General features: G+C 40.1%; 1 protein-coding gene and 1 non-coding gene across 3 annotated transcripts; both read right to left on the bottom strand.

Moving 5' to 3' along the window:
• Positions 1–1,873: 1,873 nt before the first annotated feature.
• Positions 1,874–19,140, bottom strand: SPARCL1 (SPARC like 1). 2 transcript variants are annotated; one of them, XM_014787922.2, is made up of 10 exons: positions 19,084–19,140; positions 15,733–15,909; positions 14,353–15,345; positions 12,985–13,057; positions 11,961–12,079; positions 11,373–11,493; positions 9,712–9,848; positions 7,693–7,841; positions 6,916–7,064; positions 1,874–1,902 (listed from the first exon to the last, which is right to left on the bottom strand). In XM_014787922.2, exons 1-10 carry the CDS (start codon positions 19,126–19,128, stop codon positions 1,874–1,876), a joined length of 1,992 nt encoding a protein of 663 aa, XP_014643408.2. In that variant the 5' UTR covers positions 19,129–19,140. The 2 variants fall into 2 exon arrangements, with proteins under 2 accessions (XP_014643408.2, XP_087290856.1); XM_087434730.1 differs by having other exon boundaries at positions 14,386–15,345; positions 15,727–15,909; positions 19,084–19,131.
• Positions 19,141–69,787: 50,647 nt separating this feature from the next.
• On the bottom strand, positions 69,788–69,967 carry LOC147916499 (small nucleolar RNA SNORA73 family). The gene has a single exon (XR_015553077.1). It is a non-coding gene; the product is annotated as a small nucleolar RNA SNORA73 family (small nucleolar RNA).
• Between the last annotated feature and the right edge of the window lie 2,122 nt (positions 69,968–72,089).

Genomic DNA, 72,089 nt, shown 5'->3' on the forward strand with positions numbered 1-72,089 from the left:
AAAAAAAAAGGAGGAGGATTGGCAATAGATGTTAGCTCAGGGCCAGTCTTCCTCAGCAAAAAGAGGAGGATTAGCATGGATGTTAGCTCAGGGCTGATCTTCCTCACAAAATAAATAAATAAATAAAAAATAAAATGTTCTCTTATTAAATAATATTTTTACCTCAAAATGAATATCGTTTTCAAACAAAATATTTTAAAATAAACATTCAGGTAATATCCTTAGCATTAAAATCATTTTTCACTGTTTCAAAACATTTAAAATATTTAAAACACTTAAAATGGTAATTTAGGTCCAATTAATGCCTCCAAATATAATTTCACTGTTCTCAACAAATTTACAATTAGAAACTCAGTTTCTAATTCGTTAAGACCTCTCATGACATTTCTTTGCAGCTACACACAAAAACATTTTGAATTTTGGAATAATTTCTAATATTATTTTCCTAGTTGGAAAAAATTATAAATAATACTTAGATTTTGATTAATCAAGTTGAACTTAATTATTTAGACATGACATGGTGTGATGTGGTCTAGTTAAGAACAAGTGACTCATTGAGCTAAGAAAAATGATAATAAACACAATTTTGAAGTTAATCAGAGAAGATTATTCTGATAAAAAATACACTCTTCCAAAAGTTTTTCAAATAAAATTCCTAGGGGCACATTCCCTCAGTGACTGCCACAGATAAGGCTCTTAACAACAACGAAGTTTTGATTATTTGAAAAAATAATCGAAAATTGCTTTGATTTCCATTTCAGATGGGAAAATATGTAAAAAACCGTTTTATTTTCTTTCAAATATTTTAAGGAGAATAAAGCATGTGACAGATTCTTTTATTTTCTTGCTTCAGACCTTGGAAAACTCTGTTATGGTGTCTTTTATATTTTTGCAACCTAGCTTTTACTGTATTGTTACCAAAGAAGAACTCAAAGGAAAATACAAATTTTCTCTTATGACACATTTTCTTGCTACCAATTTACAGTAGTAATATTATCTCTGACTCCACTGGACATCATGACATTTTCTGTGTCATTATTACATTACCTTTATTTTTGAGGACATAAAATGTACAGAAATTTTGCGGGGCCTCCCTCTACCGTGACTCACATGCTCAGCTGCACAAGAGCTAGAATTAGTTGTATCTAGCAGTGTGTAATCATCCATATTTTTAGCTGAACTTGGTAAAGAGCACTTGAATTCAAATTTTTTTTCTGCTTAAACTTACATTATGACAAAGGACATTCATGAGCAACTACCATTTAACAACTGAATGTTTGTTTCCCGTAGGAAATGTCTCCCCCAACCACACTCACACTTTTTTTGTTAAGTAGTACGGTCTAGGAAGCACAATTATAATTTGATATGAAGTGTGAGCCTTGAGTTAGTCTTTCACATACAATTGTTTAAATAAATGACTAGAAATAAACTTGAATGACCATTTGGATTTTTATGGATTTTTATTAGGATATTAAGATATTGAAAATAATACACATTAATAACAAAAGAGCATTATTTCATTTTCTTGAAGTGCACATGATATTACGGACAAAATGAATGTATTATTTTTTCAAGTTTCATAATTAGTAAGTATCTCATAAATGGATGCTGAGAGTGTTGAGTCAAACTCCTGTTCACAAACAGTGTACAGTATTTTGCATACCCGACTTTACTTAATTTTAAAGTTTTATTTCCAAAGTTAATGTTAAATATCCGGTGCATATACTGTTATCAAGCAATTACTCTCATTGTCTTCTCAGACATGCAAACATTTTGCTAAATATAAATCTACAAGTATCAAGGTTGCATATATTTCAGAAGTGGTCAGAGCAGAGGAGGATGCTGGAAAGTTTGAGTTCTTTCAAATCTTATTTCAAAACAGGAGATTTTCATCTATATCTTCTGTAAAAAACAAAAACAACACAAAATGCACTTTTAGAAAGTAGCCAGATTAGCAATATAAACAAAAAATGTTAGAGCAGGGGGTTTGGGGAAGCCATCTAATACGACAGTTCTCAACCCTGCTAGGGCATCAACATCACTCGAGAAGTTTTTGAGAATATGTGTTTCAGGCCTGACTCCTGGCCTCCTGAATCAGAATCCCAGGGGTGGGTCAATGGCCTGTATACTTTTAGAAAGCTCTGCAGGTAGTTCTGATGTACGGTTGAGAACCACTGATAAAGGAGGTTGAAGGGAGGCTCAGCCAAGAAGTGCCCAGTATACTAACCTATAAGGGTTGCTAAAATATAATAGACATAAATAGAAGTACTGTGCCAGTTAAGTCAAGTTTCCAATCAAGTAATTCTCAAGAACTTGTTGCCACATCTGTGGAAGAAGACAGCATCCTCCGGAGGACATGAGACCACGCCTTACCAGCACGGCCCACCCTCACTCAATTAACTGTTGAAGAAATATTTCAAGCAGACTAATTAGAAGCATACTAAACTACTACCCTGTCTCAGACAGGAGGTAATTTTCCTGCCCAATATAAATCTTCATCTGGTCCCAAGAGTGGGACAGATTATGGACTTCGATATATTTCTTTTGAGCACTGGCTTCTTTTGAAAAAGTGGGATAACAGTCTCATTACTTATAAACTTACTTATATTTGCGCTCATACTTTTTGTTTTCTTTCTGTTGTTTGAATGAGAGATGTGCCTCCTATTGACTTTAAGCCTAATAATCCTCTACCTGTGCCCAGGATCTCTTCTGATCTTCTTGAGATTCTCCCCTTATTTCCGTCTTTTTTTTTGCCTTACATCCTCAACTTTTCCTTTTTTCTGGGCCTATCCCATTAGTGTTTAAATATGCTGCATATCCAGCCTCCAGAACAGTGCCTGGCACGATGTGGACCATCAGTAAACATTTGTTGAGTGAATAAATGAATGAGTGAATGAGTGAGTGCTTAAGCCTCTTTTATTCCCCGAAATGTTTTTCTCTACTCTATAGCTCTCTCTAGCTCTTTCCTGCCGTCAAACACTCACTCTTTACCCCTTCTCATCTCCTATTCTTTCTCAACCGATAGAATCTAGCTTCCACCACTACCATTCCACCAAGCTCTTACCAAGGCCACCCAGGATATCCTTATTTCTACATCCAGCCAGTATTCTTACTTGACATCTCAGCAGCATTTGGCACTGTGATATTTTCCTCCTCTTTGAAACACCTCCTTAGACATGGCACTATCCATTTTTCTTTCTTCCTTTCAGGAGACTTTTTATTCTCCTTAGTGAACTCCTTCATCCTCCTCTATCCATTGTCTAGATGTTGTTGTTCCTTGGTGTTTAACCCTAGACCCTTTTTCGTGTAACTCAACACATTTTCCTTGGGGAATTAATTCCCTTCCCTGGTGTCAACTACTTTCTGTATGCTCATAATCTCCAAACGGGTATTTCAATTCCCAAACTCTGTCTTGAAAAGCAGACCCATATCTCTATCAACTGTACATTATCTTCCAAGTACTTCACAATTCAACCTGTCCAAAATGGAACCTATCATTTCCCCCAAATCTGCTTCTGTTTTCGTGTTTTCTATCTTAGTGGAAGGTATCTCTGTTTACCCTGCCTGGCCCGAGCCAGGAACCTAGGCATTGTACTCCCCTTTCTCTCAGTTTCTTAACTGTCTGCTCCCTGCCTCCATATATTCCTGTCAAACATCGTCTTATTATTTCTGCATGCTACACATCTTGAATATGTTTATATTCTTGGGTTGATCTTGAATACATTTATATTTTTTAATATCTTTAATATCTTGAATATGTTTGTTTTTCTTTTTCCCCAATGTAACTGCCCTAGTTCAAGTTCTCATCAACTGTTGCCTGAATTTACCACAACATCCTCTCAACCATCTCTGGCTTCTCCACAGTGTAACCAAAAGAATCTTTCTTAAATACAAATCCAGTGAAATCTCTCCCTTGTTTAAAAACTTTGGTGATCCTCCAGTACTGTTAGGATAATGTCTTTAACTGGCTAGTAGGACCTGCATGATCTGACTTGTTTACCCTATTAGCCTCACTTGGAAGGTTTTTCTAAAGATCGACGTGGATATATGTCAATATAGGGTACCACTAAATAAATAAGATTCTTCCATTTCGTAATAGAACCCCCATTTTACACATAAGGAAAATGAGACTTGCTGAGAATAAGTGGCACGCCCTAATTCACATAGCTAATTAATGACAGAGGTGGCATATTCAAGCACATCTACTTCAGACCAAAGGCAATTAAAATTCAGGACAACACTGGCTAAAATTGATCTTGTCGTTCTATGGATTTCTCAGCCCTGAGGGAAGGAAAGATATGATTACAGAGATACATATTTTTTTGCTTTCCATAGCTGCGTCCCAAAGTAGTACCTTGTTTACTTGTTCTGACTGAATATTTAATATCTGCTTTATTGGCTTACTATGTATAATTCTTTCCTGTCTTCAAAATAATGTAATCATTGCCAAACCACAGGGAACAAACAAGATCATTAGGAGCTTTCCGAGTCAATGAGCTTGAAGCCCTTCCTGCTCTTCCCAGACAACTGCCCAGCCCAGAGCCTGAGTGAACCTACATGCTGAAGAGCTTCCAGAAGTTTCAAAAGGAGCACTGAAGCACAACTGGTTTCCTTAAATAAACGGCCTCTGTTTGAATTTACCTTTTGATCACTCCTTTAAAATCATGTGCCGCATAAAAGGGCATACATAAATATGTCCTGTCCCAGCTAAGTTTTTCCCGTCTTGATAGTGGTGGTATGGAGGGGGCAGGGCAGCTGTACTTGGTTACATTTGTCTTTTTTTTTTTTAATAATTTTATTTATTTATATTTTTTCCCCCAAAGCCCCAGTAGATAGTTGTATGTCATAGCTGCGCATCCTTCTAGTTGCTGTATGTGGGACACGGCCTCAGCATGGCCAGAGAAGTGGTGCGTCGCTGGGCACCCGGGATCCGAACCCGGGCCGCCAGCAGTGGAGCACGTGCACTTAACCACTAAACCACGGGGCCAGCCCTACATTTGTCTTTTTAACACGGGAATTGGAAGAGACAGTTTTAGCCATTGTGTAAGTATTGTGTTTATAGAACAGATGTCAGAAAGGAAACTGGCATTATTTATATGAGTCTGAGTCTTAATAGCTTGTTGATTTCCTATTAATGCTAACAAGGTGTAAATAGTATGTGGTTGCCAATCTCCAAGATGGCCCTAGGATCCCCACCTCCTGTAGTCTCCCACATTGTAGCAGGGGTGGTCTGAATGACCAACAGAATATAGCAGAAGCAATGGTGTGTCACTTCTGAGATTAGGTTATAAAAGACATTGCAGCTTCAGTCTTGGATTTTCTATTTCTTTTTTATTTTCTTTGCTGAGGAAGATTCGCCCTGAGCTAACATCTGTTGCCAGTCTTCCTCTTTTTTTGCTTAAGAAAGATTAGCCCTGAGCTAACATATGTGCCAGTCTTCCTCTATTTTTTACGTGGGTCACTGCCACAGCATGGCTGATGAGTAGTGTAGGTCCATGCCTGGGATCTGAATCCACGAACACAGAGCACCAAAGCAGAGCACCAAACTTGACCACTATGCCACGGAGCTGGCCCTGGATTTTCTATTTCTCTCTCTGATCACTCTGGAGGAAACGAGATGCCATGTGATAAACAGGCCTATGGAGAGGACCACATGGTGAGGAACTGAAGCCTCCTGACAATAGCCATGTGAGTGAGCTTGGAGCAGATGCTAAGCCAGAACCATCCAGGTAAGCTACTCCCAGATTCCTGACCCTTGGGAACTGTGAGAGAGATTTTAGGCTTCTAAGCTTTAGGGTAATTTGCTATGCAGTAATAGACAATTAATACACAGAACTAGATGCTTACCAAAATATACATTCTTTGCTCCTTACAGTTGAGCTTATTTCACAGAATAATATTGTAGAGAGAAAGGACTAACATTTTCTGCTTACCTATTTATCAATAAATAACTAAATCCTCATATTCTCAGTTCTTTCTAATTTCAAGGCATTATACACTTGCGTGAGGAATATTTTTAAAGTGAAGGTCACATAAGTTACCTGTTTTGGGGAAATTCTGACCTTTAATGAACTTTTCCCTACCACATGGCTGCATATTCATCCCACATGTATGTTGTGAACATACGTATAAAACCTCTGCTTCAGAGAGTTCATGTTCACCGTTGATTTACATTCTGCAAGTAGTTTTGATTGCTCATTTTTTGAACATTTTTCAAATCTTGATTATGAAAACATGCTTGCCCATAAAAATCAACTCTAACTTAGGAAAAGAAAAGGAAGCAAATTAAGACATATTCTAGTAAAACAAATGTCTAAATTTAAATTCCTCCACTTTAGGAGTAAAGAAAGAACCCTCTGATCTTTTTTTTTTTTTTTGTCACTGAAAATGCAGTAATGGGTGACTTTTGGATTAAAGGAATAATAGCTGGACACAGCTTGTGATGTAAGGCTCAATCTTTTGTGTCTTGGTGATGAATTCTAAGATTCTTCTGACATCTCCCATTGGTTGAATCAGGCTTGCTCTTCACATATGATTTTTAAAAGTTTGGCCCAATACAGAGGTTAAGGAAGGACATAAAATCCTTCCTTCCTTAGAAGGGTAGCTTTCTGAGATTTGGTGCAACTCTCTGGATTCACATACTTTTCCTAGGCTTAGCCAACTGCGAAGGCCTCAGTGCAGTTAAGTCTTGCTAAGACCCTTGCTACCCTTTGAAAACACAGTATCGTAAAGGAAGTGAGAAATAACCCTGCAATGACAGCACGGGCATGGAGGGAGTCCTACCTGGGACACTGCCACCTTACTGTCTCTAGGTTTCAATCTGAACACACAGCGGGACTACTCTATGAGGGCTGAGGGCTTAGGGCTTATCTGGACAAGAGGACACCTCTCTCCCTGGGATGATGATAAGTTTACCTTCTTTAATTCCGAAGCAGTGGCCCCACTCCTTCAGGGTGATGTGCTTATCCTTGTTGGGGTCACACTCAGCAAAGAAGCGAGTTATGCAGTGTTCCATGGGCACCAGAGATGCTCGCAAAGGAGCAAGCTCGGAATGTGTCAAGACTCTGCAATGAAATAAATGGCAGCCTATTAACTGAGTAGCTCGTGTATGAAAGTTAACTCTTGGGATCACCAAGGACATTTTTCTTCCATGAGGTTGTGGAATATGCCGAATAAATAGTACATTCATGAAAAGCTCCAAATGACATAAACTATTTATGGGTGAAATAGACAGTTTTTGAAATGTCAGTTCACAAGGTTTCCTTCTTCACTGGGAACTGTCTTCCTTCCACCCTAAATTTATAGGAGTGCAACCCAGCAATCACGTTTGTACAACCTGGCTCTTACCCACTGGCTATACCTGATTGTTCCAGGTACGTAGATGTAGGCACTTGACCCAAGTTGGGCCAATCAGATTATCTTCGGAATTTAGGATAAGAATGAGAAAGAGTTGAAGGAGTCTCTGTGGGAGGCTGGACCCTAACATGTAAACTTGGGAGCTGTGGTGTGGCCATATTCTGTGATTTTCAAAGCAGTTTTGTGTTTAGACACCTAACGACATTTGTTTGGCATTTCAGTGTTCTAAGATGGAACTGGGAAATTTCCTAACTCTGTTTAGAATTCTTTTGGTATAAATAACTAGACATTCTATCAGGGAGATGACATAGTAATGGAGAAGTAAAGAGACTTTACCTGTCCATAGGATGTTGGTCAAGTTCATGAAACTGCCAGTGCACAGGATACACATACATGTGGTAGTTTTTCTTAAAGTCCCTTAAGAGAAGGTCGATGGAATGGTCCCCAGCCAAGAGTCTCTTTTCATCCAGGTAAATTTTCTTGACCTGGGATTAGGAAGTGAGAAGACTATCAGAGAATAAGACAAGTGTAATGGAATTACAACTTGCTAAACTTTACTTGAAGCGTAACAGTAATATGACAGAGGAAAACAAGCCCAGGCCATCCTATGAGACCAAATTAAATGCCTTTTAACCAATACTAGAGCCATTCTTATTTCTACGTAGAATAACAGCTAATATTAAAAAAAAAACCCTGTGGTTTTCAGAAGAAATTTAAGTCCTTTTTCATCTTTTCTTTTAATCAAGTAATGTCCATTGCATTCCTTAAAACTATGAGGTGTTAATGAAAAGGGCTGAATTGACCTGGTTAGTTAGTGAAAAGTCCTGCTCTTCCCCCACTGGCATAATCCGTTCTTAATCCTCTATGTGTTTCCACCCAGTGCCTGCTCAGTCTCAGTTTAGCCCTGGTGTGACACCATTCGGCCACCCCCGTTGAATTTTCTCTGTTTTGGGTCTAATGCTCTCAAGGCTCTCTGTGACAATGTATTAAAGAGACAGGATAGAAATTATTTTTTGGGCAATGTATATAAAATTCTTAGTTTGTGAGGTTACCTGTTACTTCACTGAGTAATTGGAAGCAATCAGAACAGAAGTTCTACCTGTTCCCATGACCACAACTACCAACTTTCCTCTTTGTTACCATGGATGAACTTCCTGTGCTCCTAATCTAAGCCCAACCCCTCACTAGTGCTCAGGAGCCCACCCCTTCTCATCTACTCAAGAATACCCTATGGCAGCTGGGCACCTTTCCTTCTTTACTGGGTTATTTCCAGAAGCATACAAACATCCTCTACCATCTCTGACTGGCGGATGGGGCTCTTAAACTCACATTCCCCTCCAGTTACCACCTCATTTCGCTTTTCTCCTTTACAGCAAAGTGTCTTGAGAATATGGTCTATACTTGCTGCTTCCACATTCTTCCTCCTATTCTCTTTTGAACCCTGTCCACTCAGGCTTTTCTGCTCCCCACTCTGCAGAAACAGCTCCTGTCGAGATCAACTACGACCACCACATGCCAAACCAGTGGCCAACTCTCAGTCCTCATTTTACAACCTGTAAACAGCATTTAACACAGTTAATGCACACTCTCCTTCTTGTTTTATTTTGTCTTCATAGCACATTTAATCCCATCTGATATATCTTATACATATATTTGCATAAATATTTATTTGCATGTATGTTCATATTTGCATATATGCATACATATAAATATATATATCTACATACATATCTACACATATATATATGTATACACTTCTTTGTTCAAAGTCTGTCTCCTTGCCTAGAATGTAAGCTTATGAAGGCAGAGATTTTTGTTTGGTTCATTGCTGTATCTCTAGCATGTAAATCAATTCCAGGTACCTAGGATGCATTCAATAACTATCCGATGAATGAATCGTCCCTGGGAACTTCTGGAATCAGTATTCTGCACTTTTTAATCTTAATATATTACTAACATTGTGAGTAATGGATTTCCCTTATGTATAAATCTATGTCTGGCCTATGAGGGCAAAAAGGATGTTTAGATTTAAATAACATATCTGGGCCTAAATATACAAATGCTGAATATGGTTCACTTTGCTCAACCAGAGCTTGTTCTAGGTATGAGTTGAACAGCCCTTGCTCGGGCCACTGCTCTTTATTTAGGAAGGGGGTGGTTTGGCCGTGTCCCAAACTTTGTGGCATGAATGGTAACCACAACTATTCTGTTAATCCATATATGCTACCAGGCCGGGGGAGGCAAAGTGGGCTTTTGTCGATATGCAGATGGAGGTAGCGCCCGGCTCCCACACACACCTTTTTCCCTCAGGCCCTGCAGACAGACACTTACATAGCCGACCCATAGGTATCTTACTTTATTTCTCTGCTTCTCATTTAGATAGCCAGCATGTTCAGGGTTAGGCTCGTAAAGCTGCATGAGGATATTCTTGAGCCAGTCCCTCATCCTTAGAGGAAACTGAATTACTTCAAAGTCCGTACAAGCAGGAATAGCTGTTGCAAGTAGAAAGTAAATAGGTTTTAATCTTCGGGTCTTAACTCCTCTCCTATGGCAAGCCCTCATAACAGGAAGCTTAACAACTTCCGGTGACTGACAGCATCCTCACTGCCCCACCGTCACAACAGTGGTCTTTAACCCTGGCAGCACAACAGAATTGCCCAGCATGTTTTAAAAACATACCAGATACCACCTTCCATTCAAAAAAATTCTGATTGGATTAGTCTGGGGTGGATACTGGGTGTCAGGATGTTTTAAAAGCCCAAAAGTAATTTTGATGTATAGCCAGGGTGGAGAACCACAGATCTAGAATCAGAGAGTTGGAATTTAGAGGTGGAGGACACAAGACCCGTTTATTAGGGGAAAAGAGAAAAAAGGTAGATGTTAGCTTATACTGTAGACAAGTAATGTTAAATCTCAGTGGCTTAAAGGCATGAAGGTTTATTTCTTTTTTTTTTTTCGGTTTTATTGAGATATAATTGACAAACAACACTGTATAAGTTTAATGTGTCCAGCATAATGACTTGACATATATATATTGTGAAATGATTACCACAATAAGTTTAGTTAACATCTATCACCTCATATAGTTACAAAAAAAATTTATTTTCCTTGTGATGAGAACTTTCAGGGTCTACTCCCTAAGCAACTTTCAAATATACTATACACCAGTGTTAATTATAGTCATGATGTTGTACATTACATCAAAAGTTTATTTCTTGATCCTGCTACAAGTCCAATACAAGTTGGTAGGAGGGCTCTTTGGGGCTTGGGATGATGGAGACTCAGGACGGAGACTCCACCATCTCAACACCATCTCAACACAAGGTGAAGGGAACATGGAGAACCATATGCCAACTCTTAAATGCTTCTGCCCAGAACTCACATGGATGAGTTTTGCTCAAATTTCATTGGACAAAGCAACTCATATGGCTACATCTAACATCAAAGGGGCTGAGAAGTTTAATCCTCTTATGTGTTTGGAAGGAGAGAAGAACCGAAATATGTCTGAGCACTGCTAATGTGGAGAATCAGTTAGCGACGAGGAGATACAAACACAATTGAGAGGATCCTGGGGAAGGAAGACAATTTTAAAAAACTTCTGGAAGAATATGTTGTCATAAAACTGCTTGGCCGAGGCTTAAGTTAACTTGGGAAGAGGACAAATAATTTAGCAAAATTCCAATGATTCATCTCAATTATTGAGTGGATAACATTATCATAGTTGTTCTGAACCCTGGCTGCACATTAGAATTGTCTAGGTTACTTTAAAAACAAATGAAAAAACAATACCAAGGTTCCAACCCAGTCCAATTAAATCAGAATCTCTTATAATTAAAGCCTGGGCATTCTTCTTCTTCTTTTTTTTTTTAAGTCTCCCCAGTTGATTTTAATGTGTAGCCTGGGTTCAGAACTGCATTAGCTTTTTCCTGTTTGCATATATATGAGTATGTAAATATATTCTTCAGATATGCACAGATTTACCCAAAACCCTCTCAGCAACAGTGACAGAATCTTACATTTGCAGGCTCCAAAATAATCCAGCTGCAGTTGGTGCCCCTTTTTGGTCCCCTCCAGTCTGCACTTAGTAGCGAACAGATGACAGGAGCTGGCATAGGTCTGATTGTCAGTGCCACAAACCTGGGAAAGAAAAGCATGAGAAAAAGCTCATGCCTCCAAATGTTCATTGGGAAAACACTCTGCTCCTTACAGCTCAGGCTGTTGATAAACTGTGCTGCGCCACAGACGTGGTCAGGTGGGTGAGGCTATTTAAATCATAACTATCCCATATAGCACAAAAAAGTCAACTAAATCATACCAATGGAGATGACAGTTTAGCTTCAGATAAGTTCAATAGAATGACAACTGCAGATGTTCTAAGGATAGAATGAGTTTTAAAATGAGTTCTACAGATCAATGCCATTACTACCTCTTTAGGGCACAATTCTTTGATTTTGCTGGCATTTGTTCCTACTCAATATTACTTCAAATATTAAATGATAACATGGGCATTTACCTTTTTTTTTAACAAAAAATTTCAATTGCACACTTCTTTCTTTCAGATCACTATTTGGTGCCCCTTAGAGACTATTTTGTAGAATACTTACTTGGTCAAGGAGTTTTGTAGGAGGACAAGTCACTGGATCTTGGCAAACACAGTGGGGTTTTCCCTGTTGGTCAGCCTTACAGATGTGTCCTCTTTTACACTGGAAGTTCAGGCAAGAATCTAAGAGAAATTCTGGACAGGAAACATGGACAAAACTAAATTGAGTGTGTAAACTCAAATCCATCCTGACAATTAGCTCCATTTTCACTAATAAGAGGAAATTTGGGAAAATATTAGAAACCATTTTAATGGACATGTTAATTTTTAGGTGGGGCCCTCCGGCATCAGACTATTTTACACAATAGTCTAGATTTTCTGCACAGTTTGGATTGGAGATTTAAAAAGAACAAACAACTCTTCTTGGCCCGCCTGCCATAGTCATAGTCCAAAGTCTATAGTGCAATTATGTGCAAGTTGGTCAGAAGTTAAATAATTTTATTGCGTTGAAATTCAAAATGTTTGTGATTGGGGTATGTGCTTGGGAATTAGGTCTTAATTAAATATGGGAAAGCCAGCCCTGATGGCCTAGTGGTTAAAGTTTGGTGTGCTCCACTTTGGGGGCCCGGGTTTGGTTCCCAGTCATGGAACCACATCACCCTTCTGTCAGTAGCTATGCTGTGGTGGCAGCTCACATAGAAGAACTAGAAGGACTTACAAGTAGAATATACAACTATGTACTGGGGCTTTGGGGAGGAGAAAAAATTAAATATGGGATCTAAATTCACTAGTAAGTTATGGATAAGGCAGAATTAATTCTTCTTCTCAGAAGCAAAAGGATTTAAAGAAAAAGAATTCTAGCAATATTGCAATAGGACTTCCAGTTTGTAAACACATTTACCTGTAGTTGTATATCAAATGTGCACAAGAGAATGTCAACAATTTATGGGAGCATTTCCCTGGGGAGGACTGGGGAGAGGAAAAATTCTGTGCAGTGGTCACAAATGAAGGGATGGGGATAGCCCAGTGTGGCCAATTCCATCTCTTCCTTGATATTGTCACAAACAGCTTGCTTAGCCCATACTCACCAACACTGTGCACCCTCATGTTGCCTTCACTTGAACTTTCATCCTCATTTGGTAAGCTGTCTGCTTTCTTGGACTTTATAATAACAAGAGCAGAAGTTGAAGTCTAGTTAGAAGAAAGCTGTTACATAATTTACATTTCCACTGTGCATACTCTCACAGAGCTTTTCATACCCAAATCATTTCAGATCTCAAAAAGAGATGCCAGCCACAACTGTGAAAATAGACAGTAACTCTTTGAGAACAGGAGTCATTTCTATCTTCATTAACTGAATTTGGTACTGTATCTCAGGGGATTACTTAATAAAATTTGGAACTAACATCAGGAGTGAAAATTGGAACCTCCCCTCTGGATTTGGGCAAACAGTAGACATGTAGTATTATCATGCAGTTCTGCAGTGAAGACATGGTTACATCAGTAATCTCTATGGAGCTGTTGGTCAAGATTGCTCAAGTGTAAGAAAACTCCTACCTCAGCATAGCAACCGAGTCCTCAATAATTGAGGTTACTCTTGACCTCGACTACCAAAAGCTGTGTCAAGTCCTCCTGGAGGCTGGCTGCCAGGGTTTTGTGTGAAAGCTCCAAATGATTAAACAGCCAAATAACAATATGCTTCTCCTCTGCTCCCACCTGCTGTAGTTTCCTGATGATCATTTTTCTGTGTGTTTGCTTAATAAAGTTGTAGCTGAAGTCTTTGTTCTTAATCTTTATAGCTAAATCAACAAATATTGCTGAATCTTTTATTATGTTAGAGGCATTTTGTAGACATTGTGATTCACCTTGAATATGACATGGCACCTGATCTCAAGGCATTAGAGGAGCAGTTGTCAGTGTCTCCCATCCTTCATATCTGTCAGAATTTACCATTCTAGTTAGCTCCAGAGACTTGCAACTGCCAGCATCTGCATCTCTGTGCCTGGAGAACTGTAGAAATCTATTTGGCCTGCTCAAATGACAGACTGGAATTGCTGGGGAATTAACACCCCTCCTAGCAATTCTCAGCCTGTATAAATGCCTCAGCTCTCTTACGCTCCAAATGGGATAATCAGAGGACTGTGCTTTACGTGGTTTTAATGATGTACCTTTGCTTAGCTTCCTTTCCTTCCCTGTGTCACTGCTCCACTCCTGTTTGTTCCCTGAACTCCTCAAACTGCACTAAAATCAGGGTCTGCGTCTAGGGGAACCCAAATAAAACAGGCATTTTCAGGCTAATGATGAAGATGTAGAGGAAAATAAATAATTGTAATATATTTTAGTAATGCACTGATAGAGATAAGCACAAGAGACTGTGAGAGAGGAAAGAAAGGTCATGGCTGTTTCTTGATAAAGCGAACTGCCTTATTGGACAAGCATCATTTTAAATATCTCACCCCTTGGTGTTCTCCAGGTTTACTGGTGTCTACATTCTCATTCTCAAGTGCTCTTTCTCTTTCCTCCTCGTATTTGATGTGATAGCTCATTGATTGAGCTCTTTCAGCCTCCAGGAAGTCCTCACTTGGGGTGTAGTCATCATCACTTTCATCATGTCTGGGGCCATCATCACCATCATCATCTGGCCCATGATTTCTGGCAATGATGTTACCATCATCAGTAGGCTCTACGAGCAAAGTCTCAGAAACAGCCTTTTTATCCATCTCTTCATGGTTGCTGATAACTTCAAGGCCAGGTTTTCCCTCTTGGCTCTGCCATTCAGTATCTTGATCGTGCTTATTAATTTTTGATGCAGTTTCCTCTTCCATTTCTGCATTGGAGTTATTCTGTTCTTGTTCTTGGTTACTCCACTCAAATTCATCTTTCTGCATCTTGCTTACTTGAGTTGGTTGATTGGACTCTTCCAGAATATCATCAGATTGGGTATTCTCCTCTTCCTGCTTGCTGTTAGAATGCTCCTTGGGAAATTCTCTCTCCCTTTCTTGATTGTCATTGTAGGTAGCAACTTCACCTGGCTCTTGTTCCTCTTCCCCTTCTCCATTGGCAATATTTGGATCCTGCTCCTGGTTTCCCGGATCACTTAAGTCTTGGCTACGTTTGCTGCCCCCATTTGATTGAGCATGAGAATCATTTATAGGCTGTTCTTGCTTTTTCTCTGTCGTGATGCTTTCTTGTTGGTTAGAGTCTGCAACGGAACTAACTTCAGGAGCGAGGAAATCAATGTTCTCTGGGAGTTGTTTCTTTTGAGGCTCACTTATATCTTCTTTTAGACCCAATGTATCTTCAGATGGTGAATCCTCCAAATTCTCACTGAAGTCACTTTCACTTTTCTCTTGATCCTGTAATCCCAGCTCTTGGCTGTAACTCTGGTCCTGATCTGCTGACTGGTCATGGTTTTCCTCCTTTGACTTCAGTGTTGAAGATTTTTCAGCCTTAAAAGAAACAATATTTATTCTTGAAACAAATCATAATTTAATATGTACATCATATTTACAATCCATAAGCCAACATTTAATATTCATTATTCTTTTTCTTACTTGATATCGTATAAACTTATTTATGATGTTCTTCACCTTCTATAGCAACAAGTTTTACCTGAATTTGAATTTTATGAAATACAATGATTATATAGCACTTTAACCAAAGGAGTGAAACTCATTAATTCTCACAATTCTTCTAGTGATTGGAGAGTTGATGTGATGATCATCTTTAAAGAAATTAAATAGAGATGACAATGAGGTAATATCTTTGACCATGCTTTTAAATTGAGACCTTTGGAGAATTTAAAAATTATATTAGCATAACCATGCTACTTTTACCTTATGGATGAGATGGTCTTCTGTGGATACTGCAGTTTCCTTTTCATTTTCTGAATCTTCAACCCTTAAAATGGGGACTGCAGTGTTGTCAGGTGTTACCGACAATTCAGCCTGTTGGATGGAACTCAAGGAATCAGCAGTTGGTTGAGAATGATCGGATAGGAACCTTGCATTTGTCTGAAAAAATTAAAACTAGTTTGTGTTATTCATATCTAGATGTTAGTATTTAAATTTCTAATTACTCTTTTATTATCATCATTATTTGTAGCAATATACCTCATTTATAATACCAATTAAAAATATTTTCTAGAATTTTAAAAGATACAAGCAAATGTCCAGAATATAATCTTAAGTGAAAACAGAATCCCAGTCATGTTTAAGAAAAGTTATATATGCAGAAACTGGGTGAAAATAGAGCAAAAATGGTATCGAGAATAGTGACCTTTGAGTCTCGGAATTATTTTCTGTGTTTTTCAAACTTTTACAAAGCATTCACACTTTATAATTTTGAAAAATGTTGTTTAGCAGAAAGTTGAAGTCAAATTAAATTAACAGTAAGATATAGCATTGTACGTTTTCTTAAGCTTACTTTTAAGTACTCACTGATAATTAGCAGAAAAAGTTATAAACCTTTTATTTAATATTTGTTTACTTTCTTAACACTATCACCCCTATATCCATCAAAAAGTCTTCCAATAAAAAACAATTTAATCTAGAACTAATTAAAAAGCTGTGTGAAACAGGGCACCAAGTATAGTAGTGAAGAGCAGCTGTGGAGTATTATTTCTGCTGGATGGGTGACTCTGTCTATTTCTAGCAAGATAGATGAAGAGCTGAACAGTGATACGTAATGGAGAAGTTGAACAACTGGGCTTAGAGATGAGAGACCCTCCTTCAAGTCTTGACTCTGCTATTTACTATCCATCTGCGGTTTGACAAATTGTTAATCACTCTGTCATTTCTCAAGGTGAAGTGAGCAGAAATATCAAGATAAGGTTATGTACATAAAATATTTTGTGAATTTTAAGGAGTTACCCAAGTGAAAAATTACTATTTCTAGTGGTAATATCCTGCAGTGGTCATAAGATGAACTGTCTGATATCCTAGGCAGGCGTTCACCGTGGATCTTCATGTGAGAGATGCTGTGGACACCCAGGTGTCATAGAGATCCAGGTGTGAGTATAAAACTCAGATTCGATTTGCATTGACTCCTCTTTACTCCATTAGCAGGTCCTGTAGTGCTGATTGTGCAATATACAGAAAGCCATGGAGTACAGGATTTATTTTAGATTCGATTGGCTTTCTTGCTTCTTATTACCTTTTCAACTAAGAGGAGTAATAATATTTGAAAAAATTTTCAAGGAAGCTATTTTTAAGAGGGAAAAGGAGAAAGAATGATGGCCAGTTTAGCAAGTTGCCAGCAGGGGCATCATGAAAGGCAGTGGATGGAGGAGATTTTAGGTTTACAGTGGAGAACTGCTCCCCTCTCTGCTCCCTTCCTCCTCATTCCCTCTCCCCAAAATGGAAGAAATGCGCAGAAAACATGGCAGCTCATCTTCTTTCAGAAAATTTTCTGAACATGAAATTCTGTGTTATCATTATGCCCCCTTCTATATTTATAACAACATACCCTCTGGACATCTGTGTGGAATCTCCTAACCACACAGACTCCATTGATTTCTGGAGAATTCAGGGAGGAGGGGAAAATGATACAAGATTTTTAATAGGTAAATTCTATGAGAAGAGTTTTAGCTTTTTAGCATTTGACTGGGTCTGTTTGATAACAACCTGTCCTAAAAAGGAAACATCTGGGATGTGTCTATATGCAGGCGTGTCATTCACACATTTGGTTCTCAGACACTTTGCTGCCTGTTTACATGGCGGCAACAGCTGCACGAGCAAAACACATTTTCAGGAGAAAACAGTGGTTCTGTGGGTGCTCCTTTCTATGCCGAACATCGTTTATCCCACTTTTGTAATTTCAGAGGACAATGTATAATTTCAGTTGGAGTAGCTCCACACTACTTAAGCATGATTCTCCGCGGTGATTGTAAATTCTGTTTTCCAAGAACTGCTTGGTCTGGGTGGCGGGGCGTTTGTGTTTGCTGACACATCTGTCAACCAGAATCTAGCCACCAGCTATCCAAAAAGCAAGGACAGAATCTTAGGCATGGAGAGGGAGTCAGAGAAGGGACAAGAGATAAACTGCTTTGTGTGTTTAAAGAGGCTGATTCCTCAGTGTGGTGAGAAAGAAAAAATGGCACAGATCCTTTAGTTTGATTAAGGATGGTACGGATCATTTGGGGGAACATCTAAATGATCATCCAAGCTGTGGTTCTATTTTCTTTCTTTCTTTCTTGCTTTCTTTCCCTTCCTTCCTTCCTCCCTCCCTCTCTCCCTCCCTCCCTCCCTTCTTTCCTTCCTTCCTTCCTTCCTTCTTTCCTCCCTCCCTCCCTCCCTCCCTCCCTCCCTCCCTCCCTCCCTTCTTTCCTTCCTTCCTTCCTTCCTTCCTTCCTTCCTTCCTTCCTTCCTTCCTCCTCCCTCCCTCCCTCCCTCTCTCCCTCCCTCCCTCCTTTCCTTCCTTCCTTCCTTCCTTCCTTCCTTCCTTCCTTCCTTCCTTCCTTCCTTCCTTCCTTCCCTCCCTCCCTTCCTTCTTTCATTTCTTTCTTTCTTTCAACATCCAGGTTATTGTGAGGCTGCTGATGTGGTCTCAAACGGTCTGGTTTGTATACGGCTGATTTATTGCTGTCTGAATGGCAAGGCCAGTATACCTGACCATGAAGAAAAAGTGTTCTAGTCCTGTCTGCTTTCAGCATGTTTGTTTGGACAGACGCTGAAGGATGAGCTAGGAGCTGATTTATGCTTACCGTACCATTTCCTGCCCCCAACCCACCGGTTCCCATTTTTATTACAGACTCAGAATTTCTCAGCCAGACTGTATTTGATCTTGCAGAAAGTGCTGCTGGACGGTGCGGGTGTGCACTCCAAGATTTCTTAAACAAATTTCTTAGAGTTCTTAGACTAATGTGTTGAATTTCCACAGGAGAATCTATTTCTTTCTGTTCTCTTTGGTATTTGGGCATATCCCCTGGCTAATAAACTAATAATCAACACTTTCAGCTGCATATTTACTGCATCTTGTAGAATCTGATGGTTCTGAAAGAAATATTTTTAAAAAATAGCATCTCAACTTTTCTAGTCATCCATTCCCTGCTGGGGCAAAAAAATATTATGATTAAAACAAAAAAGAGAATTTCAAACCACTGTATAAGAACATTTTCTTGTAAATGGAGGATTTCTAAACTAAGTGTCGGGAGGTAGAGCTGTAATAACAGAGGCGAGAGTATTTACCGGGATTGCAGCTGCGGCTCCCAAAACGTACAGGAAAAAAAGCATCGTCTCCACGCTTTCCAGATCTGTGAACCAAGAAGACAATTAGCCGTGGTGGGTGATATTTTCCTCATGGAAGATTAAAAGGTAATCTTCTTCGTAAATGTTGAGCTTGATACCATCCTTTGTATTTAAAGGTGATTGTCGTCTTTGGGGACTAACATGTCTGGAAAGACAGATTAATGACAGTTTTTACCCAATTGTGTCCCTGTGAGAATGACTCCTTGATTTTTTGGCCCAGCTGTGTTCAGCAGAGCCTATCTCTGTTTATGACTGTGCTTCCTTGAATAAAGACTCTAAGAAGATCTTGGGTCTTAAGATTTGTGAGTGTTCACAGTGAGGATAAAAGGCACAAGGTGAAGTAACATGATATTTCAACAAATTGCCTCTTTGGTGTGGAGAAACCCGTATATTTAGTGAAGGTTCTTAGGAATGAGACATGGCACTGGCTTTAGGGGCCATCAATGTCCATCTAATTTAGAGGTCTTGCACTGGTCATCTGTGAGTTGGCGGTGGTCTGTGGATGGGTTGGGTTTGGTAGGCACTGTGTATACATTTTAAAATTGCCTCTGCACCATGCATTTTCTGTTTCCGTATTATTCTTTTTTTTTCCTGGTTGTTGGTTTGGTCTTTGTTTTTCTCTTTGAAAGCTTCTCTGAAATTTCTAATGTCTTTGGTTGTCCAGTAATATTTAGTAGTGAGTCACTAAAAAGCCAATTAGAAGTTTCAAGGGCAGGACTTTTCACCTTGGAGAGCTTCCACGGAGGGGCTGAGGCAGGAACCTAACGGTTTTGATGGGGCACCCCAAATGTCACTGTCAGATCTTTCCTTCTGGGGAGACATTTTTTTCCTAGAGAAGTTCTTTGTATCTCCTACCTTGGAGAGGGGAGTATAAGCTTGGTTGCTAGCATTCTGGGAGATGAATGAGTGAAGGGTCTGGAGATGTCTCAGTGCATACACTGACCCTCACTTAGTCCCCAGCCTTCTGTACGGCACCACAACCCACCCTCCACTGTGCCTGTCTCAAGTCCAGGGCCAGAGAATAACCTTGTCTTTCCTATGTAGGGTGAAATGGGAAGTCCACTGGCTGTGCAGGTATGAGGAAGTGTCTCAAGTATGTTTATCTGATAGGCTTTCAACCAATCCTCCTGATTTTAGCCTCTACCTTCATCTCGCCTTCCAAATTAACTGGTGCCTCCAATACTTGAAACTTTTCTGGGTTCTGCAGTGGGAATTGCCTTCTTTGTCTACGGCACCCTTGGCTGAAAACCCCTAGGCTTCAGCTTTCCCTGTTCTTCCAACTCCTTTCCATCTTCTAAAAATTTGCTGGTATCTTTTGTCTTCTTTGTCTCCTCCTTTTTTTTTCTCTGTCATTGTGTGTTTATATTGTTATTTTTCTTTTCCTATCATTATGCTGGAATTTTAGCAGGGAATGGCAATATATGCATATATTTCATTTGTTCCATTTAATCAACAGACGATTTCCATTTCTTCACCTGATTTATATCTCCTTATTTATTACTATTATTATTATTTTTTAGGACACGTAGAAATTACTATGGGTCTTTGGTTCTAACTCTATTAGCAAATAAAGGTTATATTGAAGAAAAGGAGGCAATAGGTGCCAGCACAGACTTTCTTATCATGTTAGAAACAAGTAAGAACACATTTTCACCTTTATCACTATTCCAACGCCACAGGGTGGGCCACCTGGACTAGGGAACAGTGTGTTGGAAGGATGGAGACTAAAGCTGCACATAGAAGGTGATTCAGGATTGAATGTAGGGGAAAAACTCCAATCATTTATAACCTTATATAACCTTAAATAAACTAATCTATTCTAATTTTAATGAAAATAACATTTACTCAGCTTGGAGACTTAAATTTAATTCCTTTAGAGGAATTTAGAGGCCCCTCTGAAAATGGCTGTACAGAACTTACATAGAAATTCAGAGTACCAACAGCGGAATGTGTGTTACATTATTTATATCTTTAAATAAACATTATTTAGAACTAGTAATGGTGTATAAGAGATACCGGAAGTTTATATCATCAAGTGCCTTGGGTTTACCAAACAGATTTACAGATGGGATATTATCTTATTTGATCTTTGCAACAACCCCATGATGTGGCAGATGAAGAACAGGCCTGGAAGGGCTCTGACAGGGCGTGCTCAAGGTCACAGAGCGGTTCAAAAGGGACCTGGGCTTGAACCCAGCTTCCCTGGCTCTTGCTCTGGTGCTTTCCCAGCTCTTTAGCAAATAAAGTTCTCCATTTACCTCTTACACAAAGAAGTAGGGAAGAAGGAAAAAAATCCCAAAACCAGTATTGGGAAAAATTCAGAATTCAGTTCCAATTTTTAAATAAAGAGTTCCAAACATTTTAAGGTTTAAGCTTTTGCATACATGGCTAATACATTTTTCTGTGTTGGGGAAAAAAGACATAGAAAGTCAGTTGGGCTATTTGACATCAAAAGTCCCTTTCAATAATGCTTTTTATAGTCTAAATGAAAGTGAACATAAGTGAGTTCATCTTGTTACACTCAATGGCCCCAGCCCCTCTTTGTGTGACTACTCACTGCTCTGCACGTACTCTAAAATAATTCACGGGCCAGCCCCATGGCTTAGTGGTTAAGTGCATGTGCTCTGCTGCTGGCGGCCCAGGTTCGGATCCCGGGCGCGCACCGATGCACCGCTTCTCTGGCCATGCTGAGGCGGCGTCCCACGTACAGCAACTAGAAGTATGTGCAGCTATGACATACAACTATCTACTGTGGCTTTGGGGGGAAAATAAATAAGCAAATAAAATTATAAAATAATTCACATGCTCTCCTGATTTATGGCCTCCGCTTGCGTGTGTACTCCCCTATAGCTTGATAAATTAAAATTTTGTCCTATGAGTTTCTTTCCAGGAACAGGCTGACCACAGGTGGGAAACACACCTACAAGATATTCATCATCGCTGACAGAAGAAAGGAACAACAAAAGATTCTGGAGTCCGTCATGCCTGAAGGCCGACATTTCTAAATTCCCTCCTTACTGCCCATTTCCCCTATATAACTACCTCAAGATTCTATAATTTTTGAAGATGGTTTTTTGAAACATTAGTCTGCCATCTTCCTGATTATGCCGGCTAATAGAACCAAAACTTCCTTTCTCGATGTCTAACTCGTTGTGATGGTTTGGCTCAGATTGTGGCGAGCAGAGACAGCCCATTGCTTGTTAATATAAACAAGGCGAAAGTGTAGAAATTCAATTTCCCTTGAATGAAGAACAAGTTGAAATAAAAACATGCAGCCCCCCACCCCCACATCTCTAACACTTCAGTTTTATTGAAAAACACCTTAGAATGAAAAAAGCATTAAACTGTTAGTAGAGCCGGGTTCTGGCTCCAACACTGTCCTTAACTGGCCAAGAAACCGTGTGCAAGTCACTTGTTCTTTCTTAGACACAGTTTTCTTAAGTGACGGACCATGAAGAGGGTGACCTAGATGATCCTCTAGCTCCAATATTTTATAGTTCTAAAATTGGAAATAATTCTATGAATTCCATGAACAACAAACTGCTGCTATTTTTTTTCTTTAAACTACTAAACCCACTAAAAATATACTTTATGATTTTCTTGTCTCAAAATAAAATATTTTCTGTATGGTATTTAATGCTTTGAGTAAATAAGTAGAATCTATTTTCCATCTCTATTATTGATGATAATTTAAAATATTTTATTCTCTTAATGAATGCTCATTGTAAAGAGTCATTGAAAAATGTAGTCTCCTTCCTCTATATTTCAGAATTTAACATTCATTCATTCATTCCACCAGTACTTATTAAATTTATCGAACTGTAGTCATTCATATTTTAGATCAGCATATTATTTTTATTCTACTGTTTTGGAAAACTGTAAAAATACAAATTAACATAGTTTAGTGTAGGGTTTCTTTACGTTGGTGCTATTAACATTTTGGGATGGATAATTCTTTGTTGTGGGGACTGTCCTGTGCACTGTAGGATGTTTAGCAGCAGCCCTGAATTCTACCCACTAGATATCAGTAGCAAGTCCTCCATCCCCCGCCACTTACAAAAACCAAAAATGTCTCCAGACGTTGCCAAGTGTCCCCTGGAGGGCAAAATCATGCTGATTGAGAACTACTGGCTTAGTAGAAGGAAGTTGTGCTTTGGGGTTAGAAAGTCATATATTTGAACTTGGACCAACACTTGCCATCTATGTATCTTTGGCAAGTTACTTAACGCTCTGAGTCTCAGATTTCCCATCTAAAAATGAGGATAACATCTGTGAAGCTTAATTATATGTGACAACTTGACTGGGTTTTGGGGTGCCCACATATCTGGTTAAACATTATTTCTGGGTGTGCCTGTGAGGGTATTTCCAGAAGAGATTAGCATTTGAATCAGTAGACTGCATAAATCAGATTGCCCTTCCCACTGTGGATGGGCTACATTCAATCTGTTGAGGGCCTGAATAGAACAAAAAGGTGGAGTAAGGGAGGGTTTGCTTTCTCAGCCTCACTGTTTGAGCTGGGACGCAGGTCTTCTCCTGCTCTTGGACTGGGACACACACCATCAGTGCTCTGGTGCTCAGGCTTTTGGACAAGGACTGGAGAGTTACATAACACCACCATGTTTCCTGGGTCCCCATCTTGTAGACCATGGAGCTTATCAGCATCCATAATTGCATGAGCCAATTCCTCACAATAAATCTCTTTCTCTCTTTCTCTGTTTCTCTGGAGAACCCTGACTAACACAATATCTAATTTGGTTTTGTGAAGATTAGAAGAAATAATACTTGTAAAAATGTCTGATACCTAGGAGGTGCTCAATAAATTTTTATTCTTTCTTCTCTCATCTTCCATAAAAGTCAAATTGTGATTCTTGAATAAACAACTTAGAGCCTCAGAAAATAATATAATTTAAGTTGTGCTGTGAGGTCAGAATAACTTTCCAGTGGAACATTTAGAATCTGTTTTGCCCACACATTTACCAAAGCTCCCTTTAATGCCAGGAGTCTTTCCTACATTCATCACAAACAACAATGGAATTAGGCTAAGAGACTGTTACTGCATTTTCTTATAAATGGTAGCAACATAAAGAGGAAGCAAGAATCAGCAAAAGTGTTGTGGGTTTTAAGACTTATACCCTTTGATTTTAGTTTTTATAGCAATGTGCATAACTAAATAAATTTGAGAAAATATTTCCCTTTAATTTGATGACAGGATCTCACAAATTCCCTTCACTTTTCTTAAATCTAATGCAGCTGAATGAGTTAAGAAGAAACATATGTTCAGTGGGCCATAGCTTGCACCACTCAGTCACTCTCATTCATTTATTGAGCGCTTACTAGACACTGCCTCAGCCCAGGGCTACATGGTTCCTGTCAGAAAAGTCAAAGGAGGAAGTCAAGTAAATCAATGATTTAGTACAATGTGATGAGTGTGTACATAATGCAATGGAAATACAGATAAGAAGCATTTAAAATTAGGTAATTAATATAGCTAACATTTACTAAATCCTAAATTGTAGGCCCTGTTCTGAGAGCTTTGCACATACTAACTCTTTGAGTCTTCCCAGCAATCCTACAGGGTAGCACATTATTTTCAACATTTTGCTAGTAAGGAAACTAAGGTTAAGTAACGTGTTCAAGGTTACATAGCTAAGTGGCAGAGCTGATATTTGAGACCTGGTTGTTTGATCTCGTGTCTGTGCTCTTAACCACTATGCTATACTGCTGTTGTACGGGAAAGACTTTCAGAGAAGGTAGTTCTTGGCCTGAGATTTGAAAAACCAATCAGTGAAACTGGCAAACAGTTAACCATTGATGATTAAGTAGCTAGCAAAAGTTTTTTTTCCTTTTTGCAATTACTGATCATAGCTTTTAGTTGTTTCTCCGCCTATTGTTTACTGTGTTGTTTAGGTAATATGCTATCTGACTCCCACTAGGTTCCTATAGATAACATCTCCTTGAAGCCTGGGTCACCATAGTAATGGATGTTTGAGCTGTTTTTCAGGAATTAGAGTCCCTTGTCCACTTGAGTCTGGTTGAGAACACCAACCTATCAACTGGGCTCGTGCAGATGTCCACTAAGTGACCTTTTGATGTCAACAGGCTAAAAACTCCACCCTCGGGTCATGCTAACACCACCATTTTGTGAACATGCGTCCTATGAAGAGGCATGAAGTCTGACTATGCTTGTGCAGATCATCAATTACCTCACCTCTCCTCACTTCCAATCATCTATCGCCACATTTCAGACCACCTTGCCTCCTACCCCACAAATATGCCTGAGTCCCTATTTTCAGGGAAGTGGATTTGAGACTCATTCTCCCATTTCCTCACTTGGCTGCCTTGTGATTAAACCCTCTCTCTCTGCAATCTCGTCATCTTGGTGATTGGCTTTCTGGGCAGTGGTAGTAGTAGTAGTAGTTAGCTGTATGAAAGATGCAAGGGCAATCTAGAGGATAGAAGCAGCATAGGTGAAGGTCCAGAGACATAAGACAGTGTATGTTTGAGTCACTAGGGTGTTAATGGAGGAAGCAGAGGAAGATAAGGCTCAAAAACAAGGCAAGTCCTTATGCTTTATACTTGGAATTTTAAGTTCCAACTGAAAAGGTATGGGGACTGAATGAATGATGATAAGTGGGGGAGTGATATAATCAGACTAGTATGTTAGAAAGGCTCCTTAGGACAGCTACGTGGAGGACAGAACAGTAGAAATATTTATGAGGAGAAAATTGTAATATCAAGGTGATAGTTCCAGAGCCATAAATTTTGGCTGTGGTCTTGGAAATGGAGAAGAGAGAGAGAGATTCAGCTTGTACTGGCTCATGAAAGCCAATTGTTAAATTTCCAGGGATTTTGTGAGCTGGTTTTTAAACCAAGCCATCATTAAAAATTAAATTATATACACATATAATTAAATTAATTATATTAATAACAAAGGAAATAATACTCAAAACTCAACAATTCATACTTATTTTACTACATTTTACTGTTCCCTACTCTCTTGAGGTTATTTATGCCTGTTGTATCTGCAGGTGGAAATACTATATAATGTGTGCTACCGCTCATCTCTTTCCAATTCCGTTCAGTGATGTCATGTTGATGGCTTGAAATCTGCCATGGTGAACAGATTACACCACGGAAATGATCCAATGCTAGCTTCACTCCCCCAAAGTTGGTTGTTAAACATTTACCAGCACACCACTGGATAATTCTAAGAAATCTTTAAAGGCAGAACAGATAAGACTTAATGACCAATTGGATATTGTGGGAAGAAGAGAAAGTAGAGTCTTGGGTTATCACATTTCTAAGTTGGGCAACTGGATAAATGGTGGTGTTAATCACCAAGATAAGGGATTATAAGAGGGGGATCTGGTTTTAGAAGAAAGATGATGAATTAGTTTTGGACTTGCTGAATTTTAGTAAAGATATACTTGGATAAACAGATCTGGAGGTAAGCATAAAGATATAGTCTGGGTTCTATTAGCATAAGAAGCAACACAATGAGTATAGCAGAAGGCAGGAGTCAGAACTCTGGCGAGTGAAGACCATTAGGTGCCATTAGAAAATGAGAAGAGCTAAAGAAACAAAGGATGAGAGAAAGGAGAGTCACATAAGAAGAAAGTGTTAAATTTCACAGAGTGGTCAAAGTAAACAAGTCCAGGGAATTATCCATTGCCTTGGGAAATACAGAGGTTATTGGAGAGTTGAGGGAGAGTAGTTTTGGTGCAATAGTGTTGGTGTGGTCTTATCTGCAGTGACTGGGGAGTAGATGGACAGTGATGAAGTGAAGACAGTGAGTGCAAACCCCTCTTTGAAGATGGCTCCTATGAAAGGAAGGAGAGTAAGATGGTAGCTAAAGGGAAAGTGTGATCATAGGAAATTTTTATTTGTATTTAAGTGTGGTCATCCAAGTATTTTCTACGCCAAGAGGAAAGTGTAAGAAACAAATGAGAAGATAGAGGGGAAGGGAGGAGATGTGGTAAACAATGATGGCCCCCAGTGAACCCCAACTCCTGGGCTTCATGCCCTGTGACTTTGGCCTTGACCTTGTGACTTGCTTTGGCCAATGGGACATTAGTAAGCATGATGACAGCAGAGGCTTGGTAGTACTTGCACAGTGGGATCTGCCTTCCTGTGGAAGCCATCCGCCCTGCTGTAAAAAACCTTGGACTGGAGACCACTTGGGACTGCTGAATAATAAACAGCCACATGGAGAGAACTCTGGAGGATGAGCGACCATCTGGGATGGTTCAGCCCCGACTGAGCTCCCAGCTTGCTGGAACCACATGAGCAATGCCTGACAAAATCAACAGAACCACCTGGTTGAGCCCACTACAGACTGTAGAATTATGTGCAAATAAAGGGATCGGTTTTAAACCATTTAATTTTGGGGTGGATTGTTATGTAGTATTAGGTAACTGAACTAGGGGAAAACAGAGAGGCTGCCTGAGTCATTGGGAAGGCAGTACTGCACAGCGATTAAAGACATTGGCTCTGAAACAGGATTTCCTGGACTCTAATACTTAATTTGCATAATCTTGGATAAATTATTTTGCTTCTTTGAGCCTCAGTTCTTTATCTGTAAAATGATGATGAAGATTAAGATGATAGAGTCTCTGTAAGCCCTTGATAAATATTTGCTGGTCTAATATTAATGCACAGGTGGAAAGTTTAGCTTTGAAGGAGAAATTCTTTGTTCTTTCAGACAAAAGGGAGGAAAGTTAACTGTAAGGAGATATTGAGGCAAGGCCCGCAGGAATATCAATTCATTAAGCTGGACTGAGTTACACCTGCCTTACATTTATATAGCATTTCACAGTTTATAAAATATTTTCTTGTATACTGTCTCATTTGATCCAATAAGAAAAGGAAGGAAGATAACGTTTAACTCTAAAGAAACAGAAGCTTGAAGAATCTAAATTATTTGGCTACATGTGTGAGGCTTAAGAGGTGAGCAAAGACTAGAATGCTGCACTTTGGACTCAGAACCCAGGGTTCTCTCATGGTCTAGCAGAACAGGCTGCAGACTAGAAATCAGAGGTTCTGGCTTTGGGCCCTGGCTCTGCCAAGTACTAAATGCTACTTTGAGCAAATTACTTAATCTCTCCAAACTTTATCTGTAGAAATGGGAATAACAATTCCTTCCAGTGTCAAAGGGAGCCATTGAGGTGGGGAAGCTCTTTGCACTCTGAAGTAACATGCACATGAAAGTGATGATTATTTCTGTTGCTCTGCCTTTCATCAATATTATTATAGTCATTTATGTCTTGTATTAAGTGTGATATCAGGGAAGTGAATCTTTGGCGTTCCCTTACTTTTTCTCTTCCCTCCTTCCATACCTTCTTCCGCTTGGTGATTTCAAGTTGCCCAGGAGTCCTAGTTGCAGAACATTTTTACATCTAGTTCACTCGTTAAAAACAAACTCACTTGTCCTATATTCCACACATTTAAATTCCAGTTTTCTACATGCATCTAATCCATACTTAGGAGATAAGAGTATTCCTGAATTAATGTCTTTTTAGTCTCAGGTAAGAGGTATTTTCACATTGGACTTAACCCAAAGGAGGTACTAGAATGCTGAGCCTCTTGGCATAGCTGCGGGGAGGACATATTGAGACATAGAATAGGTAGAGGCTTTGTCACAGGACCTTCGGTGGCCAGTTGTGCAGGCTTTTTGAGAGTCAACCCTAACATTTCCTGCATGGTCCCTGAGTATTTCCTGTGTCCCAGGATGGAACTATTTTTTAGAAGTCTCGTGTTTACTTCCATCCTGAAATCAAAAACAAAATTTAAAGACAGATTATGGCTGTGTCACTTAAAACGATCTAAGCGGGAGGCCACCTTGGGTTTTCAATTATAAAGCATATGCCTGTGTTATATTTTGAAGATAGGACCTTGTGGAACCATCCAGTATCTAGAATGTAGAAGGCCCAGAGTTCTTCTCCTGTGATCCACTTTGTCCTTCAGACCAGTCACTGGGCATTTTTGTCTCACTGAGCTAATTGTAGTGCCACACATTGATCAAAATAATTTCATGGCCTTTAGCTTCTTATTTTAAGAACTGAACAGATGTGCTGATTTGTGTAAATAAGACAGAGTGGAGAACGTTCCTGGGAAATGAGAGATATTTTGAAAACAACTGTCGTACTGAAGACTACAGGCAGGCTTAATTAGCTGATGCTAGCAAAGGACTTTGAAAATGAAACCCATGATGTCCTTGCTAAGTATGATGAATACCATTTATTCTTGGATGAGTAAAAAGTCATATATTTTGAGACATTCAAATTTGGTGTGCACTCTCTGAAAAATGCAGATCGTTATTTTTGCAGAAAGAACAAATGAAACTCTAGGTGAAAAATGCAGACATGAGACAAATTTTTGAAAACCGAATTATTCTTCTTGAAGACTTAACTATGCAGTGTTGATGTGAAATCAGATAAATATTATTTTGCCCAAATGTATGAGTTTATTCAAAGGCAGCAGCATAGCTGAATGAACATTTGGTATAGAATGGAAGGTCTAAGTTCCTGACCTGAACTGCCTTTCCCCAGCCAAGAGACTTTGGTCAAGTTACTTGTTTTTTCATCTACAAAACAGGAAAAATAATAGTACCTTTCCTATTTGTCTTCCAGGGTTGTTTTGAGACTCAAATGTGATCATATAGTCATTTGGTAATTTCACCAACTATAAAAATGAAATGAAAGATATCGTTTCTTTGAAACACTAATAAGGCAAAAAATGGCTTAATAACCCCAGTAAGTAATACTTCACAGAGACTTTAATTCAACCTCTTACTTAGAGTTCTTAAGTTTTTTATTTCTTTCCTTTGTCCCACTGTTTTTTGTCATGAGTCTAGAGAGGTTAAAGATGAGAGATGGTGGGGAACTTGGAGGAGAGCCTTTTCCTTCTGTTAGGAATGGAATGTTTCGTGAGCAAACTTTCAGGAGACTCTCATCTGGAATTTTAAAGATGACAACTAGACTGCATTTTATAGGTATGGTCTTTATGGCCAGGATTTGGAATTTCAAATGCTTGAAGTTCTTCTGCCAGCTGGCCCATGTACCATCAACACAAATATCCAGATGAAATATTTGGCAGGGCAGAAATAGGTCTCCAATTAAGAACCAAGCATTCACGAATGTCAATTCTATTCTAACTCATGTGGGTAGTTGTCTTGAGACAATTTCTAACATTTTTATTTAATATGCATAAACACTATGATATGGTAAAAATGCTGTAAATTCTTTGCTCCTCCTACCATTGAGAGGTGGAGTTGAATTCTCCTCTCCCAGAATCTGGACCGGCCTTAGTGACTTACTTGACCAAATGATTGGGGCGGAAGTACTTTGGAGGTTAGCTCCTAAGAAGGCTTGGAGTTTTGACCTGGATCTCTTGGAACACTCATTTTGGGAGTCCTGAGCCACTTTGTAAGAGACTGTCATGCCACAGAAGACACTGTTCAACAGTCCTTGCTGACCCCGGCTTTCCATCTGTTCTCGCAAAGGCACAGGACATGTTAGTGGAGCCACCTTGGACCCTCCAGAGCAGCTCATCTGCCGGCTCAGTACCTCTGAGGGTTCTGCTCCAACTCCTGACCCACAAAATCTTGAGACATTTTGAAATGGTTGTTGTTTTAAGTCACTAAGTTTGTAAATAACAATAAAGAATTGGATAAATATTAAATATCTTGAATGAAATAACACTCAAGTATATTCATTAGTACTAGAATCACTTATGTCCATTGAATTATTATTTTATTGAAAAAGTAGGATTTTATCATTGACTGTTTAATATAGTAGCTAATATAATGGCTTATATTTTTTGAGATTTTACTATAAGCCAGGTACTATGCTAAGTACTTCACCTGTGCACCACCTGTGTATTCCTTGTTATGTGTCACCTCACTTCCACTACATAGACAATCCATCTAGTGAGAGCTTCCTGAACATCCCTGTATGCCACTGTCCCAGTCATGAATGAGAAGCATGGAAGCCAAAGGATGTGAAAATTTCAGAAGGGGGCGCTTTTCAGGGACATTCTCAAAGATCTGCCTTTCTCTCCAGCTCAGGAGAATTAGTGCATTCTCCCTCTTCTACAATGTATAATTGAGGGATCATTTTAATTATATTTAGAGGATCTCCACGGGCTTATCTTAGGCAAGACTGCGCGAGAGCCATGTTTCCACACCTCTTCATCATTCCTTTCAGAGTTCCTCATCATATTGTCCTGCTCACCACTCACTAATCTCACTGGCTCTCATTTCACAACTCCACCCGCGATGGACCCATGGAGGCGGTGCTCTGTTCTCTTCCTCAGGCATTTGCCAGCCCTTCAGAAAGTCTCCACCACCCCCTGCCCTGTGGTGTAGTGGGAGAAATCATTTTGGCCATATTTATTTTTCTTTGCTCAAACCACATTGTGATATCCGTCCTTTTATTCCCTCTTTCTTTGTGAATGCAGGGTTTTCTCATATTTACATGCATTTATTCCTCCCCCTTTCTTTGCATATTCTTTGGGGTATAGACACTTGAGTAAGGCCAGCGGTAGAAGTACCATGAAGCTAAGAAGTTTAAGTTTCGGGGCTTCTGAACTTGAACACACTCCTTACAAAGACCTGTACCTGATTTTGATTTTTGTATTTTTAAAAAAGTAGACCCCACACATTGTGTAAACTTCTGGTTCAGAAATCCACTCTTGAGCATGGCTCACCTGAAGGCCTGTGGCGTTTGTCATGTTGCCGGACTTAATAATATCTGAATGATTTGCTTCATATTGTTAATAGCATGACAATTCACCTTCAGCCTACCTAGCCCCTGAAATGATCAGATATATTAATCCTGTTCTTTTTCTGCCTTTAGCTCTTCTCTCTACCCACTATCTATTTTATTCTCTACCTCCCTGGAATTTCTTTCCTCTGAATGCCAGGTTCTTAGCTTTCTCCTCTGACTACTCTTGTTTGAATTTCCCTTCTTAGTTAAACTCCCTCAGCATAATATAAAACGTCTTTGGAGTCAGTGGAAATTGTCTCTCTTCTTTTGTTAGTAGAGTAAGTTGGTTGTTAAGTTCTGCTAGTTGGGAGAGGAATTTCAAGTGCTTTCAGCTCTGTAAACACACCATGAATTATTCACTGAGGTAGTTCTCTTCTAGGATTAAGAAAAACTGAGAAACATACCTAAAAATAGTTCCAAGTAGCCTCATTCTCATGGTGTTGGAACTTGCTGGGGAACAATGGCGGGCTTTGATGAGTAGTTCTTGTGTGAATCACTAATGAAAAGGCTGACTCCAAGCAGAAGTCCCTCCAGGATTCAGCAAATGGTCAATGGTTGTCCTGTGCCTTGGTGATGGCCAACACACTGAATAAGGGAAACAATTGCTTGCCCAGTGGTACAATGTTACTCATTACCTGCCTTCTGTGAAAGGAGCAGATACGATAAGCCCTAATGGATGTCATGGCTGAGTTTTGAGAAGTTTTTTGAAAATAGGGTGAAAAACCTAAGCTTATTCATGCCTTCAGAGGGGCAGTGCTAGAAGATTCATTCAAGCAAGGTGAGAATACAGCTAGCTGATCTACAGTTGTGAATTCTGCTTCTCCCACATTGGGAAGAGATTTTCTTTTCTTTGAATATCTAGATGTCTTCCATTTGCTCCCCCAGATCCACTCCACATACACTCTCCAGCCTTCTCCACCCTGAGCTGTCCCAAGGCCTGTGTGAAGTGCATCGTCAGGTTCTCTTGCCCCATGTTTTCTGTTGGGTTCAGCCAATGGTGTGCACTGGCAGGAGAGATTTGAGGGAAGGAGGAGAGTAAAATCAGGGTATATATTTTCTCAGCTCTCTCACTGTGACTATGTCCCTCTCCTGAACGTCACAGCTCCTCTCAGAGACCCTCTCCACACAGCATTTTCTGTCTAGGTTCAGACAATGCTCCCTTCCCTGGCTCAGACAAGCTTAGCATGTACTGGCCTATTCCTACAACCCCTGGGGGCTTCTCTATACCCTGTCCACACCTTAGTAATAATCCCTTAATTACACTCCCTTAAATCTCCAAATTCAATTTTCATGCCTAGATCTATCATTTCCTTGCTGGGACCTTGACCAATACACTCTTTGATTCAAAATTTAGGATACATGGGCTTGAATATTTTCAGATCCCCTGCCAACAAAGCTTCCTCCGGCTCCCCAGTGCTGTCCTGTTTCAAGTCTTTCTATAGGTTCCCACTCGGAACCCTAGAGTTGGTATAAAGATTATTTTAAGCTGAAGATATTTGAGATTCAACAGATGCAGAAAGAAGGCTTCTTGGAGTTTCCCTTATCTGACTAAAAGCAGAAGCTTCTTAGAAATTAGGACTGCCATAAATTTCTTCTTCAAGTTGGCTTCCACTCCCAGGAGAGAGACCAATGGTAAACTTACCATAAATCTCTCTTCAGAGGAGTTTCACAATCCTGAAGAAGACAGAAAGACCATTTATACCTGTATAGATAAACATCACAAACTCTCCAGTTTCTTCTAAAAACCCAATTGTTTTTCCTAAAGAAATCTTTTTGTTCTTCCCACAGAAGCTGTTTCTTCTCCCTCCTCTTCCTCTACTAAGTTAGGTATATAAGCCTTAATTTTAACCATTTAAGGAGCCAGCTATTTCTGTTGGCTCCCAGGTATGTACAAATAAAACCTTTGCTCCCGTTAACCTGTCTTTTGTCAGTTTAATTTGCATTCTCCAACTCCTGAACATAAGAAGGTAGAGGAAAAAGCTTGTCCTCTCCTACCTTGCCTTAGTGTGTGCACATTTTTTTTTTTTTAAACGGAGCACAGCAGTCCTCAGCTTTGGAGAGAATCAAAAGCTACAAGGTATTAAAATGTGATTAGCACTCAATAAAGACGATTTCACTGATACACTCACAAGAATTGAAGGTGCTATGGAATAGAGGAGTTTTAGAAAGAAATATGGGCAACTAGCTCTGGGAGCATTTTGTGTTGGAACCTGGCATTTTTCACTCTACAGTACTTTCCCATTTCTCTTTTCATAAAGTCTCTAGAAGGTTATGACACTAGGATTAATCTGGAACTTTGGGAAGTAAATGAGTCTTTCTGTTCTTTCCTCTTCCATTCCAGTCCTTTCCCACACAAGAGGAAGCCCAACTCATTAACTCAGTCTGACTGAACATTTTAAACATCGTTCTAAAAACGCTGTTTTTGGGTGGCTGTCCCAGAACATGTAGAAATTTCACTAATCAAGAGTAATCTAATTAGCCAAATTGAAACAAAGTTAGTATTTTGAATGAATAATACCATACAAAGAAATCTGTCATTAATTCTTTTTGGGCAATGACTATTTTTGGTTTCATGGCACTAGCATGTACACACCACATTCAATAACTAGGCTATGGATCTCTAGAGATGTTAGCTCCACTATCAAAATGCTGGGAAGCGTGAGGTGAGTCAGCCACCTCCTGCCATGACCACAACCTCAGACGTTTCTGCGGCCACCATCCAAACATATAGCATTTGAAGAAAACAAAACAGGAAAGAACCAAATGTCAAGTAACCATGGGCTAGATTTTTGTGTGTCATCTTTTGGGAAAGAAAAGAAATTAATCATATCCAGATCTTAGGCTATGGTAACCTCCTACATTCCTACCCTGAGTATTTTTCAAATTATAACAAAACATTTGTTTTCTAAACCAACGACTTTAAATTGTTTTCGAATCACAAGAAGACATCAATCAGCTGTTTTTATCAGTGAGCTGATGCTGGTACTTCCCACCCCCTCCCCCATGCCTATCTAAGGATCTACTGAATGCAAGATCTCTTGGGAGTACCAAGGTCTAAGCCAAAAGTTTTCCCAGTTTAAAACAAAGCCTCTAGTGTCTTCCTCTACCTATAGTTTAGGAAAGTACTGAAAAGTTTTCTTGGAAAGAACCTGTACCCCACTATGAGGTCCTCAAAGCCTACTGCTATGTGCTGGAATTAGGGGCCAGGGAAGAAAAAGAGAGGGAAAGAAGGCACCTGGGGCTCAGCATTTGTGTTTTGTTTCTTCTGAATTCCCACAGAATGCTCGTTGATTTAGTTGGCTCAAAGTTGTGTGGTCCCCAATAAAAGGTCGGGGAATACACTGAACTAATGGCTTGAGAGTTAAAAATGATTCCAGTGAGCTAAGAGAACGTGAGGATCTGACCAAGCACAGGTCTTGAAACCAGTTACAGGTTTTCATTGACCCATGATCAAGATCAATTCTTCTGACTTTTGTAGATCTCAGGCCACCTTCCCACAGGGTCCCTATCATATTAGATAGATAATTAGATAACTCAGTTGAATCAAATACAGTAAAAATGCTTTGCTTTCAGAGCTATTTGAGGGTCACTCTGAATGGTGGATTCTTATCCTCGCTTATTTACTTTTATTAACTCTCGGGGCATATATGGGGGCCCAGGGCTGGCCACCCCAAAATATCCCACAATAGCACATTGATTATTTTGAATTAAAGTTACTTGAGAAGCCAAAAGGGCATTCTGACCCTCCTGTCTCTGTTCCCCTGAAAGCAGGAAATAAATCTCTCATGTGAAAGGTGCTCTCCCTGCATCCTTATCACCAGAGCTGGGGGATTCAGGGCCAAGAAGCCTGCAGAAATAAACCTTGCTAATTTACTACCTCAAGCCTAAACTCTGCTTAAATTCCTCACTAATTATATACCTGAAACCTAAGTTTCTTTGTCTTGTCAATTCTTCACAAATTTACTATTTCTTTGTGTAAAAGATATATACACTGCCTATTTTCTTCACTCTTCAAGCATCATTTCTTTATGGTCTCCAATATGTACATATTAAACTGAGTTTTCCTCCTGTTAATCTAGTCTTGTGTCAATTTTACTATAGCTCAGCCACAAGAACACAAGAAGGGAAGAAAGGGGATTTTCTCCCACTCGGACACATAGCACTTTTATTGAACCTAGTGGTACCAGCTCAATACAAGGTTGACGTAAGGGAAGCCATATTGTAGAAAAGAAACCATATTGTAGCTTTGGATGACCTCTGACTAACTCTGGACTTTATGGCCCCTCCCAGATGCTATAAGTTGATAACTTTGCTCTTTTGAGTTTCTTAGGAATGTGATGACCCCTGGGCAGAGAGTCTATGCTGATAGCTATCATCAATGACAACTGAAAGATCAGTGTATAGGGCGTTGCTCCATACATATCAAGTAAAACAAAAGACTGTCAGGAACTAAGACCAGATGGATGCCCCCACCCTGGTCCCAGATCCTCCCCCACTCGGAGACCAGCCCTCTATATAACTGGCCTGTAGTCTTGGCTCTGGAAGATGGTTCTTTGAAACATTAGTCGGCCATCTTCCCCCTTGCTAGCAAGCTGTAATAAACTGCCCTTTCTTTTCCACAGTCTTGCATCTTGACAATTGGCTTTTGTCTTGCAGCGAGCAGATCGTGCCCTTTGTGCGGTAACACGAGAGTAAACTTTATCCAGTTTAAAACAAAACAAAACAAAAGCACTTGCCACTTCTCACTCCACTCATATTCAATTAAAAACCTATTAGGTGACTGGTTGCTCCTCCTAAAAATTTTGTCCATTTTTTGAGATAAGCAGCAAATCTGGGTTTTATATATATTCAGTGGACTGAATCTATCACTACTCTATCACTACTACGTAATCACGTAGTAGTGATAGAGATTACGTAGTAGTGATAGAGATTTGATTAAATGTGTGTAGTAATTTTATTGTTTCAGCAATTATATACTTATCCCAGCTACTTATAAAATATAAATTTCCATAAATAACTATTTTGAGAATTGTCTCTATTTATCTCAATTCGGTTTTAGGAATTTGGGGTGGCCCTTCTGCAAGCAGCTCTGCAGTTTCTCATTACCCTCAAGCAAACAACTTGGCTGAAAGGGCAGCACAGGACACTAAAGATGTCAAGAACAGATTACGGGAGGAGACTGGCTTTAACAACTCACTACTTTTTTTTTGTTTAACATGACATTCCAGTTCAATAAGAGAAGTCATCTTGCTGAATCAAAAATTTATATGTAGAGGATGGCTCAAAATTTGCTTTGCCCAACTAGTGGATCCTTGAAAAAATCCCCAGAAACTCCCAGCACTAGATAAGAAAATATTTTTCCTTCTTATGGGAATGGGAGCAGTAATTGATTATGACCGTTGTTCTTAAGCAAGGCAAGCCAAGGTCACTGTAACCTTTCTGCCTAGTTGCCTAAGACAAAAGGCAGAACACAGGCACATCCCCAGCTTGAAACCTGTTTGTTTAGCTTCCTTTTGTATCAAAAGGATTGGCTTTCACCATGGGAGAGGTTGTAATTGGATTTCACCATGAAAGGAGGTTGTAATTAGATTTCTCAGCAGGTCTACAAGTTCTGTCCCTGGAAAAAACAAGGAAAAGGGCCTGAATATTCTTTCCTCTAGCTGGAAAGTAGCACATCCAAGCCTGCAGGGATTGGCTGGAAAGGCACACGAAGAACGGGCCATGCGTGTGTCAGCCACCCCGATCTCTCCTTGAGCAATGTCAGCTCTGGCCTCCAAGACCGAGTGCATGGTCCTCCAGGTGGCAGGTCGAAAGCAGTGCATGTCATAGCTAAATATTGCTTGGATATTGCATTTGGTAGGGAACATAGGACATTTCTTGGTCTCTCTCTCTCGGTGTCCTGAAATTTCTATCTCCTGGAGAACGGGAGGGTGCCTAAAGTTTGGCACACCCTAGAACATTGTTCTTCATCTAGATTTAGGAGTGAACTTACACAAACAACCAGAATATATTTTGGGTACTCTGGTTCATTTTGAGTTTTTACTTGTAATTGGTTCCATTTCAGTTTCTATAATATTTTCCAGAAGTTTAAATTAGAATAAGATTAGGTCAGAGTAGATTTTTATATTTGATTTCTTTTCAGTTCCTATAGTTTTTTTTTAGGACATTAATTAAATTAATTTTATTAAGAACACTAATTTTTTATTTTTATTTTATTTCACCTTTTTTTGTGAGAAATATCAGCCCTGAGCTAACATCCATGCCAATCCTCCTCTTTGTGCTGAGGAAGACTGGCCCTGGGCTAACATCTGTGCCCATCTTCCTCTACTTTTTTATATGGGATACTGCCACAGCACGGCCTGACATGCGGTGCATCGGTGTGCGCCTGGGATCTGAACCTGGGCCCCGAACCCGGGCCGCCCAGCAGCGAGCGCGCGCACTTAACCACTATGCCACAGGGCCAGCCCCAAGAACGTTAATTTAAATTTAAACTTAAAAAGGTAAATTTTATTTTTGAAGATCTGCATGTTGCCTTGCCACTTAAATCTGCTTATCCTAACCATCTATCTCCACTGCTCACTTCTTGCTACACCTCTTCTCTCTTTTTATTGCCCTTCTCTTTCCTTTTCTCCTAAGTATTAACAAGCTATCTGACCACTGAACTACAGTAAACATGGCCATCCATCTCTCCAAAGGGAGGAACAGGCTTGGACTCTATTCTTTTCCATCTCTTTTATTGGCTACGTCAATGTCTCGTTGGAAATTTTAGTGCTGGTAGTTATTGCTTCGAGTCTTTCTAATTGAATTTTCCTCACATTACCTTGAGTTCCTCAAGCTGTACCTCCCTCCCTCCCCCTAGTTGTTGGCTCCTTTCTTGGCAGCCTCAGCCAAACTTACAAGTCCTCCTCTTTCCTTGTAGGTCAAGGAAACTTGCTTCAGCATTTTTGGTTTTCAGCCCTGATGATGGTTTTCAACCCATATGATGACTACTTGATCTGTTCATCTTACTTTGTCTAAAGTCAAACACACTGAGAAAGATATACCACCTACTGTAGAAAAAGGAGAGGTTTGCATTAACTGTTTTTCCTGTTATTTTATTTTTCTTCTTACTATTGCCATATCATTTCTTGGAGTGTGCACATCCACGCTTCCAAATAAGGCCAGGTATCTTCTGTTGAATTCGTTTATATCAGAGGAAGCCTGTAGGCTGCTATTTTTAGTAGTCATCATAACTATGGAAAAATTTCCTTTCAGGGAAATGTAGCAAACAAAATGATTATTATAGATACTTCATAATCAGACTCAAACAGAACATTCTTTTCAGCTTGTCTTTACATGATTGCCAAAGGCTTCATTATCAAAGAACAAACCCTTTAGTCATATTTTGGCTAACATATACATGCTGTTACCTGATCCAGAGTTAACACCAATGCTTTAGGGCTTTTAAAGTATTAATGAGTCTCTTGGGAGAGCTCTGTAGCTTGACGTTAAGGTCATCTGAAGGATTAAAAAAGATGCTCTTCTATTTTGAGTTCTGTACTGAGTCACCATCTGACATCAAAGTATCGGAGTCCTACAAGTGTATATGATATACCCAGACTCAACGATACAGACTTTTCTGGAGCTCTGACCTTCAACTGCCCATCATCCTTTCTAATTGAACCTACCACCATGTGGGTCCAAGCAAGGGATAGACATGGTTCATGCCTGTTGCGGCTTTGAGTCTAACCAGAATTCAACAGAGACATTAAAGATACACGTTAAACGTGAATCGAGCAGAGGATAAAGAGATTTAGTGCTCAGGGAAGAGGGCATTATGGGGAGCTGCTTAGCGTATACATCTCCCACTGCTCTGGCCCTTGCTCTCAGAGGAGCTGGCCTTCTCCCTGTTCCTCACATAGGCCACGAACCCTCCTGCTACAGGGCCTTTGCACAAGGTGTTCACACTCTCAGAGTTCTCGCCAGCACCCACCCGAACCGCCACCACCCACCACTCTCTCTCTTTCTCTCGCAGACACACGCACACCCCACAAAGTCACCCTTTGTTTAGCCTTCAGATCAATGAAAGCCATCACTGACCTTAACTGGAGGTCAGGCTCCATACAGACTTTCTTAGAACAAAGGTGCTTTGCCCTCTTAACACTTACTCCAGCATAGAATTTTATACAATACATGTTCAAATATAATGTGAAGGTTTTCAGCCCCCAAAATTATGCCATAAAAAAATGGATTTGCCTTCTATTCTAGTGCTTCTGAGATCTCTTCCATTAAAGGCCATTTTCTCAGTTACCTCAATATGAACAATAAAGTACCGTTTCAGGAAAACAGCCTTAAATGATCTCAAGCAATGCTTATTTTTGTTCTTAAGAAGGTCATCTTGACAATCAAAAAGATAATAAATAACAAAAATATTTAAAGCATATTTAGTAATTATTCTTGAGGTATGGCTTCATTATTGCAAGTGTTGAAATTGCACAGTTTTAGAACACCACACATTACAGACTCAAGTGGTTTTAAATAAGCCCCTTAAAGAGTACTGGAAAAAGCAATGTAGCAAGTAATTAATATGGAGGGATCATCACCATAGAATGAGAATTTTTGCTTGGGGATCACATTTGCAGCATCGGCAGATTTTTAAGAAGCGTGTTGTGAACAACTTGCAGAGAAGTGGTGATACACTGCTCCGTATCAGATCATGACTGAGTGGCCCCAGTGAACACAGACACCACTGTTAGAGACTCACATAGAGAGTTCTAACAAAATTGTTTCATGAACTATGAGAGTGGAAAAGGTCATTTTTATAAGTACAAAATGCTTAAAGTATTAATATTAAATTGAAATTAAATATTTAAAATATTGTATGTATAAAATATTTAAAATGAGATTTTAAATATGTATGTGTAACAATAGGGTAAGTATCCTAAGTATACATTACAATATATTGCCCGTTTGTGCACTTAAGTGGGCCAAAGATTTTGGCTGAGTATATTTTCATTAGAAAAATGAAGATAGCTTTGTATTTGAGGTCACCTTAGGTTTGGGCATATGCACTTTTTATTAATGTGGTGATCTGATTAACGACTATCTCCTTAACTACACAGCCAGCTCCGCAGGAGAACAGCCCCTCTCTCTGTTCTCTCCTGTAACATCTCTGGCATTTTGCGTGGTGGAGAACACTGAATACGTGAGTTGTTTGAGGCATAAGATTACTTATTTACATAATTGCGTGACCTGGAAAATACTGAAGAAACTAAAACAGAAACTTTAATAAAAAGCATTTTAATGAAAGATAAGATGTTTTAATACCTTTTGCTCCAGTGTTAATCAAGATGAGAAGAATCTTCTTTACTCTTCATAAAAATGTAAAAACCTTTAATTATTTCTTTCTTTTCTCTTTAGAAATTCAATGGTTCATGTTTATACAATGATAATTCTGAGGTCTGTATTCCTCACAGTTTACTCACCGGGACATTCTAAGTTCAAAAAAGCCACTCTTATCAGAGTTAGACATGATGAAAAGTATTAAAAGAACTACTACTTATTGAGCACTTACATCCATTATTTCAGTTAATGCTACAGCAATCTTATGAATAAGGTGTTATCCCCATTTAACATGTAGGGGAAACTGAGGCTTGGTGAGCTTAACAGCCAACCTTTGCCACTGGTCAGACACTGTAGTAAGAGCCTTACTTTCAGTATCTCATTCAATTCCCACAACAATTTTATGACTATTATTATCTCTATTTTAAAGATTTTATTTATTTTTATTTTTCCCCCCCAAATCCCCAGTGGATAGTTGTGTGTCGTAGCTGCACATCCTTCTAGTTGCTGTATGTGGGACTCGGCCTCAGGATGAACGGAGAAGTGGTGCCTCGATGTGCACCCGGGATCCGAACCCGGGCCACCAGCATCGCAGCGCGCGCACTTAACCACCAAGCCACAGGGCCGGCCCTATTATCTCTATTTTACAGATAAGAAGACCAAGGCAAACAGTGCATACAATAAAAAACTAGAGAGTGCCAGGATTGGAGTCCAGGCAGCCTGCTCCAGAATCCCTGGGGATAACCACTAAACTACAGCACAACGTGATGATGGGAGAAGGCTGTGGGAACTCAGAAAATGGATTTAGTGCGGCATGTGCAGTACACGTTATAAAGTGAGCTCATTTCTATTTCGCTACCTTTGCCTTCCCACTTGTTTGCCCCATGCAATCCACAGTAAACTGGTCACCGTGTTAGTAGCTTTCTTGTTCATTTTCTTAACACCTATTCATTGGCTCTTTAAAGGAAACATTTAGCTACTGCAGTTGGTGTACATAAGTTGGTTGCATCATAGGAGGGAAACAGGCCAGGACTGGAGACTTCATTTTTAAAGAAGGATTTTAAAGCAGACTAAGAGCTATTTCACAGAGCAGGTCATGAAACTCGAGTCCCTCTATACCCTTTCATTGCTATGACAACAGGCTGCTCCTGCTACACGTAGCCAGAAAAAGCAGCTGACATTTCAATGCTAGGAACATAGGGGAGAGGTTTACAGAAACAAAAAACAAAAACTAAACCCTTTCATTTGAATTTCAGTTAGAGAGGAAAAAATCCCCCCTAGAGCAAGTCAAAATCCCTATTCTTGCCTTTAGAAAAGATGAGAAAGGAGAAATGTTGGGGGCCTTCTCCCCTGTCCAAGTAGGCCAACAAAACAGAATTGACTGCAAAGCAGCATTTTGTCTCACTCTTAATGGCAATCTGAAACAGAAAACTCTCTTTGGTTACATTTGACTCGGCCATTAAGAAGCAACTAACTGAAGAATGTGTAAGGACTCACAGTAATAAATACTTCATGTTGAGGCCCCCAAGGGGAACACAGTAGTGTCAGATTTATTTTTCCATTTCTTTGGATAAAAAAAGACAATTTAAAGACTATTTCCTTCTTGATCCCCAATTTTACTACCAGAAAAATCATTCCAAGTGCACAACTGAACACTTTATCACTGTTATACGAGACTTTTTATAAGCAACCAGTAAGATTTCCTATGTGTCTAGTACTCTGCTAGGTGCCATGCTTGGCACTTAAAAAATATTGCATTTAATTCCTACAACAACCCCATTTGTGGGTGTTATTATCACTATTTGCTTAATAGATGGGTAAACTGAGTCCTGGAGGTGTGAAGGGACTGCCCAAGCTCAGAGAGCCTGTAAGAGGCAGAGTCAGGATTCAGACCCAGGTGTGTTGGACTCTGAAATGCATTCTCTGTCCACTCTGCTGTGCTGGCTCTGAGGTATGGACCTGGCATTGACTTTTATTATATAGCAAAGTGTCTAAGTACAAGGAAGAAACCCTGAGGGAAAATCTAGAGTAAACTTCCTTTCTACAGAGTTTCAAAGGGGACATTTAAGCAGGCTAGTGCTTTAATATTAGTTATGATCCATTGATTGCTTCATATGTACCAGCATAGCTGGTTTTCTTCACTTAATTCTCATAATTAAGTGAGATTTCTGAGGGAGCAACTAATTTTTTGATCCTCATTTCCACAAATGAGGAGACTGGTGCTCAAAGAGACATTTACCCAAAGTCATAGAGCCTGTAAAGCCTGGATAGAAACCAGGTCTGTATGTTTCCAAAGCCCACGATCTTATTCACTCTATTACACCATCTCCCTACAATTAGTCAAGACCACACACTCTGTTCCCCAGAGTTCTGTCCATCTTTTGATGACCAAGACAAAGACCAGGCTAGCTCCAGGTGGTTCTACCATTACAAGCTCAGCCTTTGGTGGAAGATGCCTTGTGGGCCCAGCAAGAACCAGACCCTGGCCCACTAGGGCATCTCTTGGGAAGCCAGACCTACTGGGGAAATTCTTCTGGATTTATGGGGCCCCCTTCTCCTTCACTGAGTGTTGTTCCAGAATGATATGTAAGGGCAAAGGGCACTAGAAGTCTTTTAACAATAGTTGTTTATGTTCTTCTCGGTGGAAAAAGATTCCCAACGTGTTCTGGACATTGTGCTAAACTTAACTAAAATAACAGTGTTTGTGTACTATTACAAATCAACTGAGTAAAAATAACAGTCGAGAGGAAATGAAACGAATAATGTTTTAGAGTTTTCCAGATACATCACTATTCATTTCATTTCTGTCATCACTATTTATTATTTTTACATAGTTGATAAGTGAAGTTGCGCCACGAGAGACTATTAGGATTAAATCCCAAAAGACTGGAAAAGGAAACTCCAGTACTCTAATTGCTAAATGGCTGTACAAAAATTCCCTGAAAGAAAAAGGCAAGATTTGTTAACAACATGTACATCTTCTTTCCCAAAATGTGGAAAGCAGCATTAGCTGACTGGATGATAAGTTGATGAAAGATCGCTCTGCTTTGCTAGATCTTGTTGAACGAACAGAAATATAAAATTAAATCTTTCCTAAGAGGGGTTTTCTTTTTCTTTTTTTCAGATAGTCATAGTTAATAATAGTTGTAAACATCAAGGTTTAGCTGAATAAGCTGTGAACTGAAAAAACCTGCTATCCATGAGAAAGGGGAGAATTTTTAAAAACGATTTCTGCTGAGTTGGATTGAGTGAACATTTCTATTCAATGTATTTAGGCCCTGGTCCAGAGGAGAGCTCAGATACAGCGCCAAGATGACATCTTTCACCTCTTTGCAGATTAAAGGCAGTGCAAAAGGGATACTGTTTCTGCAGTGCCTCTTGGTTATAGTATCAAGAGTATCGATCTGCAGTTGAAAGCATGGATTTCTCCTGCAGGGTGACCTCCAATACCGAGCAGGAATGAGTGAGCATGCCTTGCATTATTGCTTTATTTTAGAAGCTAGAGCCAGAAATGGTAGTGCCTTACAATACAAGAGTTATCATAATCTCTAGCTCTTTGATTCCCCTCCCTCCCCCCTTTCTGCTATCCTAAGTAACTTACATCATTAGGAATTAGAGGAATTTTATGTATGTGTGTGTGCATCTTAAAAAATGATAGAAGGAGACAAGAAACAATTAGTCATAAAGCTATAAAAGCGAACCAGAAGAGATAATAGTCACAATAACTAAAAATTAATCAAAGAAGAGTATAGTATTACAGGAAATGTATTATGTTCTTATATGCTATTTTCCAGTTTAGTGTTTTGGAAAAGCAAGATGTTTCATTTCTACACTGCTGTTAGGTACCGACTGGGACAATGGTGGTAATTGAATAACTTCAGATTATTTAAACATGGAAAACATACAAATTACTTTGATTTGAAAGTTAAAAAAAAATACTTTTCCAATGATTTATTTAATGTTTAGTAAAGTATTTCTGCAAAACACATTTCAGGATTTAGAGTTTACCAAGATCTGAATACTAACCTGGCGAACAACAGTTCTACATTTGTGTTCTTGGTCTATACTAAAACCATCATTTATCAGTACTTACTATTAAATCTTGGAGAAGAAAAGGAAACTTGAATACAAGTGTTAAAACCCCCTATTAAGTAGGTTTTCTGTAAATCATGCAAAAGGTTTTTTTTTTTGGTAAATAAATGGCTTTGTATTAGGCAAAAATATTAGAGAACTTCATCATATCACGCAAATCAGTTGAACAAATGCAATTAGACTATACAGTCAATTTATTAAAATTTACCTTCAGGTAGGTGGCTGGACCCGGAGCCTTGGTAGACAATTGAAATTGAATCCCCTCTTTGCGCCCAGCTAGGAAATACGAGTTTGACAAATACACAAGAGAAACTCTTTAAATCTCTTCCCTCGTTAGCTCTGCTTCTTTGCCCAGAAACACATTCAAGTCTATTGGAGTTGAAATTCTGCTGCTCTGTCAACTAGTCAGGGTCTGAAGTGACAGATGAATTTGGAGGTTGGCACTGGGGCGTATTTCAGACTGTCATCGTTTTTGTTGCTGTTCTCTAGCAGGCTGGCCTCACTCACAGCAGAGCGAGATGGACTTCACAGGCGGTGCAGACCCACAGGGGAAGAGCTCATTCTGCCCGAGAGGATGGGGTTAACAGTCTGCCCTCAGGCTCTTGTTCTCAGAGACTCATAACTTGGCTGGATTATAAGCACTTGGCTCTTTACGCACTTTTTTTTTTCTCTTTCAAATAACTCTAAAAGGTTTTACAAACAGGATGCCTTTTTTGGGGATCTGTATTTTAAGCCTTTGAAAAGAAACTCCATGCTGTTGTTTCTGAAAAGAAACTCCATGCTATTGTTTCTTCCTAAAGGAAATTGGGGGTGGAGGTTAAGGAAGGGGAGAAGAACAATTGCAGCAGATGCATTTTTACATTGCTTAATTGGAAATTGTTCTCACGAATACAGTTTGAATTTTAGTTATAGCAGGGTACATCAGATACCTTAACTTTTCTTCGTGTGACTCTCAGAAATTTATGTATCTATGAAGCATCACTCCTGTATGTTATACATCTTTTCTGTGCCGATTCGGAAGTACTGCAGTTCGTAGCCTGCTCTCCCCGCAACACAACTCCTTACTATAACCCCCTGTATAACGATTGGTCTATCAGAAGGAGTTTTCCCGTGAAATAGACTGGATGTACGTGTTTACGTTTGACTTGGCATTCCGGGTATTTATGTAAGTGTCTCGTCTCCTCTACCGCTACCTCTACATTTATTGCACATTTATTGTGTGTCAGACACTGTGCTAACAGTGTTTTATGCGTCATTTCAGTGGATCCTCACGAGTCTATGTGAGGTGACTGTTACTATGTTCCCATTGGATGGTAGTGTAGTACAGTGGTCAAGTCTGCACGCTTTGAGGCCACGCAGCTTGGGTTTGCACCCTGGCTTCACCACTTCCCAACTGTAAGACCTGGGACAAGTTAGGTAACCTTCCTAAGCTTCAGCATCTTTATCTACAAGATGGGATGGTATCGTCCACAAATATGGGGATAATAATACTATTTACCTCGGGCAGTTGTTCTGAATTTTAACTAAGTAAACACAAGTGCATAGAACATCTGCACCCATCAGACACTCAATAAATGTTAGTTATTGTGGTTTGCATATGAGGAAACAGAAGCTTGCTAAACGGAGTGATTTTTCCAAGGTCTCCAGCTGGTCAGTTGTAGAGGAGGATTCCCACCCAGCTACCTTGGCCTACCGCCACGCTTGCGTTACTCAACCTCTAGGCTCTAATCTCTCCTTCTGAGCGAGCTGTGAGCTCCTTGAGGGTAGGGATGTGCCCCCTGTGTACTCTCCATGTGCCCAGCACAGTGCTTTGCATACTGTAAATGTTCCATTAACATTACATGAATGGTTATAATTTAATTTAATTTAGATTTTTCTACCAGAGTCAGGCCAAAAGCAAAACAAACTGATTAAAAAAAAAACCAAAAATAAACAAACCCCCCACCTATCGTTCTATCAAATACGCCCTCAGACAAGTGACTCCGGGCGCTATAGAAACATTTGCCCTGTTTATTTTTCAGAACACACAAGAGAAAGGTAACAAGAATTATCTCTATCTTGCAGTTGGGGAAATTTGCAGCAGAGGAAACTGGGCACTTTGCCTAGGAACCAAAAACAAGTCACGGTGCAGCTGGGAGCCGTTTGACTTCTCTAGAATTGGGATTACTTGTTTCAAACAGCCTTTCCAGGCACAGGATGAAGCGATGTGACATGCTTTTGCCCCAGACAATGGGCTGTTCTTCCTTAGCCAAGGTCTAGGGTGTGAGCAGTCTCCTCAGAGGAAGGGTCAAAGGGGTGGGCTGTGCTTGACTTTGCAGCTCCTCTGCCTCTGTGCACATCTGGACCCGAGAAGTGTGGGAGACACAGGCACCATTCCTCCCACAGCTCCCGAGAGCCTCGGGCTGGTGGGACTATTGCAGGGTACGTAGGACGAGCATTGCTGAAGATTTTTCCATGGTTGGCTAAAGGAAATTTTCTCCAGGACCCAAAATGTTAACTTCTTATTCTAGCAAGCATTCCCCATTTATTTGAGTTAGCTTTATGAGACTGATTTCAGGTGATTACATCAATTCAATGAGAATGTAGAGAAAGTTTTAGCTAGAGGGCTGTGGAAAAAATATTTGACCAGCAAAAATATTTTTTCTAACATTGAAATTGCTGTTTTATGTTTCTATGAAATGATCGAAATAAAATTTCTTATAAAAATCGGTGTTAACATTAAAAATAATTTGGTTAAAGCAAACTGGATTCATCTCTTAAATGCAAATATGTACCTAGAGAGTTGATTTATAGGTGGGAAAGCTTAAGAATTTTGACTTTCAGTTTTACAGGATGTTTTCTCTAGTCTGATTAATCTATAACATGATTAAAAAGATCCACTGTATTTCTTGTAACTAGATAAGAGAGAAAAATGTTTCCTTAAAAATAAAAAGACCTTGAATCCACAATGTCTTTTAAGTGTGGCTTTATTTTGGGAATGGTCATGGGCAGATATCCAAACTCTTATTGTCTCTGAAGGTGTCATTTCTAAAATAGTTTACAGCTCATGAAGCCGAGGACAATAAACTCACAACAATACCCACCTAACAGATGGATCTGTAGATCAGACTTAGAAACTTATCCAATGTCTAAGTGTGATGGGAGAACTCTGACAAATAAAGAGCTTATTACATCCCTGCATGGTGGACTGACCCACATAACATCAGCTCTGGTCAGAGGGTCTAACAAAAGCCAATATCTAAGTTGAAGTATTTTTTTAACCTTTTAGTGCTAGGATTCCCATTGAGAATCTGATGAAAGCTGTAGGCAAGCTCCTGAAGTCCATCTGTGGACCCCCCACTCAGGGCTCCATGAGGTTAACTATCCCTGGTGCATGTGGAGGAGGAGAGAACACAGTAGTCCATCCTCAAGCATCGAATGAGACTTTTTATCGTATGGAGCGCTAGCCTCTGGGTGATGTGAGAGAAATACTCTAGTTCCTGCCTATTAGGACTCTATGGGACATAGCCTCAATGTCGGAAGGTGGCATGACTCCTGTGGAGCGGGGAGAGCACCAGGCGGGAAATGGTGAAGGAAAGCTGCAGTGGAAACAGAGTGTCGGTACTTAATCTGGCCAGGACCCGGCCTGTAGGACCTTCCTCCTTGCTTATACCATGTATTAGTCTGCTTGGGCTACCAAAACAAAATACCACAGACTGGGTGGCTTACTTAACAGAAATTTATTTTCTCACACTTCTGGAGGCTGGAAGTCCAAGATCAAGGTGCTGGCAGAGTTGGTTGGTTTTGCCTGAAGCTGGTGTCCTTGGCTTGCAGATGGCTGTCTTCTTGCTGTGTCCTCACATGCCTTTTCTCTGTGCTCATGCACTCTTGGTGTCTCTTCCTCTTCTTGTAAGGACAGCAGTTTTATTGGATTAGGGCCCTATTCTTGTGACCTCATTTGACCTTAATTACCTCTTTAAAGGCTTTATCGCCAAATCCAGTCACATTGGGGGTTAGGGCTTCAACATATGGATTTTGGCGGGACGCAACTCAGTCCATAACACCCCATATGTCTTTCAGACCTTGACATTTAATTCTTTGTGGGTCTTACTTCTGGGACCCACACTCACTTCTCAATTCTGGCTTAGTTACTGACCTCTGCCTGTGCCATCTCCCCCATCCTCCAGCACTACCATCACATCCTGGAGCTGAACCATTTCAGGTCTCCCAGCTCTGTCTTGGTTATCAACCCACTGGGTCAATTTCTGACTGGGCGTTCTTGTGGGAGTTTACTCTAGCCATCCTGTCCCAACCCAGCTCTTCTGCGGGCTTAGTCAGACCGTCTGTTAAGCAGAGGTGTGACTCACAGGAAGCAATTAATAAGTAAGAGAGTAGCAAAATATGCATAATATTTTGCTAAATATTATGTGGCTAATGTGATTAACTGCTATTTTTTTAGTAATAACTTTCAAAGCAAAAGAAATGAAAATAAAAGGAGAAAGATTGGTTAGGGCTAGGTGAATTTTGTATGTCAGGCTAAGCAGTTTGCCCTTTATTCATAAGGTAAAAGGGGACTCTGGAAGGTTTTCCCATTGAAGGTTAGCAAGAGTAGGACCGAAAGAACATAAAATACTGTATGTGTTAGGATAGGTTACACTGCAATAACAAACAACCCCAAAATATCAGAGGCTTACAACAAAGCTTTATTTCATTCATGCTACATGTTTATTGTAGGTCTACTGCAATTCTGCTATATATTGCATTCACTCTGGGATCCAGGCTGATCAACCAGTTACCTTAGCAGAAGAAAAAGAGATATGGCAAACTCTGGTTAGTTCTTAAATCTTCTGCCTGAATATGATACACATCACTTCTGCCCCACATTTCATTGCTCAAAGCAAGTCATGTGACCACATCTGAGTTCAGTGGAGTGAGGCAGTGTGTTCCTCCTACCACAGAGGAACCACAGGCAAGAGAACCAGAAAATAGATTTTAATCAGAATGGAAGCATAGGAGAGCCTGTTGAAAAAAAGTCTGAAATCATGGTGTCAGCAGGCACATGCTCCTTAAGAAGGCTTTAGGGAAGAATCCTTCCTTGCTTCTTCCTAGCTTCTGGTGGCTCCCAGAAATCCTTGGCATTTCTTGGCTTGTAGCAGCATCACATCAATCTCTGCATCCATCTTCGAAGACCTTCTTCTCCTGCATGTCTCCTCTGAATCTCTGTGCTACCTCTCCTCTTCCTGTAAGGACACCAATCATTGGATTTAGGATCTGCTGTGATGCAGTATGATCTCATCTTAACTTGATTACATCTGCAAAGACTCTTTCCAAATAAGGCGCATTCACAGGCACCAGGGATTGAGATTTGAACATGTCTTTTTAAGGGACACAATTCAATCCACTACAGTCTACTCCCTGGCCTCCCCCCTGCCCAAAAATTCATGTCTTTCCCATGTGCAAAATATCTTCGCCTCGTCCCAACATTCTTAACCCATTCCAAATGTCTTAACACATTCCAGCATCAACTCTAAGTCCCAAAACTCATCTGAATAACATCAGCTCAAAAATTCCCAAATCTCATCATCTAAATAATGTAAATCAGATACAGGTGAGACTCTGAGTATGATCCATTCTAGGGCAAAATTCCTGCCCATCTGTGAACCTGTGAAACTAAAAAACAAGTTATCTGCCTCCAAAATACAATGGTGGGACAGATATAAGAAAGACATTTCCATTCTGAAACGGAGAAAAGGAAAGAATAAAGGGATCTCTTGTTCCAAAAAAGTTCAACTCAGCAGGGCAAATTCTGTTAGGTTTCAAGCCCTGAGAAAAATCCTCTGTGGCTCAATGCCTTTCCCTCTGGCCAACAGAGGCTCTGCCCTTCGGGCCTGTGGAGGTCCCACCAGCCCCTGAGCCACCTTTGGAGTTGTATTACTTTGCTGGGGCTGTAATAAAATGCCTCAGATTGAGTGGCTTAAGCAACAGGAATTTATTTCCTCACAGTTCTGGAGGCTAGAAGTTCAAGATTAAGGTGTCAGTAGGGTTGGTTTCTTCTGTGGCCTCTCTCTTTGGCTTGCAGATGACTGTCTTCTCCATGCCTCTTCACATGATCTTCCCTCTGTGTGTGTCTGTGTCCTAATCTCTTCTTATGAAAAAGTCAGTCATATTGGATTAGGGCCGACCCATATGACCTCATTTTACCTTAATTATTTTAAAGGCCCTATATCCAAATACAGTCATATTCTGAGATACTGAGGGTTAGGACTTCACCATATGAATTTTGGGGGGACACAATTCAGCCCAAACAGGAGTCATTCTTCTTTTTTCTTGAAGGATAACATGTGTTTATAGCCACGTAGAACTTTGGAAGACTAACAGCCTTCATTTCATCCTGTCTCTCCCCGTTTCAGCCCGCGGTGGAAGTATTTCTGCTGGTATAATATTCTTAAGAACCCGGTTAGTCTCCTGTGCAATCCATGGGGGCCCAAGCCTTTAGACAAAGGGTCCTCCACAGATGTTTCCTGGATAAATTTGTCTATATTCCTGGCTTCTGCTGAGAAGGGTGATTGGATCCATGGATCACATTCACATGCCTAATCTCTGTATCAAAAGGTTGTCCACTTATACCCTTGATGTTCTTTCCAGAGCATGCTTTCTCATCTTTTGCTATCTGGAGGTTGAGAATTTTCAAAATCATCAAGTGTTGTTTCCTTTTTGCTTAATAATTTCTTTCTCCTTTATATCTTTCCTCTCACATTTTACTATAAGCAGCAAGGGGAAACCAGGCCATGAATTCCATATTTTGTTTGGAAATTTCCTCAGCTCATTATCTAAGTTCCCTTACAAGTTCTGCTTTCCACCTAACAGTAGAAGATAATTCAGCAAAGTTCCTGCCACTTTAAACAAGCATTGCCTTTTCTCTAGTGTCCAATAACACGCTCGTCACTTCCTTCTGAGACCACACCAGAATTGCCTTTAACATTGTTACTTCTACCAACATTCTGTTCATGATAAGATATGTATTCTCTAGGATGATAGAAGATTTCACTAGAGTTCTCCTTGCTTCTTTCTGAACCCTTACCAGAATGTCTTTTAATGTCCATATGTCTACCAACAATTTCTTCAAAGTAATCTAGAATTTTTCTATCATGTGCCTCAAAATTCTTCCAACCACTATCCATTATCCAATTCCAAAGCCACTTGCACATTTTGAGGAATTTTGTATAGTAGTACCTCCCTCTCAGTACCAATTCTTCAATTAGTTTCCAACAGTTGCCATAATAAATTACCCAAAATTGAGTGGCTTAAGACAGTAGAAATTTATATTCTCAAGGTTCTGGAGGCTGAAAGTCTGAAATCAAGGTGTCAACAAGCAGATGTTCCTTAAGAGGTTTTAGGGAAGAATCCTTTCTTACCTCTTCCTAGCCCCTGGTGGCTCCCAGAAATCTTGGCATTCCTTGGCTTGTAGCTGTATCGTTCCAATCTCTACCTCTATCTTCACATGACCTTCTTCCCCTGTGGGTTTCTGAATCTCTGTGTGTCTTCTCCTCTTCTTATAAGGACACCAGTCATTGGATCTAAGTCATACTCTAACCCAGTATGACTTCATCTTAATTACATCTGCCAAGACCCTATTTCGAAATAAGGTCTCATTCACAGGTACCAGGGGTTGACACATAAACATATCTTTTTGGGGGACACAGTTCAATCCACTATGAGATGGGTTGCAGATTTGACTCTTAAACTTCTGGTTGACCAAAAGAATGAGGAAAATATGATTAGTGGTAGAATTCATAATGTAAAAAAATTTCAGAAAAAAACATGTAAGACCCTATGTAAAGCAGCAAATGGTACCCTTACAGCATCCTTGCAATATCAGGTTTCTTTCCTACAACATCCCTAGATAGATAGGTAATAGTATAAGGCTAAAGTCCAATTCAGTAAATGAAATTCTGTGAGACAGTAACAAAATGATCTGTGATTGTTTGGTTTTTATTCTCCAGTGTTGACATAGCAAAACTCCAAAAAAAGGTAATTGCTATTTCTGATTAAATTCTGATCTCTGTTCTGTGGGTTCAGTTTGAGCCTAGTTTTACGCACTACTGAATAAATTTGGACATGTGTGAGGGATGAGTGGGGTGGGTCCTCCAGGAAGAGCCCAGGACCTCTCGGGAAAGACTCCTAAGGGAATAAGAAGCCAGGCAGATAATATTAGCTCAATAATACAGCCATTGGAGTGGTGGAATAGTTTATTTCCCTTAAATTTGGCCCCAGGCCAGCTTTCAACAGACTCAAGTGCATCTTGGCTAGATGAGGACTCTGGGTTTAAATGGAACAAGCAATTTAATTGAATGTCTTGAAAAGCCAGGGCACAAGCAGCCCTGCTTTCATACCCACGTGACTCAGCACAACGAAAAGCACAGCAGGCTTTGATGTATGGGTGACTCCAGAGCACGCAGAGCTACTTCGGCACCTCAGTGGCTCCAGGCGTGGGCGACAGTGCGCAGCGTAGACCCTCGGGTGATGGTGCTGGTGGTGTTGACTGGCAATGGTGCTGCTCAGCAGAGGCAGAGTGCCTGGTGAGGTTAGTGGCATCAGGCAACGATAGTGGTGCCCACTAGAGGTAGTGGTGTCCGGTAAACAGTGGAACTCAACAGGAGCGGGCAGGCCCTCATGAGAGGTGGCCCAATGATGGGCCTCAGAGCAAGGCCGGCCTCTTGTAGCTTCCTAGGCAGTGGATACTCCTGCAGGAGCCATGGCAAGAGAGTGTGAACTGGGACACGTCGTACGATAATTGGGAATCTGGGAACACGTGAGAACTCTCTGAGAACGACTGAGCATAACTTTGAAGTGGAGGGCTGAGTTTAAAGAGTAAAGTTGAAAGTCAAAGAAGTAAATTGCAGTGGTCTGAGGAAGGAAACAGGAGATTTTAATACATATTCTTGCTTCTGGAATTGCTTAAGATCATTCTCAGTTTAATCAAAATCTACAGCTGCTTTTATGTGGCCTGGTTCACAATGATATTTTGCAGCTGTGTGTGAGCAGGTTTTCATTTACAAGTTAAGTGTTTTGTCTCCTTTTTTGTGTTCCTGAAGTCCTTCACCACAATAGCAAGAAGTCTTTTTTCTTTTCTTTTTTGTTTTTGTACTTCAAGAAGCTTTAATCAGCATTGAAAGATTCCAAAAGAACTCAAGGTGATTGGCTATGAACACGGACTGTCAAATCCATTACTAAGATGCAAGACACATATGTCTGAGTCCCAGCCCAAAAAGTTACATGTAGGTACACATATCTGGTGCTTTGATTAAGAATTAGTAAGTTCTAAATGAAGGACATTTGGAGTTGAAGTTCAATGTCTGCCATTTTCTTGTATCTTCAATCTTTTGCACCTACCTCCCTGTCAGGTGCCAGATTACCAAAGGACATCAAAGATGCCCGATAGGATGTAGCTAATCACTGATGTCATTGAATACTACCAGAAATAAATTCTACTACTTCTCAATCAAAATTACACCAGTCAAGCCCTCGGAGGATGGAGCACATGTTCAAAAATCCTTCTTCTCCCTGGAGGAAGTATAGTAGTGAGCTGATAAGTCAGATAGAACTAGATTCAGGCACAGCTCTGATGCTTCCTAGCTGTGTGACCTTGGGCAAGTTACTTAACGTCTCTGTGTCTCCATGTCCTCATCTGTCAAATGAGGATGATAATAATACCTACCTCATAAGGTAATTGCAAGGAAGAGAGATGATGTTTGCATAGTACTTTGTCCAGTGCATGACTGGACTAGGGCTCAATAAGTAATAATAATAATAATGATAATAAAGATGATGATGATGATGATGATGATGATGATGAAGGCCACCAGTAAGGAAGCTGACTGTTGTTGGAGATTGTCATGGAGCCTTCTGTAACAGGAATCAGAACGCCTCCTCTTTTCACATAATTGCTAATGTACTCTGTGAGGGATGATGACTTGCAGGCAGAGGGATGAAACACATCCCTTAGGTCAAGCTCTGCAAACCCAGCAGCTGCTCACAGCAATCCCTGGAGTCCTATGCCGCTGTTTTTTCTCAGATAGAACCCTCATTGAGTCTGGGGGAACCGGGGTTGGATGTGCACTGGCAATGTGAGCTATGTAGCTGCTCTCTCCTTCTGACCCCTCCTCGGGACAGACAAGGAGCTCAATCCATAAAATTGCCTGGTGTTTGGCTCTCTCGTCCAAGGGAGGTGCAGCTGGATTTCTTTATACTTTTGTGCATTTGACTTGCAAGATGTGTCTCGTTCACCAAGATCGAAGTTTATACTCAGGCCTTCTCATGGGTGAGATCACTTTGGTGTTATGAGCCAAAAGCCGCCCTCTTCCAAATCCATCTGATGTTTTCTTGGCTGTAGTGTTAGGTTCCCACAGCAAGATGTTTTAGACTAAGAAGTACTGTTTGTGCAATGAAGCAATCCTATTCTGGAAATTCGTTCCAGTGGTTGTGTTCTCTCCTTGGTTTTGAGCAAAGGCATTTGTATTTTCGTCAATATTTCAGCTGTAAAAGAGCACTGGGTTGTTATAGAGATTTTGTGTGGTCTGGTTGTGCACATGAGTGTTGGTGGCCCTGCAACTAAGGCTTGATCTCTAGCAAATGATGAGAGAGCCAGATTAGGACTGTTCCGATTCTACATGGGCATTAACTGGCTGGCAACTCGAATGGAGACAAAACGAATGATTTGCACATCTGTTCTCTCTAGTCTAGTTTCTTCGAATTTTCTTTTCATTATCGCTATCCCAAGGGGCCTTCTGAACATTTTTTTTCCTAAGTGTCCCGCCCTCCATGAAATTGTAATACCACAGATATACTGTATATCCATTTATGTACTATATCTATAGCTGTGTTTTATATATAAAAAGAATAGGATTTTTTGCCCGTCCCAAGAAACAATTTTGCCCTCTTGACTGATGAGCCTCACCAATTGACTGAAACACATCTCATGCTTAAAAATACACAATTTACTGGGTTGTAATCAATTGACTATTATAATTTATGATTGGAGAAACTGAGTCATTCATGTTTGCCTGTTGAACTCTATGTAATGTTTATAACAGCATTCATTACTCTAAAAACTGTTATAAAAGAATAAGGCAGAATAACTTTTTGAAAACATTATGGTTGCTTTTCTGAAGAAATGTAGTCAAAATTTTTATAATTTTTTTCCACCTTGTTAGCACTTCTCATGTTCTGTGTTAATAGTTGGTTGAGATTCAGCAAAAATAGCAGGAGAAATATCTCTTACACACGCCCTTCTTATTCGTTCCTGTACAATATTCTTGATGGAAGCCCTGATCACCTCACGTCCAACTGTTTTCTCCCTCTGGACCCACATTCACGAGTGCAATTGCCCTCAAGGGCCAGGGAGGCCACATGAATTACCAAGGAAGCTCAGAAGTAAGAAAGTGATACACTCAAGACAATGATGATTGGTAGCCGACACTGGGCCTTCGTGTCAGGACGACAAGAGGGAGCACTGGGGTCTTGGGAACTGGAAAATATGTGGTCCATGTTGAGGTGGCAGCTGTTACTGAACTCTTACAGCCTTATTGTCCTGGGGAAATGACAGTCCAGTGTTGCAGATCATTTTATTGTTTTAAAGAGAAGCCAGAAATCTAGAACTTTATATGATTGTCAAACACTGAACAACACTCTTTAGACCAAATAAAACAGCTCAATGAACTGGGTTGGGCTACTAAACACTAATTTTTGACCTCTGTTCCTGATCCTTCCTCCCTCCCCAATCCAATCCATCTTGAACAGCATTTAAAAAAATTTAGCCTTCTCAAAGTGTAACTCACATCATGTCCCTCTCTTGCTTAAAAGCTTTCAATAGCTTCTCACTGCCTGCCAAGTCGATTCTGAACTCATGAGCCAGGCATTTAAAGCCATCTTCTGCTTTGTGTATTATTTTCCATTCACCTGTCTCAACACCATGTTTCCTTTTCCTTGCTTTGCAACTTCTGCTTCTACGCTTTTATTCAGATGGCTTCCTCTGCCTGAAACCTTCATACTTAAATCCTGTCAATCTTTCAAGGTCCAATTCAGATGCTTCCTTCACAAGAAGCCTTCTCTGCTACCTCTGATAGGAAGTTATTCTTTCTCTGAACTTCATAGCATATTTTTTAAAAGAATGTTTTATTGTGGTAAAATACTTATAAAATTTACCAGCTTAACCATTCTAACTGTACAGTTCAGTGATAGTAAATACATTCATAATGTCAGGCAACCGTCACCATCCTCTGTTTTCATAACTCTTTTCATCTTATAAAACTGACACTCTCTGCCCACTAAACAATAATCCCCCATTCCCTCCCATGTCTCAAACCAGTGGCGACCATCATTCTACTTTCTGTCTCTATGATTTTGACTACCATAAGTACCTCACATGAGTGGACTCATACAGTATTTGTCTTTTTGGACTGGCTTATTTCACTTAGCATAATGTTCTCAAGGTTCATCCATGTTCATGTCAGAATTTCCTTCCTGTTTAAGGCTGAATAATATTCCATTGTGTGTGTATACCACATTTTGCTTATCCATGCGTCTGTCATTGAACACTTGGGTTGCTTCTGTGTTTTAGCTATTGTAAATGGTGCTGCTATGAACATGGGTGTACAAATATCTCTTCAATCCTTTTAGGTATATACCTGGAAGTGGAATTGCTGGGTTATATGCTAATTCTATTTTAAATTTTTTGAGGAACAGCCATACTGTTTTCCACAGTGGTTGTACCATTTTCCATTCCCGACAATAGCACACAGAGTTCCAATTTCCCCACATTCTCACCAACATTTGTCGTTTTCTGGGTTTTTGTGTGTTTTTTTTTGGTGAGGAAGATCAGCCCTGAGCTAACGTCTGGTACCAATCCTCCTCTTTTTGCTGAGGAAGATCAGCCCTGGACTAACATCTGTGCCCATCTTCCTCTACTTTATATGTGGGACGCCTGCCACAGCATGGCTTGACAAGCAGTGCGTCGGTGCATGCCCAGGATCTGAACCTGTGAACCCCGGGCTGCCAAAGCGGAGTGCATGAACTTAACCACTAGGCCACTGGGCCAGCCCCTGAGTTTTTGTGGTTTTTTGATAGTAGCTATCCTACTGGGTGTGAGGTGAATAGCATATTATTTTTGATAAATTGCTTAAAACACCTAACAAATATCCATATTTGTCTTGCACTAGAGTGTGTTTGCTCAGAAGAAGCAGCTCAACTACTGTAGCCTTCACTTCCCATCACTGGCTTTGTCCTATGTCACAGGGGAAGAGCATATTAATTTAATTTTGGGAGGACATTTATCACTTCTCATTATGTAATATAGTTATTTGTATCCAAGTCCTTTGCCCCCTACTAGATAATATTTTAAGGCAGGGGTTATTTCTTATATAACTTTGATTCCCTACAGTGGCAAATACTCAATAAATATTTGTAATATGAGCATTTGTGACTCTATTGATTGCATCCACCAGATCATTCCTTCCCACACTCCCCAAAAGTTCCATGTCTACTGCTGTGCTACTTGAAGGGGACCAAATTGAGAGAAAGCAAATATAACTAAGGGAGGGTAATGTGCAAGGAATGATCAGGCCTCTCATGTATTTGCATCAAATTCTCCATCAGCTTTAGCTCAAATGTTAAGCTTTTTAAGCATTGATCATTGAAAATTTAATACAAAATCTATTGACCCTTGTTTTAAGATGCTGTTAAACATCCTGCTAATTTTTAAAAATTGGGTTGACATTCTAGAAGGACTAAAGAATGAGTGATTCTCAGGTTACCTGACTTGAATACAGGAATTTGATTTCTCATTTGTCTCACTACACCCCTGTGTACAAGCTAGTGTACTTGAAAGTGGCCACAAGAGGGGAGTATGAACCGTGGTCATCTGTCACAAATGAAGGGAACCGATGAGTCATTCTTCCTCCAGCTGAATGCAGGCTCGATTCTGAACAATAGGCAATTGAAGAATCATACTCCTTCCAGCCAATTGTCAAAGAATGAATGTGGGTTTGCCCTGTATGTGTTCATGGAGAGTATAACCTTCAACTCTCAGCTGTCCAGTCATACCATGATCCTGTCGGGGGAAGAGGTGGAATCTCCCTCTGCCCTTTTCCTTAAGGTTTTTATGGCTGGCCAAATAATTAACAAGACAGGTTAGCAGGAGAAAATAATACCAAGTTTAATAACATGTATACATGGGAGAAAGCAGGGACACTGCGTTTCTCAACACAATAGCAGAAATTTTCGTCTTAAATACCATGTTCAGCCAATGACAAAGGAGGATGTTGGGGGTGGGGGGAGTCAGTTACAGGAGATTACCACTAAAGCACAGTAAACAAGAGTAAGGTTATTATGCAGATTTAAGGCCTCACCTTCCACATTGATAAGCCTCTAGAAATGAGGCCATCCCCCCCTCTTCCCAAAACAGAGAGAGAGATACCTTTACAAATAGAGATTTCCCTTATAAATGTAAATGTTTGTCTGGCAACTCCTTGCAGGGCCATCCAGAGAATGTGGCCAGAGAGACAGAACTTCCAATAAGATGGGCTTGTCAGTGCCTTTCCTATTGTAACATTTATCCTACATTATCATTACAGCCATCATGATAGATCTGTTCCAGGAAAGAGCCACCATGTCAAATTCTTTAGGCAGTTAGTGGGGGAGGGCAAATGTCCCTCAGAGAAAACAACCAAGGTAAAGAGATATATTTAGGATGGCCAAATCTTGATCTCCCACAATCCTGATTAGAAGAAATATTTATGGAGAGAGTGCCTGAAGGACATGCAGTCCCTCTCCCTCAGTTTTGCTAATGTTATTTGACCTTTGTGTTAAACAAGAACCCTGAGAAAACTGTGTTCTCAGATCACCTTGTTTTGCCCCTTTAGAATTGTTTATACTGAATTGTGATTTGGCATGTTGTCTTAGGCCTGTATTGAGGGATGCTTTAAGAAACAGCTGTTCGAAATGTCTTATATCAATATGAGGATGTTGTCTACAAATTCACACAGTGTTCTGTTTTTGAGGACCCATGGGAGAAATTTCACTCAAAACTCAGAAAGCAAAATTTGTTTGCTTCTACTTACTTATTTTTAGTAAAAATTTTTAACTAATCATGCTTCTCTTTGTCCTTTGACTGTTGGGAGGCTTCTGTTATTCAACAAATATTTACTAGTGCCCGTAACATGTCAGACACTGCTGGCGGCTAGAGACATGATGGGAGCACAGGTGGTGGATTTCTGACCTCATGAAGCCTCCAGTTTAGAGGGAGAGTCAGATATTCGTGAATCCCTCAGATGAATGTGTAAACTACACCCTGAAAAGTGCTGTGAAGGAAGGGAAGCTTCATAGCATGAGACTGCGTCACAGGAGGACTGAACCTAATTTGAAGAAGTGCCCTCTAAACTCAAGGATGAGTAGGAGCTACTGGAGTGAGGGGTGGGGCACTGATGTTCTTGACCAGAAGGGGACAGCACCGTGCATCCTGGCAACTGGAAGATGCATTCCAGGGGGGCTGCAGTGCAGGTAAATGTTGGGGGCGGGGGGCAAGGCTTGAGAGGACAGAGAGGGTTGGGCGGCCTCACCCAGGCTTGTGTTTTACCCTCTATCTCTCGTCTGTGGTCTCCTTTCATAATGAACATATTTTCGTGGAACAAGATGGGTCTAAATGAGGTTATTATTCCCAGTTGCATTGCAAGCTGAGTCCATCAGACACTGCATGGAAAACAATTCACACACACGTCTCTGCCGCCGAGACTCACGCCCGTGCACAGGTTCTCACCCGTGGACGCAGTGTGCTGGCCCACTCGGGGCAAGCCTGGGGACTTGAGGACGGGTTGGCTTTGCTCTGGTGGCATCTGGAGGCTCATGTTATTCTTCCTTCGCAGCACATCAGAGTCCAGAGTTAGAGAGTTCTTCTCAGAAGACAGGCTTATTGACAATTCAGAAATAATAGCCCCGCCTTCTGGTTCTGTAAAATATTACCATCAGTTGCCTTTTAAAAACAGTTCAGGAGCAAACAGGCCAAGTGAACAAAAAGGCAGTATTTTATAGTTGTGTTTTTTATTATAAACCTTCATTCTGCCAGCTTGCTGAGGATTAGAATGTGTTGGTGAAAGATTCCTACAGGAAACCTCTGTGGTTAGGCAGTCTTGCCTTCTCTGTCGTCCCTGTTCTCAGTATTAAGTTGAACCAAGGCCTTAATGCGAATAAAACCAAACATATCAGTGCTGCTTACTCTTCCTAGGTCAGGAAAAGGCCTATTTCTCAGCCCTTACTCATTGTAGTAAAACATGTTTTATTTAACAGAAGGGGGAAAAAGGAAGAAATTGGAGATACTAGCTGAGAGTGGTTACAAACAGGGTCCTTCCTGAGCTTCAGAGTGCACCAGACACATTGCTGCCACAGATCCTTTGCACAGGCTGCTCCTGCTACCTGGAATGCTCTTCCTCTGTGTAATCACAAGTCTGACTTGCTCACCTCCTTCTCGTTTTTGATTGAATGTGACCTTCTCAATGAGACTCACTTTGGTCATCAATTTAAAATTGGCGAGTCCCTTGAACTCCTGATTCCTTTTACCTCATTTCAAGAGTTGATAAACTATGGCCCCCAGATTTTGTAAATAAAGTTTTATTGGAACACAGCCATATTCATTTTTTAACGTCTTGACTATGGCTGATTTTGCTCTACAACAACAGAGTTGAGAGGGGCTGGCCCAGTGGCATAGTGATTAAGTTCCTGTGCTCTGTTTTATTGGCCCGGGGTTCACAGGTTCAGATCCCAGGGGTGGACCTATGCACTGTTCGTCAAGCCATGCTGAGGAAGATGGGCACAGATGTTAGCTCCAGGCTAATCTTTCTCAGCAAAAAGAGGAGGATTGGCAATGGATGTTAGCTCAGAGCCAGTGTTCCTCACAAAAACACCAAAAAAACCACAACAAAAAAAACAGAGTTGAGAGACAATGTGGCCTGCAAAATTCAACTATTTGTTGAATGAATGAATATAAAGTGCTCCACAAAGATTAGACAGTTAGTTATGATCATTATCCTTGTTTCAATATATTCACAGCTTTTCCAAAGGGGAGGATACACCTTACACAGTGTGTATTCTCAACCTAGCATGTAGAAAATCATGACCATCACGAGACCCTCTCAGCTACTGCAGGAAGCATGCTCTCGTAGGTTTGCCTCTGAGCCTTATATACCTGCTTACCTCTCCCAGAACACCTACACGATCCCAAAATAAACACTCGAGGAAAAGGCTTCTTCATAAAGGTAAACAACTTTTGCAGCTCTAAGATGTTTGGCTTTTGTTGGGGAAATGCTATTTTCATGTTCAGACAGAGGAATGTCTATTTTTACACTATAGCCAGACAAGACAACTATTGAGCCAAATGGGTAGGTGCGTTTTCAAACTCTGTCTTTATTTCACTTAAAAGAAGAGGGGAAGGGATAAGCTCACCTTTTGACCAAGGAAATAAAAGGTTCAGCCTTCCAGTTCCTCAGTGAGTGATAAAATTTTTTCATATGGGTTACATTTCTCAATCACATCAAAAAACACCAATTTACGTAAGATAGTCTCTTATCTATGTAAAATATCCACATAGTCACTGCAGAAGCGTTAAGTTTGGATCACATCTAACCAGAATTCTGAATTTATCTTTCACTTCTGCTGACTTTTTTTTTTTTTAAGATTTTATTTATTTTTTTTATTTTTTCCCCCCAAAGCCCCAGTAGATAGTTGTATGTCATAGCTGCACATCCTTCCAGCTGCTGCATGTGGGACTCGGCCCCAGGATGGACGGAGAAGTGGTGCCTCGATGCACACCCGGGATCCGAACCCGGGCCACCAGCATTGCAGCACGCGCACTTAACCACCAAGCCACAGGGCCGGCCCTCTGCTGACTTTTTAATGGCCACTTCAGTTGTAGTTTTCAAAAGTACAGATATATCAGCATCCTTGTTTTTAGGTAGTTTTTGAGGGTGAGTACGAGCTAAGAGTTATGTATGCACAACAGGTTACCCCAGGGCAGCCACTCTCAACCGGGGTGAGTTTGCATTTAGCTAAGTCTGGAGACATTTTTCACTGTCGTAACTGGGACCATGCTGTAGGCATCTTAGTGCTACTTAGCAGCAGCCAGGGATGCTGCTGAACATTCTACAAGGCCCAGGACAGGTGCCCCCAACCCCCCAACATCCCAACGAAGAATTTTCCTGTCTAAAATGTTAGTGCTGAGATTGAGAAACTCTGCCCTGTAACAGAGCTAACATTTTCCCTTTTCCTTCCTAAGCCATTTGCTCTCTCGTTGCCTTGGTGATGTCACATGCAGCCTGGGGTTAGTAATGGGTGCCCATTCCCTCCTGCACTGGGAGGAGATGATGACCGTAAGGCATTGCAAACCATTCAAGCACTAAAAATCTCTAAGGAAAAGAATTATTACTATTTATTAAGAGACAATTATATGTCTCCAGATTTTATGGCTGTATTGCCTCAGGGCTGCTTTTTTAAAGTTTAAATAATTTAGGAAAGCTTAAAATCTATATGGTAGCTGTCCCTTTGTGGGGTCAGAAAGAGAAGGTCACAGAACACAAGATGCAGAAATCCACATAAAAAAACCCATAGCTGACGTGTTTACCCTTCTTGGTCTCTCCATGGCTGTCCTATTCCAGAGTGTTTCCCCTCTCTCCGTCCTTGTCTCCAGCCGCCTCGGCTCCTTTCCCTTCCTGAAGGAATAGCTTTGCTCCAGCCTGTCATCCCCTCCCTCGTAATTTGCCGTGTATTTCATCAACTATCTTTTGTTACTCAGGCATTCCCTTGGGGTCTCACCTTTCACCCAAGTAGTTTATTGGCATTGTGTGGGTGTGGAGATGTGTGTGTGTGAGGAAGATTAGCCCTGAGCTAACACCTGTTGCCAATCCTCCTCTACTTTGTATGACACCGCCACAGCATGGCTTTGAGAAGTGGTGTGTAGGTCCGTGCCCAGGATCTGAACCCACGAACCCCAGGCCACCAAAGCAGAGTGTGCAAACTTAATGACTACGCCACTAGGCCGGCCCCTTATTGGCATTTTTTTTCTTAAGAAATACAGCGCCCTTATAAGATGAATTTAGATGAATAAAATGTTCTTCATCTTAATATAAGTATAAATAGTTCCCTTGAAAATTTATTAATTTTATCCACCTAGCCCTTCTCAATTAAGTATTGGATAAATAGTAATTAGTACAAAAAATGAAAACCAGAGAAAAGAATACCTTCACTAAATATTAATTTGGGGCTGAAAAGAGAACTTTGTGGCTTTAAACCAGGTTCCTAATGTCTAAGACTCCTAAATCCTCAAATTGTTGTTGGAAGAAACTGAGTTTGTTTGCTTATTTTAATTTTATGGAAGTCTCGGGTTCCTGGGGACATAGGGCTGGCATGGTGGTAGTGGTTGCTGCAGAAACGAAGGGCCCAAGTGGTAAGCTTGACGGGTCGGAACCTCCTGTCTTTAACATACAGAACATCTTCTCACAAGAGTTTATGCCAACTAACAGGATATATCTTAAGATGGGATTATGTGCATTTCTACATAAGTTGCTAATAGATTTTTAAGGGGAGGTTAGTGATTAGGATATAGCACAAGACTCCTCTACTCAGCAAGCTGGAAACACTTTAGATGCAGAAGATTGAGTTGGATAGGTCATTGGTCCTCCCCAGTATGTTACTTCTCAGGTTTTTATATATTTTCTTAAAAGAGGAGAAGTATTCTGTCTATATCAATCAGATTCAAGAGAAAATGGAAATGACTCTCTATTTGCACCCAGTTTATCACCTGAAGTCCTTACATTGGTCCACGAGGTCTAGAGGCCGTGGCTGCTGTGATCCCGCTGACCTCATCTTCTACTCTGCCCTCATTCACTCTGCTCCAGGACTCTGGCCTCCCTACTGCTCCTCAAACCCTTCATGCTCCCACCTGGGGCCTTTGTATTTGCTCTTTCTTATGCCTGGAATGTTCTTCTCTATGTTCATTCTCTCCCAACCTCAAGTCCTTGCTTCGATTTCTCCTCAGTGAGACCTCTTCTGACCATATTATTTAATATTGCAAATCACGCCTTTGCCTTCTCCCCTCAGGTCTCTTGACGCTTCTTCCCTGTTCATCTTTTTTTACATAATATTAATCACCTTCTAGCAAAGGAAATCATTTACTCACTTATAATGTATTGTGTTTATTTTCTGCCTGCTCCTGTAGAATGTAAGCTTCTCAAGGGCAGAGATTTTTGTCTGTTTTGCTCGGTAATGTATCTCAAGAGCCTAGAACAGTGCCTGGCTCATAGTAGCCATTCCATACATGTTTGTTGAATAAATGAATGGGTTGGCTAAGCATAGGTAGGGATAGAGAACTGGAGTTAGGGGAGGGGCCTTTATAAGGAATTTGTGACAGTTAAGAGGGCGGCTTGAAGACACCACAAAACAAGGACAGAAGGAAGAAAACAGAGATGGGGAAGAGGAGGCGATGGGTACTACACTTCACAATTTTTCCTAGGATTGACCTTGCTGACAGGTATCTGAGGTGTAGGAAAATGCTTGGATATAGGGGCTCATAGGCGGCTGTTTCCAATGGATCTTAGGGGTTTGTGTGTGTGACAGAGAGGGGAGAGAGACAGGAGGGCATTGCAATGGTATGGCTAAGGAACTTCCCATCACTCACTCGACCTCTCATACCTTCCCCCTCTATATACTCAACCTTCGTGCTCATACCTGCAGCACACATCTGTTTCTTTTTATAGTCAGACAAAGATGACAAACTCAAGATATCTCTGCATATAACCTTAAATACCTCTCAGGGCCACAACGAGACAAAACAACTTCATTTTTACCAGACGCAAGACAAAGATGACTCATCAGACAAAACAAATCTGGTTTTACAGACCCACCTGTTCACCCTTGGAAAGCTGTTTTAACTTGATATCCCAGTGCGTTCAGGCTGAGTTAGAAGGAAGAATGGAAGGGTTATTAGAAGAAGATAAGGTCACATTAGTTTATGCTGCTTTCCCCAGCAGAAGGATGCTGCTAGTGAGCGCAGTTCTGAGCCAGAGCTCCGTGTTACGACAGGAAGCAGACTGCCGGGATTTAAGTCTTGGTTCCATTACTTAACAGCGTGACTTAAGGAAAGTTATCTAATCTTTTTAATCTTCGGTTTTCCCATCTGTAAATAGTATCATGAGATCACTGTGAGGATAAAATGAGCTAAAACACGTCAAGTGTCTAGCACAGTGCCTTAATAAAGGGTGTCCCTAAGGCATGCTCTATAATGTAGGCAGGTGGACTGCCTGTGCTAACATTCTGGCTTGACTACTTACCCGCTACGCAACTTGGGGAAATATGCTTTGCTTTACTTCAGCTTCATTCTCAAGGGGCAAATTACCTACCTCAAAGGATCGTTATGAGGATCCAGTGAAATATTTTAGGCAAGTAACTTAGGAAAGGCCTGATGCTTAGCAAGTGTGCAATAAAAGGTGACTCCTATGACTCTTATCTACCACTGCAATTACTCTACTATTCCTATTAGTACAACCACTGCTGCTGCCACCACTATATTACTAGGCAATGTGAGAAGATTGAAAAAAAAAAAAGACAAATTTTACTCTCAAGGAGACTTCTGTTTACAGCTTTTAAAAATACTTTCCCTCACCTTCCTAGCCATAGTCCTTTGTTTATCATGGAAATGCAATCACTTGTCAACGGAAATTGGTGAATGTTATCAAGGTAAGAGAGTACGGGGAGGGGATGCTCTTCAGATTCTTGGTTCTAGAAACAGTCATGGGGTTCCTTGGGTTGAAATTTGAGCAGCTTGTCTGAAGGCAAAAGTCCCTGTTTTCTAGTATTTCATTTGTACTTGGACTTGGTGACACACTGAAAACAATGGAAGAGATAAGGAGCTGGCTGTATCTGAGGAATAACTGGTCACGGTGGGAGAGACTGAGAGTTGTCTACCAATATCGATTTGTCCTTTCTTTTTTATTAAAACTCCTGGGACATGGCCGGGCACTCTGTTTTTTCAGCTAAAGACTTTATTTCCCAGATTCACGTGCAGCTAGCTGTGCCCTTAGACTAAGTTCTTGACCATAGAATGGCAACAGAAGTGGTGTGTGCCACTTTCAGGTCACACCCTTAAAAGAAATGGGTAACGCACACTTCCTTTCCTTTCTTTCTTCTTACTACCTGGGACGTAGGTGTGACAGAGGGTGCTGGAGCAGCTGTTTTAGACCCAGAGATGGAGGGTTCATAATGAGGATAGAGGGGTTGCCCTACCAATCCAGGATCACCTATCCCTGGACTTTGTATGTGAGACAGCAATAAACTTCTGTCTTGTATTGGCCACTAGACTTTGGGATCTCTTAGCCTGTAACAAATACAGCTAAATTAACTCAATAAAAAGGGCACTCTACTCAACTACTTCATAAATTAAGACAATTTTGAACACTTTGAATGTAATGAATATATTTTCAGAAAGGAAATACATCAGCCTTTGAGGTTGATTAATTTAAATTCAAGAGACCACATTAAGTTTTGAACTTCAAAGCATTTTTCAAGTCTTTTTCTTATCCTGATGGAGGGCCAGCTCTCACGATCAGAAGTGACTCACAGTTATATTTGCAATGTTATCAATTATCAGAGCTCTTTTAGGTTTGTGATTAGATACTATTTCGAATAGTTAGAATTCAAACAAGTACCAACGTGACTATCTACATAGCCTACATTTAGGGTTTTAACATATTCAGTCCATGGATAGAGTGACGTAGACACCAAAGTAAAATAGACTAAAAATTTAGGATAAAAGATAATCATATTAAATACCAGCAAGAGGTCACATCAGGGAATGACATGCTCAAGATTTGCAAGTCTGAATTATTTAATGTGAGCATTTACTGTTTTTATATTTAAAATAATCTTTCAAAAAAAAATTACACATGAATGTTGTGATTGGTTATTTACAAGTTTATAATTATCCCATACTTTAGAGGTAGTTTGCTGCTCCATCAGAGTGAGTCCAAGCATCCTTAGATAGTAAGTATTTTGAAATATGTTAAACAAAAATTAGTCAGTACACTTGGGAATTAGTGTGTTAATGGCAATTGCAAGAAGCAGGCTCATCTTATAATGTTGAATCCAAAAGAAGGTTAGTGACTCTCTGCAGAAAGGGGATTAAAAATGAGTCTTCTCTTCAGTGCGTCGTGGCCAAAGGGTGATTTCATCTTATAGACGGTGATTATGATTCATCACGGAATATCTAAAGTGAGGGGAGCCTGCCCTCAGGCTAGCTGTATAAAAATGCCTGTAAGGACATCCTGTGGTCTGTGCTTTCCTTCTGTAAACATTTGCTATGAGGTTTTGGCTCTAGACCCACGGTGCCAGAGGAAATGGGTACCCTCTCTCTGGGCCAGGTTTGTCTGGTATTGTTATACCTGACATTCTAGCCTGCTGTTAAGTCTCTTAAGAGTTTTTTTGGCATGGCTCAATGCCTGTATATCCTTTTATCTTTAGGTCAATGAATACAACAAAGTTTCTGAATCTTTAGAGCTGGGACCAGACTATTGACTTCAGTAAAAACCATCCACTGAGATTTGGTCTGAAATAGCTCTCCTTGGGTTTTTATTGTCACATGTAATTTTATGCTAATTTTATGTATGGAAAGCACTATTCTTAATTATTTAAACAGTTCTCAATTTTAAATTGGACATACAAGGAAAGGAAAGGTTATATTGATCTTAAAAATAAATGATTATCTCACTACACGCCAATTAGCCTGGGGGAAAACACTGATAATTCTAAATTCAAGAATGCGGAGAAAGTGGATCTCTCATATATTGGTGGAAATGCAAAATGGGGCGATTACTCTGGAAAAAAGTCTGGCAGTTTCTTATAAAATTAAACATATAAAGTTAAATATAAAATTATCATACAGCCTAGCAATTGCACTATTGGGCATTTATCTTAGAGAAATAAAAACTTATGCTCACGCAAAAACCTGTACACAAATGTTCTTAGCAGCTTTATTTATAATAGCCCTAATTGGAAACAACCCAAATACCCTTCAAAAGTGAATGGATAAACAAACTGAGGTAAATCTACGTAATGGAAAATACAAGGGAATCAATTACTGACACACACATCAGCTTGGATGGATCTTAAGGCATTATGCTAAGTGAAAAAAGCCAACCTCCAAAGGCTACATACTGTATGATTTCATGTGTATCACATTCTTAAAGCAGCAAAATTATAGGGATCAGATCAGCAGAGAACAGATCAATAGTTGCTAGGGGTTAGGGATGGGGATGGAAGGAAGGTGTTTATCATGAAGGAGTTTTGTGGTGATGGAATTGTTGACACAAATAATCCATAGTCAATCTATAAATCAAAATTGGGGTGAGTTTATTTTTTTTTATTTTTTAATTTTTTAATTTTTTTCTTTTCTTACTAGATGTTTCCTGCATGGTTTGTCTCCTCAGTCATTGTCCATAGGACTCTGAGAAGCTGTAGGAACATGCAGGCGCAGACTCAAGGCCCGGCTTCATCTCCAACATTGTGGAAAAGGACTGTACATCATGGGGCAGCACTGGGGTGAGTTTATTATGAGCCAAATTTGAGGACCATATAGCCTGGGGCCTTACTTCCCCAAGGAAGGAAGGGCACCAAAGAAGAGGGGTGTACAGAGCAGTTATATACCGCCAAAGAGCATGTATCACATATGATTGCAATGTCCCTTTTACAATAGCCATGAGATTGACCTGTCGGCACAGTGATTGATGGACACAGCAGGTATCAGGTCTGCCATCTTGAGTTGGGTGGTCACAGGATGACCTCAGCAATCAAATCCTAGCCTAGGGAGAAATGCCTGTCTTTAAGGAAATGCCAATGTGGGGGAAGTTACTTTATCTTAAGGGCATTTGTTCTTGTCTTTGGGACATGGTAAATAAATGCTTAAAGCAGACATACAATGCATGTTCAAAGGCCATGTTAGGCCCTTTTGGAAAAACAAGGTCAGGCTGAATTAGTTTTACACCAAATGTCTTCCTAATATGTTCCAAGATACCCTATTGCTTGCCATTTATTTATCAGAATCTATACATGTGATAAAATTTCATAGAACCATACAAAACAATGAGTATATGTGAAAACTAGTGAAATTTGAATCAAGTCTATAGTCCAGTTAACAGAATTCCTGGTTTTGATAATGCACTATAGTTACATAAGATGTTACTTTTAGGGGAAGCTGGCTAAAGGGTTCATAGGACCTCTCCATACTCTTGTTGCAACTTCTTGTGAGTCTATAATTATTTCAAAATAAAAACTTTAAAAATAATGATCACATTAACTCACCAACTATGACAGTTCATTTTTTATCTCTTTATTTTATGGGGGGTAATTCAAGGAAGGGAGAGCATGCCAAACTGCTCTAATCAGAACTGTTCTGCTGTTACCTGTTTATTCCTCTGGGAAGATTTCTTATGAAGAGAGAGTTCCTGGGATAAAGTTTGAAAACCACTTCTAAAAGGTTATAGAAATTTCTTGAGACAAAAATCAAATAGTGTGCAATAATGTAGTTTTTAATTAAGAAAAGTAGATGTGCTTTAGAAGGCAATTTTGTTATTATTTATTGTAACAAAGGGTTATAGCTTTCAAGGGAAGTGATTACAAATAGCCACATATTTTAGACATGAAATCAGAATTGGTTTGTTATGAAATTACAGATGCTGATGTTAACCATAGCTAACAAGCCACTTGTTGCATTGCCGGGAAATGAAATTGTTGGTAAATCTTCCTAGAAGTCATTTAAAACTAGCAGTTAGCTGGTCGAGCAGTGATTTCTCAATTTGAGATCCAGTTAGGCAAGGCAAGACGGCTATAAAACTGCTCAGCTAGGCCTAACATAGGATTTGTTGCCAATATAAACTGCATCTCTCAACATTCAAAAAATCTTTATTTGCTTGTGTGAAATTTTGCTCCCATTCAGATATTTTGGATGGCAGAGCAGTTTGAGGTGGTTGTCAACTGCCCCATGTAGAAATGTTTCTTGCAGCACCTGTGGAGGCAAAGCTTTCCAGGCAGGATCTGCCCAGCTGCGGTTGGACCCTTCACTCTCTATGCCCAACATATCTGCCCAGAGCTCCAGTAAGTCTCTTCTTCCGGTGACCCATGCCTGATTATGGCTGTGGTGCTTAGACAGGGCCTCTGAGTAATTATAGAGTCGGCCTTGTGGTTGTCTTCCAGGAAATGGCAAGTACCACTTGCCCCGGTGTGTCCCGGCAGACTTCCCTCGGAGACAACAGGAAACGAATGCCATGTAAGGGCATCCTGCGGCAGCTGCTGCTTTTCTGTGGACAGCTGGAAGGTAGACGTGTTCTCTTTCACCATCTCCGTTTCCCCTTCTTAAATCAATTTGAAGACTTATCATTAAGAAAAATTTGTGCATATACAGTGATCTTCAAAAGGACCTCATAAACTTTCACACCAGAATTTTGAATACTTGCTTTCGACCTTCTTATATTTACAATCACCCTGAGAATGTTTTTGCAGCTAACTTCTTCAACGCTATTATCTTACTGCCAAGTCTCTAAGAAAGTTTTTCAACAAGTTTCTCTGTTTTTGTCATCTATTTGAGAGAACAGTAGCTTTATTAGCTTGTGGCCAAAAATAGATTTTAAAAATATAACTTAATTTCCAGAATTAAACTTGTCAGTTGCAGAAACTCAACTCTTTTCTGAACTGTTAGATTTGGAT

The sequence above is a fragment of the Ceratotherium simum genome, chromosome 8 (genome assembly GCF_057802395.1).
Source record: "Ceratotherium simum simum isolate JZ-2026a chromosome 8, ASM5780239v1, whole genome shotgun sequence".
In the NCBI taxonomy this organism is placed as follows: Eukaryota; Metazoa; Chordata; class Mammalia; order Perissodactyla; family Rhinocerotidae; genus Ceratotherium; species Ceratotherium simum.

What these genes read in the sequence shown, in the direction of transcription:
- SPARCL1 (XM_014787922.2), bottom strand. Translation starts at nt 19,128, where the DNA reads ATGCTTTTTTTCCTGTACGTTTTGGGAGCCGCAGCTGCAATCCCG. An exon ending in CATGAGGGTGCACAGTGTTG is followed by an intron (nt 12,080 to 12,984) that starts GTGAGTATGGGC and finishes AATTTCTCTTAG; the next exon opens with ATTCTTGCCTGAACTTCCAG. An exon ending in GACCAACATCCTATGGACAG is followed by an intron (nt 7,065 to 7,692) that starts GTAAAGTCTCTT and finishes ATTTCATTGCAG; the next exon opens with AGTCTTGACACATTCCGAGC.